The sequence below is a fragment of the Anneissia japonica genome, unplaced genomic scaffold (assembly GCF_011630105.1).
Source record: "Anneissia japonica isolate Jap-2015-1 unplaced genomic scaffold, ASM1163010v1 scaffold287871_len1641731_cov197, whole genome shotgun sequence".
Taxonomy (NCBI): domain Eukaryota; kingdom Metazoa; phylum Echinodermata; class Crinoidea; order Comatulida; family Comatulidae; genus Anneissia; species Anneissia japonica.
Genome location: NW_022712275.1, coordinates 1449168 through 1521256, shown reverse-complemented (window position 1 = coordinate 1521256; position 72089 = coordinate 1449168). Strand labels below are relative to the sequence as shown.

Sequence of the window (72089 nt, the reverse complement as noted above, 5' to 3'; positions counted from 1 at the left end):
ATGGAAAAAACATGCTGGAATGTCAAAATTTTTGAAATCTACCTTAATGCATTAAACTACCATTTATATATCCATACATCAGGCTATGCTATTATTTCCCCCGATTTAGTGATGGTTACTGCCTGAGAAATGCCTGAAATCGTAAACTTTGAAGGCTGATTTCTCGAATATTGTTCTTTAAACACCTGTATGTTTAGCACCCAGTCTAGCTATAATTCCTGCTAAAATCCTGTGGAAAATTGTGGCACTTTGACACGGGACGGGCCCGGGACTTTGACTACCAATTTTCGCCCCGGTTATTTCCCACACTTGTGCACTCAATTACATAATGAAATATGTTGAACACAGTATTCAATATCAGTCAGAACTGGTGTTTCTAGACCTCCGCCAATGTGCATGTTATGCTACATTTACCAAACAACTAAGCACTGCCAATTTTTCCTATCAACCCATAATTTCTCTCCTGATATCATATTTAGTGATAAACATACTTAGGACCAGGTGGTATTGATTGTGATAAATATTTTTTTGGGATCGTTTATGTATTAAATGACCTGCGGCGATAATGTACTCTATGTATTAGACAAGCACAGTAGTGCCTAAGGCAGACGTGCTTCAAAATGGTAAATAACAATATCTTTCACAGTATGTGAGGCTTGGCATGTGTGCTTCTTTCTGTTTTTGTCTCCCATAATACGCTATTGCATATTACAGACTGACGTATGTATCCAATGTTCATGTGGTAAGCACAGGCCTACTGACAGGTGTACTGTTTGAGGTGACATTTGAAAATAAAAATTCTTTAAAAAAATCAAATAAAATTAGTAAATGAAAAGTATCATGCCCTTCTTATTTTGGTCATGTGGTTAGAGCTAACAAAGAAGTATCAAGAAAGGTCACCATCACGACCAAGTCGGACATAGATAAGGGAAGTGTGCCAGAGGACAGAGATAAAATATGTGGCTGCAATGAGAAAGAACTGCACAAGACACTGTAGGAAAAGGAGATCTGTGGCAGCCTGTCTACCACTTAAGCAAGTTTCAATAAGCAAGTTTCAATACTAAAGTAGAAGTAAGCAACTCCCCCAACCCCAACCTCTTTCTGTTAGAAGCCAGCATCAGGACATCTGGGGTGTTAATATCATTAACATTAACATGATATTAACACCCCAGACTCAAAAAAAGCCTTTTTTTTTTAAAAAAATGAGTGCCCGCCACACTCTCCCCCACCCCCTTTAGATATTTTGCTCATAGGCTTTAAACAACAATAAAATGTTGCTAGCAAGAATGCTACCATTCATAACTCAACTACGTCTATCGAAAAACAAGTCATCATCCTTCCTTTTCAAAACTTTCTAAAAAAAATTCTTGTGGGTAAAACAGCTGGTAGTTGAACGCTGACATATCACGCTGCTGTAACATTTTTCTGTAAACAAACCTATTTTTCAATAGGCCAAATGCTATAGGAAAATATGAGAGAGAAAAAACTTTGTTCATGGTGATGAAGAACAGGTCTGTGTACCTGACATATACATCCTACTGTGCCATTTATAGGATCATAACTTCTCCTTTGGGAATACGAGTTCCTTTGGGAGTACATATTAAATATAACATGTACTAATATTAAAAATGCTATACCTTATATCAAATTTCTACAAAATGTATAAAATGTCGTAATTAATGAACTTGGTACTACATAATTAATGAGTAGATTGTAGATTGTCCTATTATTTTAAGGAGGTTCTTGTATACAAAGCACTAGCAATAAAATGGCTCTAGCAATAAAAGTAAATTATTTAAAAACAAATTAAGGTGTGATGCGATATTTTGTATAAAACAGATAAAATTATTAATATTAATTATCATATCATGAATAATATATGAGAATTCCACATATAAAATACTTTATTCAATAGTTTTTATTCAAGTACATAAGTAACTACCGATAGTAAAATAAATACATGTAATGTACGAGGTTTTTATTTTATTTATTGTTTCAATCCTTTGCTGTGCATTTTGCCTGTGTCAGCAAGGCCTCCAGTCGCTCCAGAAGTTTGCCGTTTTGCCGACAAGGGGCCTGATATTGCCCGACGGAGGAGTCCAAACCAAGGGGCAGACTAGAGCTGCAGTCGATTGTCCGGAATAAAACATCCTTGCTAGGGTTTACAGAGAGAGTTTTTAATGGCTTAATAGTATGGTCCAAATTGTGCTTTTAGACCAAACTATTCAGGATTGGCAATCAAAATAACATTACGTGGATAGGCAAATTATTTTTTTTATTTTTGATTCGACGACGAGTTGTGGCATCAGACATCGGACAACAGGGGGTCGGTCTAGGCCTGTCTGACGGGAGGGAAAACTGGCTCAGTGGCGGTACCAGTGGGGTACCGCCACTGAGCCAGGCACTTTACAGTGAACAAGGCACTCTACATTGCGTCAGTCTACCTAGCTGTATCAAACTGCTGGGAGTAACCCTGGGTGGACTACGTCCCACCCTGGGGGAGCATCACACTCCCATCTGCCTTGCAGTACAGAAACTAGGGAGAAGTTTCAACCTCTACAGGCTCGAGCGGCAAGGATTTACTTTTTTTTAACTGTATAGTTTAAGTGTAGGTATTTGTTTAGCTACAACCTTTTGACTAAAAGATTGGTAAATCTCAATCCAGCAAAAATGAAACTGAAATTTTCACTGACATTCCAAATTGACAGGTCTTTCACAGATTCATAATAATCAAAATTTAAAATTCTGTGGAGTAGACTATATTCAGTGGACCCAAAAGCTTTGTCTACACTATAAAATTTCTTCAAAAAAAGTATCAAATAAAATTTGACGGAACATAGAGTTGAACATGTTCAACTTTTTTTTATACAATTTGGTGATATGTGATATGACGTCATCGTTCCCATATATATTGGCACATCACAATTTTTGTCACATAAAATTTGATAGTGAGACAAAGCTTGAGGAATAGGGTACAGCAATAATTCTTTTTAATATAATTTAACATAAAAAATTAATATAATTTTATTGTATATAAATTCAACTTCAGTTTTTTTATTTAGCGAATGTTGGTGTTTATCATATATACTTTTTTACTACATTGGTTGACCTAGATATTCAACTTATGTCACATTTTCAATGGTGAAAGTAGTTTTATTAGATCTTCACCTGTTTATACATTAACCTTTTGGTTCTTCGATTTTTTTTTTCTTGTTCTACTTTCTGTTTCTTGTAATTTAATATTTCAAGTTGATTCAATGTATTTTTTCAATGAACAAAATGAAAAATATTATAGTATTAACAAAAATGTTGGGTCCAAAAAAATGGTTCTGGTAGGGGTCAGGAGGAAAATCTATATGGAGTTCAAGCATTATATGCTTTGATATATTATTGGTGTTCACTTCAAAAGAGAGGTTTGGCCAAACCACAGAAATCCCACTGGTTTAGCTTGGTGAATTTTAAGGTATTTATAAACCTCCCATATTTGACTACTGAAAATTCTTTTGGACTTGAACTACCATTTACAAAAATCACACTGTGCTCTAAAAGACGAAAGGAAGAAGGCCACTCAATAGCGCCAGAGAGGGGGTAATATTGACTGGTTCTCGATGGCAAAAGTCTGGTCGCGATCTCGTGGCTGTACCAAGGGTAGGCTTAGCAAGGGGATTACCAGCTTAGCACCTAGTTTAGATTGAAATTCTTGCTAACATCGTGCAGAAAAATCGTGTCACTTTGACACAGGATAGGCAGTGACTTTAACTACCAATTTCACCCTAGTTATTTCCCACACTTGTGCTACAAAGTCCTCGCAAGTATATCTCATGAATGCTGCAACTCCTCCCATATTTGCCACACTGGTGCTACTTAGTCCGTAAATGCAGCACCTCCCCATATAGAAATATTTAAGAGTGAGCCCCCCCCCCCTCTCTTATACACATCTAGATGTGTATAAGGAGAAAATAAGAAATCTATACTAGTCTATAAAACAAACCAATACATTTTAAAATATCAATGCTACTAATAATGATAATCATTTATTTTGTGGACTCTTTGAGTAATACATATTAATATATAACATTAAACTAATTAATACATAAATAAAAAGAATTTCAGATTAAAACTAAAATACAGTATTAAGTACAGATTTAAGGCTATAATTATGCAAAAACTTGAAATATGAAAAATTGGCACTTTAATAAGAAAGTTGGCAGCTGTCAATCAACTGATGATTGGAGTATTCTTGAAAAATATCATGAAGTGCCCTTCAACTGTCAGTCATACTTTGAGACAACTTTCTGCTTTCCTGCTGAAAGGTGCTTTACAAGCGAAGAAAAGACTTGGTATAGATAAAGCCTCAGATAAACAAAATATATTGCAAATCAGACGATGATGTCATATCCATATATGTGTATGCCTTAGTGTCACCATCATAAAGAATTTTTGTCTATTTAAAATATGATTTTCATGCCTAGAGTAGTTTACAGGGGTCTCCCACAACCACGGGGGCCCTCCGCAGTCGCGAGACTCTCCTGCAAGCCGCAGGAGTTCCCCGCAAGCAGTGGGAGTTTTCCAGACATTGAGATGGCATTGGGCAATTCCACAAGGACAAAAAAAAAATTCTCCTAAAAAACTAATTCCACAATGTTTGCATATTTTTACTACTACTCAATTATATTGTCTCCCTACAGGCTGCTGGCAATAGGTGTCACCATTCTCATCAAATAAAAGGCCTGTAGCCAGGTTCTTCCAAGGTGGGAGGAGGGGATTCTCTGGGCATGGGATTCTGCGAAACCCAGAAGCCAATGGATTTTTGTATATTATGGGTCTAAATAATGCTATAAAAGCAGTTATTTTTGAAAAAAGGTCTGCAGTAAAACATTCCGAGACTGGGTGGGTCTGCAGTGCATTAGATGGGTTTCAGGAATCATTCGGGGAATTCGAGGAAGGTTCACCAGAAAAGAGGGGGTTTGCTACGAAAGGGGTGTTTGCCCAAACCATAAAAACTCCCTGGCTACAGGGCAGTCCACCAAGAAACATATGGGGGGAAAAAACGATTTACAGATATTCCTACAAAATCCTTAACTGATACCAGCCAATTTAAGGATGTTTGTCCTTTAACTAAATTGTTAACACTTTAAAGTAACTTACTTTGCATTTATTTTCATTAATTTAATATTATTTTGTTCATGGTGCTATTTTTTTAATAATAAAAATGATTTTGTCAAATAAGTGTTTAAATTAAATACTTGAATTAGTTGTTAATTTCCAATTACAATCTTATCTTAGTGAAAATAACATCCTCTACGACTCCAAATTGAGATTTTGAAATAGATAAGCTACAGAAACATGCATTATCCACAGGAAGCAATCAAAACAGAATTAAGTATTAGGGTATCCTAACTAGGATGGTTCTAAAAGACTAAAAAAAAAGGCCTAGATACAGTAAAACATAAGGAAAAATAAAAATTGTTGGTGCAAAAGCACACATAACACCTTGGTTGCTTGTTAAACCTAGTTTTCATAAATTCGCAACATGCTATATATCTTACAACTTTTCTATAGCAGCACTATATGTATGTAAGGTGTTCTATACACCTTGCACATGATCATCTAAAACAATCATTCCTTACCTTAATTGGTAACATTTTGCTTAACTAATTAATATTAATTCAATTCTTTGTATATATACTCTTAGTTAAGAATGGCGAGTTTTTTCGTTTTTGCTTTTCTGTTTGTACTGATGATGGGTTGGAGAGAAAACCTGAAACATGTTTACCATTAAATCCTTAGTTCTTTTCTTAAAATGTGCTGTGTTTTTCATCAATTTGCATCCATTTGGTTCCATCATCAAGGACTTTAGTTTAAAGACCCGCCTATTTGTTTGATTAGGAAGTACAAGAAGTTTCATTAAAGCTGAATTATCATTTCAATACGCAATTGTAAAACGTTCTGCGTTTTCCCAAAATTCATATGCTATATGTCTATCGCTGACAGTTGTCTATGTAAAAGACAACTATGCATTGTAACGACCGCAGTAAAAAACAGAAGCAACATTTACAAAATTTTATTCAAACCAGGCTTTCGACATCAACATTAGTGGCAATTCCACTATGAAAAAATCTATTAAATTCAGGTCCGGAGGAAAAACATTTTTTGATATGTTACAGAACTGATTTTTTTTACTTCATCCCACAACCCATCTACATCCCAAACTAGAAAAGAAAAGAAAAAATTAAAGGTCAGTATGTACTGATCAGTCCGAATTATATATAGCCTGGTTCTCACGAGAGCCCCAGTATCCGGATCGGGAGCTAACCGTTAGCACCTGCGTGAGAACACCCGATCGGTTAGCGCTAACCGTTAGCAGTATCCGGATACCACTAACGGTTAGCAAGCGCTGTTGGTTAGCAAGTTGGGCGTGTTTCTATCATCAACCAATCACACGTACGTGTTTACAATTCCCAGTTTCTTATTGGCCAGTGATTCGATCATCATATTTTTGGTATCCGGATCGGGACTTTCTCGGATGGACGCACGGCAGCTAACAGGTTAGCAGGATCCGGATCCTGCTAAGCGTTAGCTGCCGTGTGAGAGCATAGCCACTATTGAATATCTAAAGCCCTGTCCAGAATATGAAATTTATTTGACAAAAACATGTGACATGCCTAAATATGGTCAATGATGACATCTCATCATGACCATATAGGCACATCATGATATGTGCATACAACAGTTTTTTTAACAAAGAAAAAATGGTAGCGTAGACAAAACTTCAATGATAGGGATAGAGTTCAATTGTTGCAGCTGTATTATTAAACTTCCATTCCCTATTTTATCAAATTAAGTGGCCTTCATAAATAGGAAACCAGGTCAAATCAATTTAATTTCCAAATCCCTTGCCTATATTATGTAGGGCTGTTCTAGTTTTTATTACAATAGAAAACAAGGACCTCTCAGTCAGATAGTATAAAGGAGACAACCTCTATTTGACTTTTTAAGCTCAAACGAGTTTTCATAGGCACAGTGAACATCTTCAGGTGATGATAGTAGAAGTTTATTGTCATGGTTCAAAAAAAAATGTTGGTCTACAAAGCAGTGGCACATCTAAGGAAGAGGAGTTAGTGGCTATTGATGGTGATGAGGGAAAGCGGAGGTTTGAATAGGAAGGAACAATGACTAAGTAAAGTTGCAATAACTGGCTAAATACCTGTGATATGAGATGAATTTTAACTACTTGATCATAATTTTTTTTTTTTTCCAGTAAACGGATACCCAAGCCGTACAGCTTTTTTTTTATGGTCCATGCCTGTGCTCCCTGTATAAATACACTGTGCTATAAAGTGTTGCTAACCTCATCCCTAGTATTTCTCTTTTCTTTTATAAAAGTCTTCCTCTGGAAACAAGTTTCTCCTAGAGTGTAATTTTACTATCCTCAGTTGTGAAGTTCTTCAGGGACAGGTAGTCAAAATAAAGAAGGAAATTAACTTAATAAGAATCATAAGGTCAACTCATGGTGATTCCCCAAGGGTCATTCCTAAATAATTGTGTCTGTAGGGCAAGCAATTATACTTTCAAATCGTTGGGATTTACATATTTATGCAGGTGTTATTGAAGCTGGTTATATTTGCTTGTCTTCCAATACTGAGATTCTGGGTTCAAATCCTGAAAACTTCCATATAATTATTATTGCTCTTATGAAACTACACACTAACCACTGAGTTCTCAAAGCAATATTATTAAATATAAATACATAAAAGTGATTTTATTATATTTTCTATTTATTAAATTCAAATTTGTATATAATCATTTTTGGCCATTTTAATCTTTGTTAGTGCTGAGTTGAATATATTGGTTCAATGCTGTTTGATGTGTTGAAATATGAATTAAATATTAAACAAAATTAAAATAACTCTTATGTCCCTGATGAAAACATAAGTAGGCGGGGCCACCAAGAACATGTTTGTTAGAACAGTAATGTGTTGTGTAAACATCCTGTTATTGAAAAAATGCTGTTTGATGTGTTTAAATAATTAAAAGGAAAAATTCAAATAACTCCCCTATAGCAGTATAATTAGGCAGGGCCAGAATTTCCCAAGAGGGGCCCTGGGATAATGTAGGGATTTTATTGGCTTTTTAAATTTTGGATCTTATAATCTGTGAAAGTTACATACGACTATTTTTTTCCCTCCAACAAATTATGTTTATGAGCTTCAATGGAAGGCTGTCCATATCTACCCATTGGGACAATGACAGTCTCTGCTGCCACCAATGAACACAAGTAATCCAGGATAACTCCAAGCTCGCAGCTATGGAATATTTATTAACTTAACATGGAAGGTTTGAAGAAAATTGATCCTGTATATTGTGTTCTTAATTGCAAATAATAAAAATGGAAGATGATAGTCAGACAGAAAATTCAGTACATCCTGAAGGTTTGCAGCAATACAAATATAATGTTGTAATCTGGAGTGTTGTAAATTGGAGGTTCAACTGTACTCAACTGAAGCGCTCCTCTCCCTGAAGAATGCCCCATTTCAGTTCAGAGGGTGATAACATTGATAGGGGTCATCATATGAATCATGTGTTTGGAATTAAGATCTTGTAATGAAGAAATTTGTACTGATTGCAAAATAGTAATTAGGTAAATTAAAAACAGGATTTTCATGAGTAAAGTCATCAGAGTATCGAGTAAAGGTAAAGGGACTAAAAGTCAAAAGCACTAAGCACAGGTTCAAACGGGGGTAGAGTAAGGCACATTTAGGGCCATCCTCCGGGAATATTGCTCTAGAAACCTATATAAAGAAAGCTTGAAAATGGCGAGTGTTACATAATGATACTTTCTGAAGCACTGTCAAACATCAATACTAATTAATCAATTCTTTTCTGTATGATCTGTGAGGATATTGTAAATGTCATTATGTTACGGAACTACTGAGGTCAATACAAATTACTTCCTGTCAAGGAGAAACGCCTGGTATCATAAAATATCATGAGAGCAGAGCATTCCCTTAAGGGATATCTATTTGTTTTCATCAAATTTAATTATCAACTTTTCGATGAGGTAAACAACAAGAAAAGTGTCACCTTTATTAATAACAATAATAACAACAATAATAATAATGATAACAATAATAATAATAAACTATACTTACATTCCTTTTTAATTACATTAATGCTTATTATATCTCTAAAAAGTATATTTACATGTCAATGCAATTTTTCACCAGATGGGAAGATCAGCCATCTTCAGTAATTCATATACAGTGCATATTATTGACAAATTAAAGACCAAAGGTGGCTAGAAGTACGAAAAATTATGAACATATCCTAATTTAACCATGTTTATTATATAAGAGTAAATGACTAGACTTCATACAGTACTCAAATCCGTAGTAAATAGCAAGGGTCAACAACATCAATTTAAAAGATATATAGTAAACAGTTCATCGACTTTGATCTGATATGATTGACTTGATAAAACAAATTTTGATACCTCTTTGAAATAATTATCAGCTAAATGTTTTTTGCTAATCCTGCAAAAGAAATCTTTACTGCTCTTTCTTTTTTTTGTCATGTTATGCAAACTTAATGTTAATAAGATTAAGTTTTTTTTAATCTGTCAGGCTGGTGCATGATGTGTTAAAGGGCTTCAAAGTGTTGGTAAACAACGTGGTGATGTTGCTTTCTTCTGCTTATTTTTTTACTGGTTTTAGTTTAGGACATTTCATGGGTTAAATTATTTCCATGCTTTCCAGTTTTTTGTTTTTTTTTTCATTGGATTGGATTGGATTTATTCGGTATAAACATCAAAGATAGCCCACGAAAGTCTAGAAGAAGACTAATTCCCAGTGGGGTCCTTCTGGTGGTGATTGGGCAGTACACTGGGAGACAATCCCCTAATCTTTTCCGAAGAGTGTACTGCGATCTTTAACGTGCACATGGGCCATCAATGCACACAGGACCAACGGCTCAAACGTCTCATCCGAAAGACGGTGCGCTATTATAACTTGTATTTCAGCCCTCCAGCTGAAATACAAGGAGAGGCAGCGATGGGAATTGAACTGGGGACCTAGAGATCTCCACGGTTCAGCGCACACAGTGTGCCACCAGATTAGCCGACTGAGCTAAGCTGCTCTCATCTTCATGTTTCTATCTCAAGCTCCATGAACACATTCAACACGGATATGTGTGCTATATAAATTGTATCTACTATTAATAATATTGAGTGTAAAAAGTTTTTTAAAAAATGATGCTAACGAAGTTAACGATAAAATGTTTTTATCATAAACTAGTGACAGTCTTTACAACAAAGCTTATGGCATTCCCATAATAACATTTCCAAAGATTTGAAATACTAAACAATTATTAAATGTTATTAGTGAAAGTTTAAATTAAATATGGAGGGAAATAGAATTAGTTAATATATTCATTAATGACATACACTTAGGAACAGCTAATGTTAAAGTCCTGGGAATTTTGACCACGATTAGCTTTTGATACTGAACAGAAACAGTAAACAGACAGTTTGAGTGAGATAATTATGAGAAGGCTGGAGGGGTGCTGTTTTGTTTCCCATGGGTATATGAATAATAATTAGGCCATTTTCTTGCATCTTATAACTTGTTGTGATGCCAAAGTCCACGTCGTCCAAATAATAAATTCTTATTCATGTGCTCGCTGTGAAATACATTCATGTTATTTTTTTGTATTAAAAAAGTATATCCACTATTAACCAAACATAAATCATCTGAAACAAGCATTTTCATGTCTATTTGTATGGATCCAGTATCTGGCAAACTTGGATTAATAGCTCAGTCAGTAACATTCTTCGTCCCCAAAAGTCAATTCCGCTACTCGGTGAATCCGGTGCTAATACCTTTTGTCAGTCCACCACAAAGGTGGATTGGATTGGATTGGATTTATTTGGTGTAAACACCAAGGATAGCCCACGAAAGTCTAGAAGAAGACTTATTTCCATTGGGATCCTTCTGGTGGTGATTGGGCAGTACACCGGGAGACAATCCCCTACTCTTTTCCGAGGAGTTTACCGCGTTCTTTAACGTGCACATGGGCCATAATGCTCACGGGACCAACGGCTTAAACGTCTCATCCAAAAGAGGGTGCGCTATTGTAACTTGTATTTCAGCCCTCTAGCTGAAACACGAGGAGAGGCAGCGATGGGAATTGAACCGGGGACCTAGAGATCTCCACGGTTCAGCGCACACACAGCGGCTACCACCAGATTAGCCGACTGAACTAGCTGGTATAAACCAGTACACAGGGGTATACTTCACTCTTCTCAAATGATGTACTGTACTAATTTCTTTAGTATGTCATTATCCACGAGACTTGTTCCACCACTAAAATGGGTACACGCTCCAGTACGAATATTATGGCTGTAGATTGCAGCTTGGCCTATTTTCATTCACTGAGAAGTCTAGAGTTCCTCCCTAGAGTTGAGGCAATCTACCATGTAGATTTATGGTATTTAATGCAGTGAGAGGGATACTTTGGTTGGTCCATATCATTTATCAACTTCCAATTATTGATCTCGGTCTAAGTCCTAATGTCAATAGTCCACCCTCACATCAATTTCCTAAGTTTTTAGTTACTGGTTATCATTCCCTCTTCTTTATATAGTTTTTTTTTAATATGCCAAAAACAAAATTTCTTAAAATAGAAGTCATTCAAAATATTAATGTAATAACCTACTTCTTGTTTTTTTCATCACATTTCTGCTCTTGTTGAAGACTAAAATTCCGTATTGGGTCCCTCAAGAGGGTCTGTTTCTTGGCTTAGCACCTCAATTTTGGTGATAAATTTATTTCAGTTTAGGAAGCTTTCAAGACATTTTTCTAACACTTCACGCTTGGCTGACAATACTATTACCAATGTCATGTAAAATTATATGTGTATGACAGTATACAGACCATTTTTTCTTTACTTATATTATTCAATCTGAAAAAACCATGTTTTTGTCAGGGAATTATCACAATTTGAAACAAAAAACATTTCCTTCTTTAAAAAAAAAACCTAGATGAGATATATTACAGTCACACTTGGCGTAAGCGAGCAAGCCGGTAGCCAGGAAGTTCAAAAGAATCCCCATTATCCAGAAATTTCCCCTTCATTATGAAAAAGTACCACTTGCATGAAGTTCTTAAAACTCCAAATATTTGAAATTTGGCATTTTTATTGCCATTTCTGGACATCTATGTTATCTTTAAAATTTAACTCAACCATGGTGGGGCTGAGGAGGGTCTGGATCAATGTATCCTTTTGTGAAAAATTAGAATCCCCTGTTAGAAATCCTGCATACAGGCTTGGTGAGATTTATTTTCTACATTGCTTCACAAACCCACCATATCCCAACATAGAATAAAAACAATTTTTGATATATTTTTATTATTCCACCGCCACCTCCCAATCAGAAATCTATATTTTTTTCTACATAATTTTTATTCATCATTAAAATATTTTTTTCATTTTATCCTCCATTTTGTTTTTATAAACTTTATTTATATTTTTCTGTCCTCTGCCAATCTTTCAAATTTAATTTTGACTAAATGTGTAAAAATGATTCGGCTAATGTATTCAGCTGCTAATATAGGATTGGTAAATTATAAACCACTCTAAGTTAAGTTTATAAGGTGCTATCAAGCACGTATATTAATGCAGACGCAACATTTCAAATTTATTAAATTTCTATGTGGTTTCCGCAAAATGGTAAACCCAATTTAGACTAAAACACTTACGGGTTAATTTGCTAACCAAGTGAATATTCTTAATAATTGTTTGAAATTGTGAATGGTTCATTAGAAGTATAAATTTCCCACACTCTCCAACAAATCTGTCAAAGCAATTTCATACAAGTTTCTCGTCTGACAATTATTTGCCATCTTTAAAAGTTGCGCTAATTCCTCCAACACTGTGGCTGTTAACCACTTTGGTTGCTGTCAACCACTTTGGTTGCTGTCATTTCAGTTTATGAATAAGAACTGCTGCATTTTTTGAGAATATTGAATTTTAAGCTATACCAAATATCTAGTGCACTTTAAAAGCATGTAAAATATGTTACACAACATATTATTGTCCTTTATTCTAACACAGTATTTACCTTTCTTTGATGATTTATATATAATTTAACAGTGTTATCAGCTATCTTGATTTATATTATATGCAATTATTTGTTTCTAGCCATACCTACTGTGTAATTGAGCGTATCTGGCAGTATTCAAATCTGTTCAACCATGAAGTCTCTGTGGACTTATGGTTATGATGCTCACCTTGACAGCGAGAGGTTGCAGGTTCGAATCCCATTAGAGGAATTTTATTTCCTTCTTAATTTATTAATAGGTCTACATTCATTGAGAGCTATGCTACACGATGTACTATTATGTCCTTTATTCTATATTCTAACACTGTATTTACCTTTCTTTGATGATTCATATATAATTTAATAGTGTTAACGGCTATCGTGGTTTATATATAATATATATATATATTTATATTATATATATATATAATACAGTAGAACCTCGTTTTTACGTACCCCAGTTATACGAACCCTCTGTTTTACGTACGCCTCGTATGGACGATGACGTCATCAAAAACCCCGAAAATATTCAAAACAAACGGCCGTTTTGAGAGCAACCATAAGTAAAAAGAATATAACAATAAACTATAACAATAAACAAACCATAATGCAACGTATTTTCATTAAACAGCAACGTTGATTGAGTCTAATACCGGGTTGTTATAATCTAAAACCACATGAACTGAGTGAGATGAACAACTACAGATGGTGCTCAAAATTATTGCTTTTCTCCTTAGCTTCGTGTGGCAAACCATGGAAGAACTCGTCTGGTCGAATTTTCTACACGAAGCTGGGTAGACATAGTTTCGTACACAAACGCTAATTGGTTGGCTCGCCCAGTGCATAGCACATCGTTGCTGTTTCACGTACACGAACGCTAATTGGTTGGCTCGCCCAGTGCAGTGCACATGGGTTTAGTTTGTCTCAACAGGCCCAGACAACACCACAACTCTGTTGTTTAGAATAGTCATGAAGGGGAATTCCCGAGTTATACCTTTGTCGTTAGGTAATCTTACAATATTTTAATGTTCTTTATTGTAGTTAAATAAAAGATATAAAGTGATGAATTAATACACTAGACACATGGTTTTATTTGAACACTTTATTATGACATCGTAAAATGATGAATAAAAACACGAAACACATGGTTTTATTCGTAGGCCTAGAGGCTAGGTCTAGCGTAGGTATCATCGTTCGGTCGTACATACGTTTATTGAGCGTTACGTACGTATTAGGTCAAAGGTTACCACAAATTTAACCCAACCTCTATTTTACGAATCCCCCGATTTAGAGTTTTTTTAATCTGGGACCTCACCAGAGGGATAAATAGTTTTGGATTCCACATCAGACTTCTGTTGGAAACCTCTATTGGACCTCTGTTGGAAAATTTATGAAGGAACCACTGATCCTACACGATACTCATGCTGGAGAGTGACAAACATACGTTGCTCAGGGAACTAAAGCTCATTGAACACAAATGGTTCGATAGCATGGGATTTGAACCTTGATGTTAAAGCCAAAACCACAACTACTACTGTACATTAAATGTTGTAACATTTTTCTCCTCGCAAAATGTGTAGAAAATCTGAACAATTGAGAAACACAAGTAAAGACTTTCCCAATATCCCTAAGGGACAATAGATCACTAATCTTTAATGGAAATGATTAATATAACCATAATGAACTATAGGTTAATCTAATTAATGAACTTTAATAGTAACTTAGAACATCAGCAAATTTACTGGTACACCAAATACAAATGATTCATCAAATTAATTTAAGTCATTAAAAATATGTTCACCAATTAAAGCTGGAATGTACTTTCTCTTAGGCTAGAATTATAGTAATTAGTAAATAATAACTAACAAAGTAAGTAACAAATTCAATTAAGATATAAAGACATTTTAGTCCCTGAAGTATACTTGGGGAGTTTGGTACCAAATACCAATTGTAAATTAATATCAGTTTATATAAAAGACAAACAGTTGTTGGGTAAATTATTTTTGTTTTGCTAATTGAATTTATTTATTTACAAGCAGAATAAATTCTATCAGTAGTGAAAGTTTTCCTTCTTTGAATAAGGTTATTACTATTGTTACAACAGCTTTTATATCCCCAGATCAGCTACATGCAAGACAGCACAGGCAATGCGGACGATCATACATTTATATTAAAAGGAAGCAAAGATATCCAGCTACAAAATAAGTTGCTTGAAACATGGACATAAAGATAACCCTGAGCAGAAAATTAAACCAACATAACCCAGCATGGGTTTGGCACTTGCACAAAATATTCCTAGAAATATAAATATATATTTTATAAACTTTTACTTGTACATTAAAATTGGTTATTTTGTATCAATTTTTTTTCCCTAAACAACATTTTAAAACTACTGTAGTCTATTTGAATCTTCATAACCTTTACTATAGATGTACTGTATGCTGTATCCTTCTCACCACAGCCCACAGCATCCTTCCCCACAAAAAATACTCAAACCATAACTTGTATGAATACTTTCAATTTATAATTCAATTTTCTTCCTTCATTACGCATAATCCACACTAACCAATTTTATGCGACAAATACATGTGATTTGCCCATATATGGGTATGGATATGGACATCATTATGATGATATGACATCATTATGCCCATATATGGATATATGACATCATTATGCCCATATATTGATATGATATTATATTATTATGCCCATATATGAATATGATATGACATCATTATGCCCATATATGGATATATTACATCACTATTCCCATATATTGGATTGGACTGGATTTATTCAAGGATAGCCCATGAAAGTCTAGAAGACGACTTATTTCCAGTGGGGTCCTTCTGGTGGTGATTGGGCAGTACACCAGGAGACAATCCCCTACCGTTTTCCGAAGAGTGTACTGCGTTCCTTAACATGCACATGGGCGATAAATGCACACGGGACCAACGGCTTATTTCAGCCCTCCCGCTGAAACACAAGGAGAAGCAGCGATGAGAATTGAACCGGGGACCTAGAGATCTCCACGGTTCAGCACGCACACAGGGGCTACCACCAGGTTAGCCGATTGAGCTAAGATATGATATGACATCATATGCCAATATATGGATATTATATTACATCATTATGCCCATATATGGATATAATATGACATCATTATGCCCATGACTTATACCTTTGTTACTACAAATTACTATTGCCAATTTAAAGATCTATTCGAAAATGTTATGCATCTGTCAATTGAAGAAGTAAATATTTCCTAAATCTAATTCTCGATTGAAAAATAAATTATAGAATATAGGCAATTAAAATATTTAATAATAAAGCTGTTTAACTCAATAGCAGCATTATAAGTACAATATATCTTTCCATCAAAATTACAATTATTAAATTAATTTGATTTATGTATGAGTATTTTATCGCAAAATAAGTGATATATTTAGCGGAAATTTAAGTGAGTAGGTCTCGTGATGATGTAATACATCCATCAGTTGATCACTTGCCAAATTTGTGGTTTAATTATTTGACACTTTTTTCATGACCTTACGAGTACTAATCATTCTTCCTTAAAACCCTCAAATAACAGAAGAGTTTTCAGTTATATTAATTTATTTAACAGAGTTAAAGTACAAACTTGCAAAGAAACAAGTTTAATCCCAAAAAGAAAACTGCTAATACTCTGAGGTACAATAAGTTAAGTATGAAAACAAATAGTATAAAAGGAATTAACATACTACATTTTATGAATGAAAATTTAAATGTCATATTCATATTAAAATTATTGATATGTGTAAATAGTCAAAAAGTTCATATGTGTGTCATTTAGGTGTAAAATATTTATAAAGTCTATAATGCTGATGAAAGAGTACATGAGTATAATATTTATATGTATTTTTAATATATAAGTAAGGATTTACGTAAAGTTAATAATAATATATTTAAAATTCATATTGTTTATTGTATTAAGTTTCATGTGATAAAATGATGGTAATTAAGATAGAGATAATGATGACGATGATGACGGTTTTAAAGATGATGATGATTTAATGAATAATAATGAGGATAATGATGGTAGCGATGAAGATGTTGATGATGATGATGATGATTATGATTGTGATATTATAAAGGTGATGATGATTATAATGATGGTTATATTGATGATTAAGATGATGATGATAAGATGTTTGTGTGACATTTTATTCAGTCATGATATTGAATAAATTTAACTAAAAAGTTTCATGTGTCATCACAAAGTCAAAAGAAAAGCTAAATCAATTCCTACCTTTCTGTTTCTCACTCAATATATTGAGTATTTTTGTCACCAATGAGAACCAACATTTGAGCCAACTTTAGTGCAGATTTCACCACAAAGTTTTTCACAACTCAGAACTTAATTATTTTTCACATTGAAGTCATTGAAAACAGTCTGATTAGGAGTGTAATGTGTACTATCCTGACATTACTGTGAATAACATGTGTACTCATCCTGTTGTCAACCGTTAGAGTGCCGAGAGCAAAGGCAACAACAAGAGGGTCAGTTTAAAAGTTTAAAAAACAGGGTAATTTTAATTGAGTATCAATTATAGATAATTACTACAAGTGGATACATCGAGAGAAGCAGTGAAGCCTACACCATTATTTAAATGCACATTTTAAAAACATTTTGCTCAAAACTATAAAATTTTAGTTGTTTTTACACCCAATATACGGAACATACTCTGCAGAAATTATGCCTTTTTCTTTCTGATTTCGATTAATTTGCAACAAACAGCCACTTCTCTACCCCCACATTTTTTTTTATGGCTTGTCAGGCATCCCTCTCTAGTTGGGAGGGGGAGGCCATTGTCCCAATTGCCACCTCTGAGCACCTGTTCATTTGTGGCAGGGCAAACATATTTCTCGTTCGGGAACACAACAGAGTGGTAATGGAGTGATGATCCCTGGGAGTTTTGGCATTTTGTATATTGCCTGTTTCTTTCCCAATAGTTTAATTTGTTATAAAATATATATTTAAAAAATAGTTAAAAAGTTAAATAAAATGCAGAAAAGACTGCCCTATGCAAGTGGAAATACTGCCACGAAACAGCTCTCCAAAATGGATGTGTGTGCCTATAACAAACTGCATTTTACATCTTTCTTCTAAATTTATGATTCACAAGATAAATAGCGGGGCCTAAATTATTCCTAATTCTAAAATTTGAAGCTGATTAAGAATGAAGTGGCTCCCAAGATTTATAAATGTGTTTTTAGTAACTTAAATTTCATGGCATCTGATGCTGATTTATTTTAAATTGTTGTTTCTAAGAATTTTCAATAGATGACAATATTTATGCATATTATTGCCTGATGTACAACATTACTGTACACAGATGTCAAAACGAGTTCTTCTACGCATAAACCCTTACATTGGCTGATAATTTAAGGAATTTTGTTGTAAAATGTCTGTGAATCAGACAATTTTTTCATATGATGTGTTTATCTTAAATTGATTTTTTTTGTAGTTGTTATAATTCAATATAAGATAGAAGACCAGTATTTAACATATGAAAATAATACACTTGAAATTAATGTTTATATTTTGAAGCTCTGTCTTTAATAAATGATGATTCAGATACTAAATAAGTCCTTAATAATATATCATCATTACAATACACAGGAAATGAAGTTAGTATATTAAAACCATAACAGTATGCAACCGAAAGGTCCACTGATTAATCTCAGATAAGATGGTATATACCATGCATTTCGATACTTGGAGTATGTATTATACTATCATAACAGTATATGAAAAATACTCAATATCAAATAACCATCAAATCACAACAAATTAGCCTGATAATGAACACACACAGAATTGGAATTTGTTAATTGTAAACACAAAACAAATCTATGACTCTACATGTTTAGCCATGCAAATATCAGACAAGTCATATTAATGCGAAACAACTAATTCAGACGATGCTAACAAGCCCCTTCTTGTTATATACCGTTCATCATATTAGAGAGAGCACGGAGATATGTAAAGTGATTTTATTGAAGCGTATTTCTGTATGGGTCAAGGGATGCCAAGAAGGAGGCAGACGCACGAGAATTCGGTCACAATCTTGTGGTCATGATCTTTGAATACTCAAGAATCGATACAAAGAGCAAGATATCAGTAATCATTTGTATGTATGTTATTCCCTGTCATCATTCTTTCAGTCATTGCATTGATTTTATTGTAGCATTGCTAAGCTTGAAAACCTGATATACTTGGTTGCACATGCACCAAGTGGGTGGGACTGGAGGGTGCCAGTGGTCCCAGATAAAAAAAGTTGCATTCTTCTCAAGATCTAATCTCTATAATTATGTCTATAATTGTTAAATAAGCATCTAAATACAGAAAGACCATTGTTTTTGCACCCCCACCAACCACAACCGCTTGTGAACCCCACCCTTCCTCAAAACCCTGTCATTGTGGCCCTAGCAGCAATGCTGCATTGGGGTGCAAGTTCATTTTTGCACTCACCACAGAATTTATTCTACCAATGCCAACAACTCTCACATTCCATGCGTTAACATTTTCTACCTTAATTTTAGGATATGGTAAATGTTTTTCCAAAATTGCCCTTATGTGCTTATATAAACATTTATGTATTCTCCTCCCTACGCAGAAGTCATCAAGATACTGTACAACAAGCATCTGCAGAGTCTCCCAGTGCTAAATGAAGAAGTATAAAAAGATGGGTTTTGAGGGATGACTTATACCCTCCAAGCTAATTATTTTTGAAACCCAATTCTATCTTGCCTGGAAAACTGATTATTAACTGTCTCTTATACACATCTAGATGTGTATAAGAGACAGCTTTCAGTCATTGCATTGATTTTATTGTAGCATTGCTAAGCTTGAAAACCTGATATACGTGGTTGCACATGCACCAAGTGGGTGGGACTGGAGGGCGCCAGTGGCCCCAGATAAAAAAAGTTGCATTCTTCTCAAGATCGAATCTCTATAATTATGTCTATAATTGTTAAATAAGCATCTAAATACAGAAAGACCATTGTTTTTGCACCCCCACCAACCACAACTGCTTGTGAACCCCACCCTTCCTCAAAACCCTGTCATTGTGGCCCTAGCAGCAATGCTGCATTGGGGTGACTAGTGTATATTTACAATTTTACGTAAACCAAATATCGCTGCTGTGATTAAAAATTATTTAATACTTCAACTGTATCAAATCAATTCAATTTCATTTTATTTCAGATTCCTCCATAAAAAAAAAAAAAAAACACATTACAAGAAGGAATAAAAAACACTAAAACACATCAAAAATCCAGGTAAATAACACATCAAAATCATGTTTTGTATAGAAAACACAAAGATTCAACAAATTTAGGCCAAACAAAAAATTGTAAGGAAATTATACTATTTGGTTTGAAATAACTATTGATAATTAATTTTTTTACCAAAAAAATTATGTTTAGTGAGTTTTTAGTAAATTTTCATAATATTAACATTAAGTATTATTTGTTTTAAAAAAAATAGCTTACAAATCAAAATCGTTGTCAAACATTTTATTTATATAATTTAACAAAAATGAAGAATTTTTACAGAATCCCAGCATTTTCCTTAGCTGTCAAATGATGGATCACTCACTGTCACATGACCATTGTGTGATGGTATAATCATGTGACAAGAGGCTATTATAGATCAGTAGTAGATCACATCTGTTACTGTAAAAAACTTCATCAACTGTGAAAAAGGTATATCTTTTTCTAGATGGAGTTTCAATAAAAATGTATAAATATAAGTAATTATTATTAAATATTTATAAATAACAAGAACACAAGATCAAAGCTGGAAAATTTCATTTCACTATAATCACCTCATGATATTGAAAAAAAAATTGACACAATTTTTTAAAACTTACTTTCAATTTTTTCTCCTATGTTTTTATTCCTAGTTATCTCTTTCATTCCGTAGAACGCTTCAATTGGGCTTGAAATTCAGGCATCAAAACTGTCTCCTCAAAAACAACTATCGCAATGTACAACATACGGTACGCCTACCAGAAGGCCCTAAAGTGAAGACTTATTTACCAAGGAGGATCTGTAGTTTTGCAAAGCTCTTCGATACACCCGGGTTCCTCAATCATTAGGACTTCTGCACTAAATCCAGAGCACGGCAATGGATAATAATTACAATTTACTTTCGCTTTTGAAAACTTCTCAAATCTGCAAACACGTGCTGTTAACAGGGGCTTGATTAGCAAGAAGGAAGTATAGCCTTCCGTGGGAAGAGGGCATTTAGCGTTAAGATTTCTGAAGAGTACTGCTTCTTTTCAATCTCTAACCCCTCCACTCAACTCAAGAATGAAAGTGTAGCTTGAAGCAAAAGTTGTGTTCCAAACTTTAATCAGTTTAACTTACAGTTCAGCATTTAGCTAAAAACATTTAGTTAGAAATGTTTGCAAATTCCCTCATCTGTTCTTTATAAACACAACTGTGTACATTTTAATTCCATCATCGTACTTTGTAGTTTACTGGAGCTCTCAGTACGGTCGCCATCTAAGATTCATCATTACTTTACTTATTCTGACGTGTATGAAGCCAGTGAGGGCCTCAAATACTACGTTAGAAGTTACAAGTTAGTTTTTGCACTCACCACAGGATTTATTCTACCAATGCAAACAACTCTCACATTCCATGCATTAACATTTTCTACCTTAATTTTAGGATATGGTAAATGTTTTTCCAAAATTGCCCTTATGTGTTTATATAAACATTTATGTATTCTCCTCCCTACGCAGATGTAATCAAGATACTGTACAACAAGCATCTGCAGAGTCTCCCAGTGCTAAATGAAGAAGTATAAAAAGATGGGTTTTGAGGGATGACTTATACCCTCCAAGCTAATTATTTTTGAAACCCAATTCTATCTTGCCTGGAAAACTGATTATTAATGGCATAACTATGCCAGTCTAATAAGTTGTTATTAAAACCTTCAATCACTATGACCCTGATTATTCACTTAATGGTATTTTTAAAAAGTAAACAAGACTTTAAGGTGTGTCACATTCTATCTTACATGATCATGCAGTATCATTGAATTGATTGGCAATCATATGCTTAAGGCTTGTTTATACTTCAACGATAACGATAAAAAAACCAAAAAGCGATTGTTCATATAGAAAACAGAAGAAATAAAAGAAGAACTAGAATGATTCGATAACGATTTATCGTGTATATGATAATATTTTAACAAATCAAATGACGTCATAATCATGTAAAAATGATAAAATTGTTGCTACTACTACGATTTCAATGTTTTTCCATGATTATGACGTCATCTGATTTGATTTGTCAAAATATGTTGTTATCGCATAATTGATAAATATCGAATCGTTCTAGTGTAGAAACTCCTCTTATTTCTTTTATTTTCTATATGAACAATTGCTTTTTATCTTTTTTATTGTTATCACTGAAGTATAAACAGGCCTTTAGCCAGCGAGCCGTCCGGATTTAGGACGGCCACTTTTGGCTTGGACGGCTTGGCCTAATCAGCTCAGCCTAGCCTAATTGGGCCTACCTTTAGCAAATTCTAAAACAAAATGTACGTTGTTTTCATACCAATATTCGGTGGGGATTCCCATGGGCATGGCCCAAAGTGGGCGTGGCCCACCCATCAGCTCAGTGTCACACCCACTGGCTTCTATTTTGGACGGTCTATATCATTTTTCTGGCTAAACCCCCTATTGGCAATCAACTTCTTTTTTTTTTTTAAATCCATGATCTCGTACTGTAGGCCATAAAACTCACCCTCAATTTTTTTTTTTTCAACTGAACTTTTGCCAAAATTTGAAGGTCACTTAAGCTAAGAAATCTGTTTAGCTTATTATGATATTGACACATGACAAATACCACAGGAAATGTCTTACAATTTTGGCACATATTGAGTACCATCTGATGATAGACAAAAACTGTAGCTTACTAGTACAAAAATAACTACAAAATACACCAAATAATAATACCAAATATCCCTATTAATTTGGCACAATTCGGTTAAAAAAGACAGAATGTTTACGGCCTATTAACATGCATGTCCTATGATTAAATGTCGTTTTCTGATTTAGTTATGGTTCATACAATCCCATCATGCTTTGTGCACTTAACTGATCAGATGTGAAGTATCCATAAATTGAATTATAGATCATGATATCCTCAGTGGAATAGAAGGTACACTGCAATTTACTAAGTTTATTTTCAACATCTGGTATTAGTATCGTTGGCTAGCATCACATTTTGCTTCCTGAAAATGTTGGTGTATTGCAACAATAATGAAATATTGAATTGCATTAGAATCGTATTAGATTTACTCTATGGGAAAAAGTTTTACATTAAACATTTTATAATGCATGCTTTTCAGAATTAAAGAATATCCCTCGTGCAAAGTTTGAAATGAAGAATAGGAACAGTCCACCAGTATCCAGATGACAACACAAAACTAGCACATAGTTCAATCTCGCATCAAAACATTAGTTGAATTGATAAATGTTATTATACAGTTTGGGATTATAAATTTCATTTCATGTTTCTGACCATAAGCATACCTTTTGCTTTTAACCCATTAATATAACAAATGTTCCTAAATAAACAATTCTGGCAAAGACAAGCCAAACCAGTTACTCTTCGCAAAAATTGATTTTTAGTTATTAATACAGGATTAAATAGTAAAATGAGCTATAAAATGGTAAAAAGAATCATTTAAATCCGACATCTAGTTTTGAAGTACAGTACTTGGCGTTTAAACACACAAAAAATTGGGAAAATAACAGCATAGCATCATATATAGATATATAAAGGTTAGTTTAGTGCAATAAAACAGATTTTTAAAATGGTTGACATTTCAGCATTTTTTGGGCCTTTTTCTCAGAAACAGGATTTGCAACGAGTGACTAGTTTGGTTTGCCTTGTCTTTGCCACAATTGTGCATGTCAAAATATATAGGCCTACCGTAATACTTGCTTACAGATTACATTATTTTATGTCAAGTGTCATATGTTAAGTTATAAAGCTCTTTTAATAATCTATGTACTTTTTAATAGTTTTTACTACTATAAATTGGTATTTTATTGTACTGTATATTGCATAAAAATCATATGATTTTAGTAGTTTACAAAAAAAAAATGGTGCCCACACAAAGTTACTGCATTCTTAAAGTTTATGGTCTGCTAATTAATGTTTTTTTATTAACTATACATTACTAATATAATTATTTAGACATAGGCCCATATAGCAAGAGTGAAAGATTTGCTTAAATTGCTGCTATTATAATTATAGTTATCATTTATATTAAAAGACCAAATAGAAGGACAAAGAAACACATGGATAAAATTATAAAATCACAATTTTATGGCATTATACAAATTGACGGGAGGGAAATAAGTTCCACTAAACTTTTCCCAAAAGCTTTGATGAAACAGACCCCGCAACATAACAGAGGAAAATGGAACTAACGTCATAGAACATGTTATGTCGCTAGACGTCGGACGTTACAGATGATTTTAGATGAAAGTGAAGTTTGTGGGAAATACTACAAACTCATCCTGTTTAAATAGATGATCAAAATATTAACTAGCCAATCATTTACACAAGAAGAGGCTTTAAAGGAGGAAAACTAATTATAACTGCATGGGGGATGTGAATTTTATAAATAAACTGTCTTGGAAAAGGCCAATATTCTAAGCCCCTGCCCTCCACCCCCTCTGTGTATGTCTCATGACATTCAGCAGCAAAATTGCATTTGCTGAATGTAAATACTGTATCTCTTGATAGTTGTTAAAGCAAATTGCAAAAGATATGGATGAATGTTAGGGGACTTTTTTTTTTCTTTATTCCGTTTCATCACTGAACAACAGAAATCTTTAAAATAATTTGGCAAGTAAAGATTTGGCATGGACTCAATGTTCATAAAAACAACTAATACTAAATACAAGTAAATAAGTATAAATATAATAGTATAAAAATAAAACTATTAAATAAATGTAATGCAATTACAAATCCTCTGCAAAGGCAGAGGTTGCTGTAGACAACAAAAGGACATCCCTACAAACTGCCTACTACAAAGGGGTGGTGCCAGAATAAGTCTGACAAGGGTACGGTTTCCCTGACGTGGAGGAAAAGAGGAGGTCCCTGGTGAGAGTGTAAGTGGACGTGACCAGGGACAGGTCAGAATAATTAGAAGGTGGCCAGGTACATAGCTCTGAAAGCTGTAACAACTAAAAAATTCAAGGCATAGTCCCCCAAAATGGTAGAAATTAGGCCTACATATGAATTTTTTTCTCCCTGACGATTTGTGGTTTTTCTCCCCGACCTCTACCAAGTGTAGCTGATATATGATGACACAACAGAATGAAATAATAAGGAATCAATAGCTATGCTAATATTGTTTTAGTGGCAGACTATCGCTGAAGATTATAACACTCCTGAAATATTTAGAAGAGCTTATATGCCGTGGCATTGCATGTACCTTTATTACTGTCCTATCAATTGACTGAATTTTAACGAAGTTTGAATTAACTGGTGTAAAAATGACAGCGAATTTTGGTATACTGCAGGAAGTCAGGGTTGCACTAGCAATCATTATCAATTGCACTTTTTGACAATGGTTTTGCAGACCTGTCAATGGTCTCACACGGGATTGCTTGAGATTTCTTCTGGATTTGCTTGAGAATTGGGCAATTTTTGAAAATCATGCGTGAAGTCACAAACCTTAGCAAAAATACAGTCAAGCATCGACATAATATACACCTTTACAGTGAATACACCAATACAAAGTGTCACTTATATCCCATTTAGTTTTCTTCAGTTTTTGATGAGGCGGCGTCAAACACTGTGACGATTGCTACGTCGTGTTTGTACATGTTTGTTTTGAGAAAATAGCACGTTAAAAAAATGTAATTGGAAGAAATTCTGGAATGTGTGAGAAGATATATGTCTCGCGTGAGGGCATGAGGTCGAAGTTAAATGCGTGGGAATCCCGCGAGATGTGCGAGACTTGACAGGTCTGATTTTATAGATGCTTTTGTAATACCTTATGGTAAATATAATACTTAATTTGAATATGATAATTAATTTTCTCATTGGCATTGAAAAGCCACTGGACCGTGATTTAGATCACTTTTTGTCAATCCTGTCTAGCCAACTGAGTGTTTTTTCCTCTCTCTGTTATTATGTTTTTATGTTTTATTGTCTTTGGGTCACATAAATAAAATGAAAAGAAAAATGAAACAACTTTTGTAAAATGTTTGTTTTGTATGAATCGAGTATGAATAAATGAAGAAATCGTAATTGTACTGCATACCTACAGAAATAAGCTAATGTACAGGCCTATCATTCTAGCTATACGTCTTTGGACCTTAATGATGTTACTAATGAGACTTGACATGTGCCATGTCATGACTAAATTATACATCAAATGTAATCAATGCAGGACATAGTTATACTTTCTAATGACATTACAAATGTGATTGATGTTACTTCCTTACAGTAATTATCAAATTTTATTTTAAATTAAGGGTTGTGAAATTAAGGGGTTGAAGTGTACAGTATACAAATACTAAATTAGTCTCCTAAATTAGGGAGTTCCAATTGATGGGTTTGCATCTATGGAATCTGGGGCCTGAGATTTTTTAAATCAAAATTAGTTAAGTTTTCATTCACTACCAATTAGAGCGTTTCTGTTGATTCCACTTCAATCATCTTTTTTATCATAATAATTTCAATTTAAATTCTATTTCTGAAAAAATATACATTAATGTAATTACATAGAGGATGCTATCTTTAAACGATTGCCAAAAATATGGGTGTTATCAAGTGGATTTCTGGACAACATCCAGTAATATGAATAAGAAAATAGAATGAAATAATAATGAAATGAATAGTAAAAAAATAGTATTATAATAATATTTCCTATACTCACACTGAAAAAGTTCATTTTTAAGAACAAAATCAGACAAACAAAGTAACAAACAAGCCAACTAAACAGTACATCAACAGCACAGGTAAAAGCCTACCCCCTCTCCCCAAACATGAAATTTGGCAGATTTTGGGAGTGAGGTTACATACCCAGGTAATTCCTTTTCAATCAAAAGGCAATTTCTCAGCATTGCAAGCTTAATTAGAGGCCAGTTATTATTTGATATTTTTTAGTGTATTTGTAAAAGTCAGCTATGCTACTTATTCAAATCATACCCAGGACATTTGCCCAAGGCATGGGCGATAAAAAAATTGGGCATAAACCAATGGGTATGCTGAAGTGGGCTTAGCCGAAGATCTACGGTAATTGTAAGTAAACTAATGGAGTACCACAGTCGTGTCGTCAAGACGCCAGGTGGCGCTCTCTGTTGTCAACGGACGTTAGTTACCATTCATTATGCCTTAATGACTTCATAGGCTTTCTGGAATAAGCATTTAAAAAATGTAATATTTTACCATCGAAATGTACTAAAAACACAAAAGCTCGCATTATATTAGTTATCAAACACACATTTAATCATCAATTAAAATTTACAAAGAAAAAGTAAGATACAACATCTTAATAATTACGTTAGAAATTGGGATCAATGGTTTGTCAGTGAAGAAAATGGCGTCCGCTGAACGCTTTTTGCAACGATAGCAACAGAGTAGTATCACGTGATATCGTGACGTAACACTGTAGTACTCTATACATGGTTGTTTTATTTCCATTTCTTAGTATTTACTAATATTATGGTTGGCAGTAATTCTTAATGAAAAACATTTCTAACACATCATTCTATATTCATTTGCATATTCTTTTTTCTATTTTTGTTTTTTATATATTTCATTTTTGTCCAACAGAGAGAACTCCTCGCCGCTGACAGGATGTTTCTTTTAACCAAGTCTCATTATGAGGCTTCAGGGACTGTTGTTGTTTTTAATTGAGGGGGAAAAAACTGATTTTTTTCCTTGTGTCCAACAAGTGCTGTTGCCAATTATACAATAGAATGCTGCTTTATAAACTAAAGTTTAATTATGAGGCATTAGGAGTGGAATTTTTTTTAGTTGTTAGGTAAAAAAACTGGAAATTTTCCAATTACAGTAACTTTACAATCTAAGATTTACTGAAAGGCTTAAAGTGGAGTGGGTACTGACTTTTTTTTTCTCTTTTTCACATTAAACTATACTAGTCACATGAGTGAAAACAGGAAAGAGGAGGATTGGGTTGGGAGAGGGGGTGCTACATGCCAATCAAAGACTTACTGTATGGTTTAAGGGAGATGCTTCCTTTCTATTAAAATAAACTATACAAAAAGCATCTCACACATACAGGTATTTTATGATTCATAACTGTAATTCCTAATAAGTTTGCTTATGATTAACTAGGCAATTCCCAGCTAGGTCTAATGTAAGGATACTGGGACCATTTGGTCTGTAGCCTACAGAAAAAAGAATGCTATGTGGACCAGATATTTTAAGCAAGTATTACACAGCAAAGTTTTAAATATGTCAGGTCACATTATGCAAAATTAGGAAGACTGCTTTTACTCTGTTTTACAAATAGACATAATAAATCTAGTTATATTATTTCTATTTCTATGATAATATTAAATGTTATCATTTAACTACCTGTATTACTATGACCATAAAATTTGACCACTGAATGAAAAGTACGACTGCACATATTGTAGGCATTTATGATTTGTCATAGCTTGAAATGATTTTCTTAAATATTGTATAACTAAAAAGATTGCAATTATATTTTCAGTTTTGGAATGTGATCAAATCATGCTACCACATATTTAGGCCTGGCAAAAAAAATAATTTGCCTCCAAAAAACTATAGTAAAATACCAGCCAAATGTGATTTATTTAAAAAAAAAATTATTATGTTTAGCTCAAATGTCCATGAAAGCATCCATGCATATCATGCTGTTTTATATGTTTTCTTATGATAAAATATGAAGGTACATTGAAAAATTAATGGAATAACTGTATGCATGATTGAAACCAAGATTACAAATCTTGTTCATTTCCTACTCATCAGTTCAAATTTACTTCAAATGTTATCACCTTGGTTACATCGCAAGTGGTCCCATATTTTATAATGAAAATGTTTGCAACAACACTGATCTCAAAGTTTTGGAGATGTACAGAAAAGTTCAGGAATATCAAAACCTATAGGGATACAGAAAGAGATTATTAATAAAAGGTAGGTAGGAGAATAACCTATAAATCACAGCGTCATTGTGCTGAATTGCGTATGGGCCTGGTCCGTGACTACCTAGCGGCTGTAAAGAGGTGCTTATAATAGCTCAAAATTCACATCATTCCACAACAGGGGCTAAAATGAACCATAACATCTGCTTGAGAGGGCAATGACCTCCCATTTAAACATTCAGGATGCACATTCATGATAAAAGCACCTTATTTCTAACTCATTGTTTGCTATCCAAAAATGGATTATAAACAAAATTAACCCACCAAAGAGTTAACATACTGTACAGGTTGCTATCACTTTCCGAGCTCCTCTGTCTCGTAAGGCTAATAATTCTGAGGCAAAAACCACAACTCAATTAATGAAATAATGACGTTTATTATGATTGACAGCGTCACCTGTCACATAGGTTGTATCGTGGAGATGAGCCGAGAGCAAGGTGAGAAGCATTGAATGCAGTTTTGGTATACCTATTGTGATATTAACCTGTGTCATACCTTAGGAATTTGAGCTTGCAGCTATTCAAACAATAATTCAGAATATTAATATCCTTAAAGACCTTTGAAATACATTTTTTTAAATAGGAATTTACAGGTATCTATCACATTAATAATATTGAAGATAAGTGTCTGCTAATCTTAATCTTCTCTCTCAAAAACTGAAAAAATGCTCATACAGATAATCAAGTTATCACCATCCAATAAGGTACATGTTAAACATTCTCATAATTTTATCTTTCTTTTCAAGTAATTTTTTTTTCATCATGTTTCATGCTATGGATATGTAATTCTGAAATAAAAGTTGAAATGAATTCTAAATTGTCCTCAAATGCACCCACTTTTTACCATGAAGATCCTTAAATTAATTACCTGCCAATTGTATAATGTTGCAATCAATATAGGAACAGTATTATTTATGAATTAAGTATTTTGTTGAATTAATCTTTAATTAACAGCTAATACATTAATAAATAATTGGTATTTCATCACTGGATATGCAAATTATTATGAAATATGTATTTACAATAACATGCTGAAAGATAGATGATAAAATCCAAAATGAACAATCACCAGGTAAGAGCAGTAATAGGGAGTGTGGTGCTGACGTTCCTGCTATATGAATGATAATGGCAATAATGATGATAATGTTGATGCTGACTGATGATGATGGTGACTGATGTTGATTATGCTGAGGATGATGATGATGATGACAATGTTGATGATTAAATGATGATGATGACAAAAACAATAAATATTTTGGCAATTTTGGCACAATTGAAGAAACTAAAACCACTACTTAGATGGAACTATAGTGATGGTACCACCCAAGGGACCAGTGATTATCGCCCTTCCCCTCCTCATGTGACGAGTCATCGGAAGCTACTTGAGCAAAACAAAAATAAACAAAATTAATAAATAATAATAATGTAAGTTTTATCACTTTTATGAGTGGTATTATTTATATCCCATGTTTGGCTGAATGTATCTATAAATTTAAAGTTTGTGATGAATGTATTTAAAATTAGCTAGGTCAGTGGTTTCCTCTGGGCTCACCATATCCATAGGACTTACAAAGAACCTTGGAGAAATTCTGAGAATTCAGTCAAAACAAGCTTGTGACATATCATAATGTCCTCTCAGTTTTGATCTGAATACCTTGTGATCTGAATACCTTCATAACACAGGACATCATAAACACAGATCCTATCATAAAGAAGCTCCTTGTTGAAAAGGTTTTGGTAATTCATGAATTTCAACTTTTTTACACAGGTCCACAAATGTCTAATAGTAACACTTCATTTCACACCTCATGGATAAAAAATTTATATTTTTGATTAAATGTTTTTTTTTTTATGAAGCCTTCCAGTTATTTTCACAATACAGTATCCTCTTTAACACCAGTCCACTGAGCATGTGCCATTCTTAAATGAGGGTTTCTTTGAGCTACTGCATGTTCTTTTGGGACACCTGGGTTTGATTGGACTTCTTCAGTGCAAGAAACTATGGATAAACCACAGAAGTCTGAAGACATATTTCCAGTGTAGACAAGTCCTTCTTGAGGTAAATCTGGTAATACACCAGGAGACAATCACCTACTCTTTTCTGAAGAGTGTACTGCACATGGGGCATATCACACACAGGACCAAAAGCTTAAACGTATCACCCGAAAGAAGGTACAATATTGAAACTTGAATTTTAGCCCTACAGCTCTCACAAGAAGAGCAGCGATGGGAATTGAACAGTCAAGAGTCAGAGTCATCAAGTCCGTTGATATGGGTTTGCTGAGCACAAAATATGTATAGGATTTATACTGCCCCCAACTAACAAGACGATGGGGTTAATTTAACCTTACTGCATAATATTTTTCTGAAAAAAGTCAGCCATTTGACATTTATCAATTAACTGCAAATATAACATTTCCTGTTCAATGACCCTTACTTCCTGTCCCAGAGTTCCCTGGATTTGTGCAAGAATTACAAGCGTGATTAAATGAACTGACCTCAAAAAGTATGGTCACTAAAAATGTATCGATATCCATAAAATGGCATTGTCGCGATTTTATTTCTGATACGTGCTTATAAGAGCAATAAACAGTTTATATAAACTCTTCCATCAATCAGTTCATAATCAAGATTGCTTCTATGAAAATGCTGACTGGTTTAAGAGGGATCAGCAGACAACATTTTATGTCATAGAGGTCAACAGATGGGATGTAATGCTAATGAATGGCAGATTTTATAACTAAACATAATGTATTTGTAAAATTTATGGAAGAATGAAAGGAAATCGGTAATTGTTGAACGTTGGCATCATAGATGTAGAAATTCTGTGCGGCGCCATAAATCCTGCTTTATACCCATTGCTCGATCCTTTAGGGATAAAATCTCTAGTGATGGATGTAATGAAAGATGTCCTGATATCTTAGATCGGATCTATGGTAGGGTCAAACGGAACCAATCATATGAGTCCGAGGCTCTCAAGTCAATCATCGCTTAATCTCAGATCTCTGGGAAGTGTAAAGTACTTAGTTGTGTAGTAGTAGAGAGATGGCAACACATTTTGATGTGGTAAGACTGACATATGTCACCAAATAAAACCACAGAATAATAAATCAATTGGACTATCAGTTAGTTTACTCTTCGACATGGAGTCGCCGGATTTTATCATTCAACTAACTGTTAATGTACATATCTTCATAATTAGATCTTAAAAGCAAAATTGTCTTATGTCAGTGAGATAATTTTTTTTAAATTTGATTAGCCATTTGACATTAAAGTGACCAATATAAAGTATTAAAAAGTGGTCTGGTACTTGTGCAAAGTCAATTAAGGTATAGCATGCTCATTTGACCAATTATACAAATATTCTGCTTAAACCAGGCTACAAGATTATACTTACAAGTTCAGTAATAATCTAGAAATATAAATCTGATGGTTCGCATAAAAATCGGAGGAAAACGAATGTTAGTCACCCACAAATCAAGAACTGTACTCAACAGAACGGAAAGCAGTGGACGATGGCTTTACAGCAAAGCCACACCTACTTTCACATTGTGCATGTCTCATAATTATTTCGAGTCTGATGTCCCAACATTTCTAGGATGTCATATGAAATATGATTTCAGCAAAGAAAATAATAGAAAAAAAATTGAATGATTTTGCTAGATTAGAAGGTAAATACTAGCCCAGGCTTAAAATTCAGAGAGTAGCCCAACTGACCAGCTTCTATCTCAGAGGCCTACGGTACACAATGTCTTTTAATGATTTTAGGGCATGTTTTGGACATTCAATTGCATACAAAAGTTTAATATAAAGTTGTCAAGAATTTTACTTAAAAGTAATAATTACCAAAAAAACAATCATTTAATAAAAATTAATATCATTATTATATTAATTATATTGAATATTATTAATTATATGCTTTTGAGAAGTCATTATATGTTTTTACCACCAGAGGTTCATTGGCAATAAACTTTTGACTTACTTGGCAATAAACTTTAAAATTCTTGCCTTTTTAGAAAATTTAGGATGACTATAAAAATAAGACATACGCAGTTTAGTACCAGTAGCCGGCACTTAGCAGGTTGACAAACCGTCGTTAACTACTTTTTATTGAAAGGAAGACCAAAAGATACGATTTTGAAGTAAATGTAATCCATATGAATAATTCAAATCAGAATTTAGATCTTAAACGATTATAATCTAACATACGTAATATATAAATATTGTTTAAAGGTGCCCAAAATGTTCATAAATGTATGAGATACTGTAAGAATTGGTTTCACCACGTTGGGCCCAGCAAAATACCACTATCCAGTCAGTTGACAAATAATTGATATTCAAAAACATTCTGAGTTAGCATACCATACATTTGGGTTTCACCAAAATTTCAATGCATAAAAAGAAAAAAATAGGGGCTTTAGATAAGAAACAATTTTTGTGGCCATGACATACAATATGTAAGATAAAAAAGTCCAGCTTGTTTCCTGCCCTAAGTTATATGGCACCTTTAGTCCCAATATGGATTATGAGATAGCTAGCCATTTCTTCTTTTGGTTGCTGTTTCCTTCACCCCTAGATGTCGTCTAATAGCATCACTATAAAATAGAGTTGGAGACAAGACTGTCTAGCCTCTAGTTCTCATCAATGTAATACTCAAGAAGGAACAATGGGCAAAGCTCATCAAGTGAAGTCTTTGCTATTTTTCTTCATTCACCCATTTGTTTTCTAAATGCGTACAGCATTAGCACTGACTGCTGCTTAACAATTGTACTTTCTATATAGCTATGTGTTTGATCTGCATTATTAGGTTTACGCTGGAAGGAAAAGGGCAACAGAAAACACATGTCACCTGATAAGTGATAACCAATCAGCTATAAGCAATTAATAAAATAATTATTAAAGGGAAAAAAAATCCTGATAATGAGCTTCGTTTACCTTTTCCTTAAGGATTTCCCGTACATAGTAGGCTTGGGATTTGAATTTTTCTAGCTGATTTTCCAAGATTATATAACGCTGTTTCCATTCATCGGCTTGAACATCAGTACACACACCATCACTTTCCATATTGATCGTAGGTCCACGGTGCACTGTGTTGCCCTCTGATAGTCAAGTTTTTATCAGCTCACAATATCTGAGACTAAAAATAAAAAGGGAAACAATTTCTCAATTTAACATTTTTATCTACATTTATTGGCAAATTCTATTAAACATTTCACCTAAAGGCCTTATAGTTATTTGTGGAAGACTTAAGCCATCTATCTGAACAAGTTTTGCAGCTACAGAAAAAAAATGCAGTTGGAGCAAATTATTATTTTTTTTTTTTTTAATAAGAAAGAAATGGAAACATGAGAATGTCTATAAATGGCTTATGAACTGTAGAGCTCATAGAAATAAAGTTTCTTTTAAAAGCATTGGCAAATAGGAGTTGAAACGGAGGAGAGAGCAGGCAGCTTAAGCCTCACAACTCCTCATCCCCATTATTAATACCCTGGTCATTGGAAAAGCAGAATAAAGTGCAACCTTCTTCACTGCTAGTCATACTGCATTGTGCAGAGACTAACAATACATTCAATGCCAAAACATCCTCCCAACTATTATAATACAAGTAGAGAGAGAAATATAGGTAAATGTTAACATAGACACAATGAACCCTTCTGCTAAGCCCCGTCTCCTGAATATTGGTGCTTTGATCCCATAAAATAATAGGGTAAATGTATGTAAAACGTGTGTTTGTGAAACAAGCGCGTCTGTCGGACACACGCACATTCCTAGCATTGTTCTCATTGGTTTGTTAAGTTTGAAGGTCTACAGGTACAGTGAGAGTTTGAACTGAACCGCTGACCGCAAGGTTGAGGAACCGAACTGCAACCGCTGTACATACCACATACACAATTATTAATTTAAAAGGATGTGTAAAAGATCTGCTCACACTCAACTGTACATATTTCTAAAATAACAACCTAGGAAAAAGTTATCCTTGGTTCAATTAACTTTGAGCAACCTTAACAAAGCACTAATTGGATTAACCTGCTAGGGTTCGGTCATTATTGACAATATTTTCACTTTTCACTTTTTCAAGTATATTAATTGTTCCAAATTCAATACCTCCAGTATCAGGGTGGCTATAAATATTTTGATTGTACCGATTTTTAACCAAATCAGGTATAATTCAAGAGATAGTTTTTGGTTAAATTAAAAGTATATAGTACTATTTATACACTACAATGTTTATAATTGCATATTGGCCATAGATTATCCTGCTAATGAATGCATAGCGTACTTGTTGACAACTGCAAAAATAAACAATTTTTCAGAAAATAATATATATATATTAACATCAAAAGTACTAATTAAAATCTACAATAAATTTAATAATATTTAAAATAATTTTGATTGGAAATTATTACTTGCAAACTAATAATTCTTTTATTCTTTTTTAATATATATTAATAACTGATTGCAAATCAAATTTCAATGTTAATTAAACACTTGTTAAATACCATTTAATTTGATTTTTTTGGTAGGGCGAGATCTATTTTATACCTTTATTTAAAGATCGTCAGAGGGTGGAAAATAAATATTAAATTTTGTTTTCTTATTTGGTTTTAAATGTTTTTGGCAAAAGCATCCAAATGAAGGAAAAAATAAAAATTAAATTTTATTAGAAAACATAAACAGTGTGATAATGTGATTGATAAATGTTTCAAATTTATATAATTAAGAAAGAAATATACTATATCTTATTTTTGGAGATTTCATGGCAGCGGCGGGTGAAACAAATATAAAGAAAAACTTTCATTTTTTCTGGAATTTAAACTTTTTCATGGCAGGGGATGCACTAATTGACCAAAATCATCATTATTGGTGGGCAATAGGTTCACTAAACAAGGTATAAAAAGTCTTGCATAGCATCTTAAACAATTTTCAAGAATGTTTAATTTACTTGTAATTACACAAATTTTGTGTAATCTGAATATTTACAATATAAGTAATTATTAATTTGATAGCTTAACATTTGATATAAATGCAGAGATTAAAGCATATAATATTATGAGCAATAGGATACTTTTACCATCATTAAATATAATATCTTAATTATGTACATAATTTAATAATTATATCTTGTGATGTAATATTATTCTTTTATTTAAAATTGTCTCCTTACCTTTCTCTGATTAATTTTAATTATATTAACTTAAATACTTTTTTTTATGAATATGGAAATCATGAAATTATTTTAAAATATCAATTTTAAATATCAGTTATTACATAAATTCAAATCAAAAGCAAACAATTTGCATTCCAATATTATTCAAATCAAATTTAAAATAAACAATGAGATCACAAAATTAAATAAAATGAAAAATCAAAATATTCAAAAGCAAAAAATCAAAATAAAACAAAAACAAATTAAACATCAAATATCAAGAATTAAGAACCAACAACTTAAAAAAAAAATCAAATCAAAAAATTAAATTCAAAATCAAACAAAATTCAACCAAAAAAAATCATAATAAAAATTTAAAAATTGAATAACTATTTATGTACTTTACTTACCGGCATATGGCACTAGATACCAGAGTAAAGGAATATTCAAGAGTATCTCACCAAAGATTAAAAATACATCTGATTACAGGAGTAAAGAGAGAAACATTAAGAGATCTATTTCACAGGATGCTTTCAATTAATTTGGTAGAAAAACCTTAAATGACTCAATCGTAGTCTCTACTCAAAGCAAGGGACACTGCGAGTGGCTCCAGTGAAATGATATCACATCACAAAAAGGAAGAAGCATCTCTAAAATCCGGACACCCGACCTAGCTTAAGTCACTCCCCAGATACTCAGCATGCAAAAACAACTAATTTCAACACTTTCAACTTCTGTAAAAGCAAGTTCATTTTCCCCCTTGTAACTAACACCGGGGACAAAAATGTGGTAGCACTCCTACGTTAATTAAAACGGTTATGATTTGAAAGCTGCCATCTCACTCAAATTTAATAAAAATCACCAATTTTGCAGTTCATTGAACTGATGAATTTACATACTGTACTTCAATCCTAATTAACAAAATTAAGTTAAAATTTTTTGGTTTCTATATCTAAAATATGTTTTTTTTTTAAATCCTAATGCATAACTACATCTTACATACATACCTACAACTTTACAAAATCTCTCTAAATCCCCTCACATAGGGTAGCTTATCAATGAATGCAAGAATTCCTTAAAAACAAATTTTTTAAATTTTATTTTGGACGGTTTATGTCCCAAGAGCACTTTTTGCATGCCAGGAACTCAAAAGTTCAAATGTAAAAAGATCCAAAACCAAAGGATGGATTACAATTTTAACTTTTCATACATTTTATTTAATAAAAAAAATAATAATTCTTTATTTTGTCATCATTCAAATTAAAAATAGGAAATTTGGGCTGGGCCCCTTGGGGACCTGCAGCAGCCCTAGTGCAGCGCCACCCGACTTAACTACAATATTCAAACAGTCCTTAGCCCGTCTAACTCTCAATATGAGGGATATTCGAGGAGCCAAGCAATCAGACCCCAATTAAAACCTGATGCTGGCTGGGTTTGAACCGGGTTCTACAGCACAAGAGGCAGATATCTCTCGGCCAACTGCTTAGCCCACAGCCCACAAACATATCCTTATGAATGAGCAAACTAACGTTAAGAATATTTTTTTTGTTACTTTTATATTTATAATCATAAGACAAAATATACACAGCAAATTTATTCAAGTAGTTGACACAATAAATTAAAGAGGGAAAAATTAAAATATAAAAACATATACATAAAATAAATGAGTGATAAACAATATAAAATTAGTAAAAAACTTATGAATAAAAATTAAGATCCTGTAATTCATGTAGCAGTTTCAGACGAGCTTATGACATCACAAAACCACTGGCGCTTACAACCGGTATGACTTTTTTAACCTACTTAACATCATCTGTTGGTTGAAAAAATGAAATGACATAACATTTCACCAATTAGCATGCAACTCAACATCAAAAGAAGAAAATTCATTATTCATTTATTAGTCATATAAATTTATAGCAAATTAAATGGAGTGCATTAGATGATTGGTTTAATTAATTTGCTTTGACCTACTTTACAGTGGAACCTCAATTTTACAAACTTTGATTTTATGAATTTATATGCACTGTATCTCACCAATGACATCATCCACGAATGCTATTGAGTATTTTCAGTAAATAATATGTCAATAAAAACCTTTAAAATTGATATGCAGAATTAAAAATTTTGGGCACACACTGCATCGGTCAAACTGACCCTCATCTAATAAATCCATTTCTGCTCTCTTTTAGAACTATCAATGCCATCTGCTGATTGCCGGTGGCAGCCTGGGCGGATCGCCATAAAAAACGATCTCTTGCGAATGCCTAGTCACGTTGCGTTCTATGTGGAATCTTGCAGGTGACAACCGTTGGCGTAATATTATGTCTGGCTTTAAGCTCCACTCTGAGTATGTACACATACACATATGTATATGTACATACTCTGAGTATGTACATATACATATGTATATGTACATACTCTGAGTATGTACATATACATACGCAGGCCTCTGCGATATATGTTTCTTGAGACACATGCTAATCTTACACAGATAGGCCTTCATACAAATATAGCAGGGGATAATACCTAGATTTTCCCATACATGCATTCCAATACATTTTATGTAATAATAAAATAGTGTTAGATATAGAATATAATAAGCATATTGTCATCACATCATTGTGTTAATTAACATTCTTGCCCTGGTCAATGTATCAAAAGCCTAGAGCATCTAGTACATAATGGCAGTAATCAGCACTCAGTGTTTGAGCAGGTACCTACTTCGACTACTGGGGAGAGAGAGGCAACAGTAGATACAGTACCTTGCCCAGGGGCATAAGGTTCTTACAAATGAATGTTTAAGCCTCTCACCTCAAGGCAGGGTGCTGCAAGCCCCTCTCATTATTTACTCATTCCCCCAGTTTCCCCCTCCTCAAAAAAAATCACAGTCAAGTAGTTAAAAAATAACCTTATTTTTCAAGTTAGCACCCCTCAACCGATCGTCGAGCCCCCATTTCACCTTCGTTCCCCATCAGCAAACCCCCCAACTTTAAGACTTCTAGATGTCACTGTCTCAAGGTAGAGAGCACAAATCTCAACTGATGCCTACAACTCCTATCATCACTTGATTTCAACCCCCTTTATAGCTTAATTTAGACTCACACATGGAATAAAATTCCTGCTTGTCAAGTAGACCATAGCCCTACTTTTAAAAAAGGGAAGGATGCAATTATGGGATGTAGAGTAGTGTCTGCAGGATCTTTTATCTTATGCTCTTTTTAAAGTTCAATAAACATAAGAGCGTCATACAGGAGTGGTAACTATAATTCAATTTTCCATCCTGAAAATTAGCTAAATAAGGTATAATATAGACAAGCCACACTGTTCGTAAATTTTAGCTTGTCTGATCCACTTAAAGTTTTCAATTAACATTAATTTAAATAAAATCAATTAATTAACTTTGAAGGATCCTTGCTTGGGATAGCGTGATGTAAATGCAATACTAATCACGATTTTTTTTTTATTTATGCAAATTAGTTCCTAGATTATAAGACTTATAGGCACTGTAGGTTGTAATTTTTCAAAGTGGTTACTTAATATTTTAATTTTTAAAATGAAAACTTAACTTATATAGGAACAATGACATCTTATGTGAATTAAAAATTAGATATCATCATACAGCCTTTGGTTCCAACAAATAATTTAACAGTAAGCTGTCAAGTTTAAAAACATGGTGATGGACAATGCGCTATCCATGCATACGCTGCCCCGATGGTCAGCAGCCAATACGATTCCATATGGAATGCAACACAATATGCGCGTGCAATAAAATATTTTCAATGACGATCCACTCTGTCTACAACCAACAATTAGCAGAAGGCATCTCGTCATTGGATTGATGGATTTATCGGCCGCTGGTTGTAAGACCAAAGTACGATATGGTGCCTGACTTTATATTTGATAGTACACATATTACTGGTTCAAATAAAACCATTAACTTTAATATCAGTTGGTTTTTTAAACAATACTTTGCATGTGTGCTCACCATAACATTTTGCTTCAATGTTTTATTCAACATTTCAACAAAAAAAAAAAAGATTCAACACGTCAAATGCAATATATATCGTACGTTCTCGGGTTTGACATCTTAATAGAGGGCAATACGTATTCCTCAACAAAAAATCTAGTTATCTATATATAAATGTCCTTCCCTTCCCATGTGTACTAATATGCAGCTGTACAGCATGTCAGTATATACATGTCTCAACGAAAAATAATCTCACCCCTTCCCATCACCCCTATCCCTGAGAATATTGCAAATTCATGGTATTCTCTTGTTGAACATGTTCAACTCAACCTTGTTCATCGTTCAAATACTGATAAGGCAAACTACGCCAAAGCAACTTTAAATAGAGGGGAAAAAAGGCCCTCAAAAGATTTGTCAATCCATCCCCTCCAGCTCCCCAGACATTTGCTATGTAAAAGGCAACGACATAAATGTTGTTCTGTTTAAGACTCATTACTGTGAGCTATTTATCATTTTAAATGATTAGTTTTTCAACATCACTTTAAAGCTATATGTACAGTAGCCCTTACAGTTAAATTGAATATTTTTAATTTATAAATTTGTGACTGTACATATTTACTTCCAAACAAAAAGAATTATATTACTATAAAGTATAAGTCCAGCTATTCTATACTGTCATAAAAAAATATAAATATATAACAAGAAATAAAGCAATACCAGATATTAGTATAATTGGTGTATCTACAGTATGCGTTTATTTGACATTTTTATTATTTAAATATTTACTTTCTACATTTCTTTAGAAACATTTATTTCTGACCTATGATTAAGAAAGCTGAACTCAAAGCAAATATGAACATGTGGGTATATATAATAGGGTATATCCCTATAGTTTATACAAGGTATATATATTGTAAAAAGATAGGTAAAGGAACAGCACTAAAGAATGATGACATTTTTACACTGCTATGTCTTTCTCAGGTAGTATATAAACAGAAAACAATTATCTACAAAGATAATGTATTCAAATACTATAATTAACTAAAAGATTTTTGCTACTTAAGTAGCCTATTCATTCATCTGAAGTACTAACTGTACTGATTTAAAAAGTACTTCAGAAAATACAATTAAAAAGTAAAATATAATTTAAGAAAAAGAGGATGAAATAAACAAATCTTTTAAAAATTTCAATTAATAAATAAAAAAATTAAATAATTAATAAAAAAACAAATAGATAACATTTTTAATTATACTTTAAAATGATGCTTGCCATTTTGAGATTATCATTTTTTCTTTTTTTATACATGAATGTACAATACATAATTGTTGACTGCTTGCCCTAGCATACAGTAGGCAAATCTTTCAAAAATTTTAATTAATAAGAAATAAAACTTAAATACCAGTATATACTGAAAAACTAAATAATACAATAGTAATAACATTTTTAATTACATAATAAAATGATGCTTGCCATTTTGAGATCATTTTTTTCTATCTTATACATTATGACTGTACAATACATAGTATGTACAATACATAATATGTACAATACAAATATTTACAATACATTGTTAACTACCTCACCGCAGAATACAGTATTGTACTGAAAATCAGGACAAAATGGATGGCCAGAGTAACCTACTGTAAACAGTTACAAAAGAAGATGGGATTATGAATAAAACATGAGAGTAAAAAATGAAAGAGTGGTATTATAAAAACGGATAATGTTTTTCATTGTTGGGTCACGTGTCAACATCCTGTCAGCTTTCGTTTCAATCCATCATTCATAATCTTCTGCGGTAAATTATTAATGACAGGAAAATCCAGTAATTACGCAAATTAGGTCATTTCTAAATCAAAAATTTAGAAAAAAAGACCAGAATTAATATTAACCAGGTTTCCTACTAAGAGCATGTTTTCATCTTAAAATTGATCATCTTCATTTGCTCATTAATTATTCAAAATAGCACTAATTGGCCAGCTAAAATTAGCATATATTTTACTAGTCAATCAGATTCGAGATTAGAATATGAAGGGTAAAATTATGAAAACAAACTGAGTCATTCTGTTATGTGATTGGATGTATGTTTTCATGACCAGCAACCAAGCATATATCCAACGATTTTATAAATGGATATTAATTATTCTAACTGAATTATGTGGAATTGGACATAATTTCTCACACAAAAAAAATGTTTCCGTAATTGACTAAACTGAAAAACAAGTTCTCAGATGAAAACAAAGATATCAAAATGATTTTAAAGACATCCAACAGTTGTGCAGTACAGTAGCCTGTATAGTTGTGCCAAATTATCCATCAAATCAAATTGTAGCAGATGCATGGAACTACTTGCCCCATGGTCAAAATTTTGGAAGCATACCAATTCATTGAATGACATTGCATTGCATTTGTATGTTTTATCAATCAACTGATTTGAAATGCTAATGCATTAATTATTGTAAACTGAATTATGTGAAATCAAACAGAATTACTCACACACACACACAAAAAAAAAATGTTACTGATAATTGACTAAATTGATATGTCACAAAGAAATGTACTTAACAAATTTATCGAAATTAATTAGTAAAGTGCTCATAGATTCACATGTTTTAGTCTACGTACCATCTTTACCAATGAACATGATTTGCTAACGGTAGTAGATGAAGGGAAAATCATGTGACAAGTTGCTTCATGGTCAACTTGCCTCGGAAGCACACCATTTCATCGAATGACATTAAATTCTAAGTGTCAATTTTGTCTCATATATATACAGTATCATTGGCATCTTTATTAATAAAAACTTATATATTAAATATTTTACATTAAGTCTTTTAAGATTAAAACATATTTTCCAAGGGATGTGGTACTGTCTTCACTATGGTAAAATATGGCCTATTATATGTGGGCTTTTAAACCTACAATTCCCACCAGATCTAAATATGTCCATCCATCTCTCAGTGCATACGTACACAATCTTTGATAAATAACATTTTATGGTTACATATGTAATTCATTAAAAGTACTAATACCATACAGAATTAAGTATTTTGATGGACTTTTTAAAACGTTTTGGCAAAAGAGAGGGATGTGTCACAACTGTCTCCAGACTTTCAAATGACAAAAGTACCACAGGAAATAACAAAGACAGAATGCTGTGAAAGAATTTGAGGATGGACAACATTTAAAAAACTCAACTTATTCAGAAACAACATGATGACAGACAAACTGGAAGACCACTTGTAAAAAGCAAAGACGCACTGAATTGCCAAAGTTATTTATTAAAAACGACTAAAATGAAATGATCACAACTGACCCAAACTGTTAGTTGTACACTATTTTTAAATTAGGTTAATTTCATTTCTTCAGTTAACCAGAGTCATTAACATGATGATTAACTGTGGTAAAATAAACTTTAACAAAGACCCCTTGCTGGACTTGTTGGACCACCTGTCGGCAAATTTCGGAACATATACCACTGGGTGAGAATACCATAATTCCAACTGCTACTCCAACATTAGGTATTGTACGTACAGCAATGCAATATGAATCAATGAGGAATTAATTAAATGATGCCTCCTAGGAATGGAAGGTTGTATGAAGTATCAAATGATATTCTTCCAATTATCGAGGTTCGTCTCTATAATACCATTTATATAGGCTATGCAATGTAGTAACTTCTGCTACAGGGTTTGGTTAGTGTATCTGTCATAAATTTCCGTGCATTTCACTGTGAATTCTACAGTATTGCATTAGCAATAGTATTATTGCATTAGCATTAGTATTACACTACAGATAGGTAGTTTTCGCCGCATGACGTTAACCTTAACTTTAATGTTAGTACCCAACATGCAGCGTGATAGATCCGCCCCTTTTTGTAAACAAATCGAAATACGCATGTGCAAACCCATAACTAACGTACGTCGAGCACGTAAAATCCTGAAATTAACGTACTCCGCAATGCAAGATGAATAAATTATGACGTCATCCGTTAACGTTAAGGTTAACGTTGTGCGGCGAAAACTGCCTAATATCCAATTGAACCCTTGGTGGACAGAGACAGCCTAACTAAAGTGAAATGCACAGAGGGAAGTTCAAACCCTGCACCCACAAAGTTGAATCTGAATCACAACCCGCCATGATCATTCACAATGTGCAATCTCCTTCCTGGTGAGTATCCCAAGTCATGCATGAATAACCAGCACAGGCCAAATACATTCAACATAGAACATTTGCTTCCTACCAGCTGATCAAGATAAATTGTGCATGGAGAGTGATGACAGATATACCAAGCAAACTGGCTGTTCGTACTTTTGTCACATCTACTTCCAGAATTGATTACTGTACACAGTTGACAATCAGTTTACATCAGGCATCAATACCACTCTTCTTAAATGAAATCAGGATATCCAACACATTACTACATCAGTATCAAGATACTCAGAAAGCGAAAGTATGAACCCATGATTTAAAATATTCTTATGCCTTGTCCAGACTACCAAATTTTATTTGATAAATACGTGTGACATGCCTAAACATGGTCATACTGGCATCGCATCATGCGAGTCAAATGGCCGAGCAGTTAAGGCAGGCGCGCCGCAACCAACAGCCATAAATCGGCGCTGGTTCAAACGGCACGCCCGCCTATGGTTCTGGTAGTAGAACAAGTCTTCTGTGATAAGGACTATAAACTGTAGGCCCAGTGTACACAATGACTTGTATTCACTATAAAGAACCCAGTACATCATTTGAGATGAGCAGGGGGACACCCCAGTGTACTGGTACAGTAGCCCCTGTGGTGGATGGCGTTGAGTTGCTGGTACCAGGTAACCAGGTAGCACAGACTCGAAGGGACCCTTAGGGATGAAGAAACAAATTCGTCGAGTTCCTAGTCCACATATAGCGCCATGAGCCGTAGTACTTGGTGGAAGGTGGAGCAGTTGCTTAAATATGGTAGTTCCAAATGCTTGCCTTCTTATCTCAGGGTTTTGGTTCAAATACTGTCAGGCCAGAAATTGTTCTTGAAACCAAAGACAACACCACTCAGACCATAAGCCTCAAGGGCACAACAATTGATGTCAGGGTTCAAAACCATCGGTGTGCAAGTTGTTGTGTCCTTAGGCAAGACACTACGCTTGTCTCTTTCTACCCAGGAGGACAACCAGCATATGCTAGGAGGTAAAAAAGGCTTGGCTCATCCTAAGTGTGGGAGGAGTGGTGAACCCCCCAAGCCTTGCACAGTCTGGTCCAAATGCCAAGGAAAGACATATGGGCACTCCGGCCTGACAGCCAGTGGTGTAAACTATGAGCTCTCACTGGCTAAAGCAAGTGCCCACGGAGCCTCAAGGGTCTGCCAGCAAATTCAAATATTTTTTTTTTTTTACAAATGGATAACCAAGGCCCTTTTCCAAGCCAAAGTCTTCCGAGTGATTGGGGCATTTTGATTTTTATTGACTTGTTTTGTTAATTATTTATTGCAATATGTTTATTAGTAATAACTTAGTTAAAATTAAGTATGCTTTTTTGGGGTCAAATCACAATACATATAATTATAGTTCAAATGTGTAAAAAAGGCATTAAAATGCGTCATAGAACCATGCGTCATAGAACCACTGAAAATGCAAGAGTGACCTTTCGTGGACCACGGCACCAGCGTCTGGGGCCCCTAAAGGGCCCCTGCCCTAGGGCCTCTGGCCACTTCATTACGCCACTAATTTGAACCCAGTACTTTAGGTTTTGACTTTATTTTTTTATTTACATACGCAAATCATTGTAATATTAAAAATAATAAATAGTACTTTTTCACCTTTCCAACTTTAATTGTTTAATGATGATATTTTAAGCTTATAAAGTGATCAAACGTTTTTGATAAACTTAAATCATTCTAGATGTTTTTCATATATTATTCATAAAATGAAAGTTAAAGGCTTATTTTGAATAAACTTACCATGCATCATGAGGTAGGGATGTTTGATTAGATATTTTATTTTTATTTTCCATCTTTTTGATGGTCAAACCTATAACAATGGATGATTGATTTATTTTTTATGAATTATCTCACCACACTTTATATTTCAATAATAAAATTCAGTATTATGAAGCATTAAAAAAGTGAAAATAATAACCACTAGACTTCATATTAAACTACAAAATCTTGCAAAAAGTCTTGTCTTGTCAATATTCTTATATATTAAATTACAAAATCATTTTAATTTAATCAGATATTAATTATTCTGATGTTCCACATTTCCTCTAAGTCTTTATACTCCATTGGGCGGTGAATTTTTAAATGTAATTAAAAAGCTGCCAAGTCACTCAAAAAAATGAGACAAAATATTGTGAACAGGGCAATTTCATTTAGATGTTTAGATAGTATAAAATCCATCTGTCAACACATCAGGTCTAACCTTCAATGGCATCAGCCTCAAACGTCCATTTTTATGAGTAATAGATATTAATATTTCCTTTAAATAATTTCTTAGCTTTATGGAAACAGTATTTAATGTATGGTAAACATAGGAGGTTCCTTGAAAATTCAATTAAAATTAAAAATAATAAATTAATAGACAAAGTTAAGAATCTTATTCAAAGAATATAAGAGCCTTAATTTGAAGATCCTTTAAAAATTAAATTTAACATTGAATAAAATTCAAATTAATTGATTACCAGATAAGTGTCTATGCAAAAAATATACAGTTAGAGCTATTTTATTAATTTTTTTTATGAGTCTGTTAATTGGTGAGGAATTTATTTATTAGCTCAATTATCAACTATCTTTATAAGAGATTTGGTGTTACAGAGTTCCTAGGTTTTATATTAGGGAGCTTTTGACTGAGAAAAGAACGTAGAATTAATTCACTCATATGTCACATGTGTCCTATTTTTAATTAATTTTGATTTTTAGGGCATATACGCAGAGATGTCATAAATGCATGACTGACTGACCGATTTTTAAAAATAAAGTACAGCCCTCATTCTGGCCTGAATATAGATTCAGCTATTACAACCATTCCAGATTTCCAACGCACAACGTTCTTATGACAATTACCTATGTTTTTCCCATATATGGGCATAATAATATCACACCTAAATATGGGCAGATTTCATGTATCTCTCACATAAAACCTGAAAGTGGTGATATAATCTTAAAATTACAAAGCTGCTTTTCAAAATCGCTAAGCCTAAGCTCTTAACTAATTTCTTAGAATAATATTTTTCAATCGGTGTAATTCACATTTTTATCTTTGTAACAACAATCTACTAGAACAAACATTTACAAGATCAAAATATTTTGGAGAATTTGAAGATAGCAAAGGAATCGATTTGAAAAACAAAATTTGCAAGAACCACAGAATGTTAGATTAATCTTGACAGTTAATTTAATTCAATTAGTGGCTAACGTGACCAGAACAGTTTCTTTGGCTGTCCAATCAGAAGCATATGAAAAAGAAAATTTAAACAATTCACAAAAAATAATCAACCAATTAGTGGACCTGTCCTGTAGGTTAGTAATTCAAAACTTTAAATTCCAGGGTCTTAGTTTGAAGACGTGGAAAATGCTATGATTTCAAAATTGGCGTTAAATAACTTCACTTGATCTTCTTTAGGATTTTCAGAAATTGAAAAAAAAATAAATAAAACCGAAGTCATGGTCATTGGGACATCTCAAAAGCTTAAAAAGTGTGGCGCTATCAACATTTCTGTGTCAGGGCAAATTATTTAACAAGAACAATATCATAAGCACTTCAGAGTCATCACTGATCTTTCTTTTACCTCACATATCACCAAACTCTGCAATAGATTAAATTCTACTATATCCCTTTTAGCCAGAACTCTTAAATTTCTCAACCAATCAACAGCTCTTCTATATCACTCCTTAGTTTTACCCCATATTAATAATAATAAGAAGATTAAATAAAGTGCACAAATCCACTGCAGTAGTGCTCAAGGTGCTACAGGAGGAAGAAACCAAAAATTACCATGAACCTTAAAGCTACAAGAAAAGAAACACCACATCATCACCGCACCGTTTACAGGAAATTTAAGGCACAGGGGCCGGCCTATTCATTACTCACAGTTGCTCAAGTAATGGGAGTATCTAACTAAAACAATTAAGCAAACAAGCAAGACAAACAAGAGGACTAGGAATAAGCAGTATTGACTACTACTGTATAGTGTGGGGTTCCACCATATCATCAAAATTCAAAAGCCTCAAAATAGAGCCATTCAGACAGTCCTTAAAGTTCACCCTCACACTCCCTCGAGTTCTCTTTTTAATACCATAAAAATCATGACATTTGCACAATGCATTCAATACCAACTTGGCTGCCTCGCTTTTAGGGCTTCCATCAATACTGCACCAAAATATATATGTCGCATGATGAGCAGGATCCATTCAAGCAATCGCCCCACAATATGTACAATTTAAAACGGCAATCATTTTATTTCCAGACCACATTGTGAAATATTTAAAGACTGTTTTAGTTATAAGGGTCCTAATTTATATAATTCTATTCCAAATTTTATTGTTTATGTACTACATTTGCTACTTTTAAACTAAAATTTAAACAATATATTTTGTAATTTTCTTTTAATATTTTTAATACTTTTTAAATTACTGTATGTTCAAACTAATAACAAATTATCTTTAATATCTGAATTTTATAAATTTGTCTGTAATTAAGTGATTCTTGTTTTTTACCTCATATATTGTTTGAGGGCCCTAACGATCAGCAATGATGGATGGGTCACCCTCTTGAATATGGTATTAAAAAATATATATATATATATATATATATATATATATATATCATGCTAAAATTTAAACATTATATTTCGGCTTTGATACTAGTTTAATGACCAGAATCTCTTTTTAACCTCCAAAGAATTGGGTCTAAATTGTTTGAAAACCGCTGCAGCAGAAACATACATTTCATTGAAGTAGGCCTACTGTACTATTATAAAAGTTGAAACATTCAAGACCAAAGTGCTGGCTAGCATAGACGATGATGATGGTAGTGACAAACTAAAAATTATAACAATGTCAAGACCTAAAATTGTAATACAATTTACTCTAACATTTCTACACTCATTATTGTATGTTAACCACAGCCATACAGTAATTGGAAACAGGTTATTCTGAAAGACAAAATAGCTATACATTTTCAATATGATTAATATTATTCACTTCATATTAACTAATGGTTTAATAACAAACATTGCAGTGTCACAAAACATTTCAGTCACAATAGAATTCACAATATTTGACAGAGAGAATCATAAACCAATCTCTTCCTAGATCTGCTAAAAATTAACCAATCAGAAAGGTAAACAACCAATGGCACGTTTGGAAAAAATATTGTATTCGCACACAAAATAAAAATTATTTATATACAAACTTACCAATCGTTTTATGAGATGCTAACAAGGGAGCTTATCCAGTAACCAAAGACAATGTCGCTTCTTCTTCACATCAACACTGCCTTGGGTTATCAATTTGACCTGTCATTCTCAGTGAGGGGCAGTCTGCTTGGAAATTTGCATTGAACGTGACAGCTGTGAAGCCGAAGTCGTGTAGTATCAATGGGTGTGATGGCAATATGATGCCTGTGTAGTCTGTACACCTTCAGGCCTATTGTGAATCGAGGTAAACCTTGTCACAAATAAAAATAAAACACTGGTGAATATCGATGTCACATGTACCATTGTTTTTTAGAAACTTTTATTCTTAAAAAAAATATAAAATTAAAGTGAACATCTAAAATTTAAAAATATTATATTCGAGTCGAATGGCCAAGCAGTTAGCAGGCGCGGCGCAAGCTATAGCCATAATATCGGCGCTGGTCCTAATGGCACGCTCGCCTACTGGTTCTGGTGGTAGAACAAGTCTTCTCAGATAAGGCCTATGAACCGTAGGCCCAGTGTATACAATGGCTCATGACAAGTAGTGGGATTACTGGGTACTGCTGGTACTGGGTTACCAGGTAGCACAGACACGAAGGGACATTTAGGGGTGAAGAAAGTCATTGATTGAGTTCTAGTCCACATATCAAGCGCCCTAAGCATCTTACATTAGATGGATATGTGTGCTATATAAAACTACACTATTATTATTTATTATTATTATTATATTCTGTCTGTATTCACATGTCATTTAAAATATTTTAATCTAAATATATTATGCTTCAAGTCTCATTAAATGAGGCTTATGGAGTGGAGTTGTTTTTAGGAATTGGACACCTGACCCTGGGATTTGTAGGCAAGCATTTAACAATCAACTATTCAACTCTACACATTTTTTATGAGCTTATCTTATTGTCAAATTCAAGTTGTGTCTCATACACTAGTAAAAATTATTATAAAAAGTTTAGATTAATGCATGAAAAAAGTGCAGTATGCTTTACAAAATTCAATTTCTCAATTAGCACTTGTCAAGAAACCACAATTAGGCGAGTTTCTACCCTCTCTTTCCACAGGTACTCATCGTAGTGCTAGGTGTAAAAACACTAACTTAGAATTCATCATGGTGCACAATACTTGTTTTGGCCTTTTGCACACAAACTGGAAAAAGGTTAAATCATGCACTAATGAAAGATTTTATATTAATAATAGGGGCCTATATTATTTGATATTTGTTGAATTTAAATATTTCATATTAGCTAATTGTAACCATAGGTCATTCAATTAAAATAAAAATTACAGTCAAAGTGCAACTATACCAGTCAAGGTAATTCAAATGAGATGTTTAAATATCACAATAGTCATCTATACATTCACAGAACTATTTCCTTTTATTAAATGTTTAAATTTCAGACCATCAATGCCAAATAAACATCAATTTTGATCTTGATACAAGTTCCCAAACATCAGGCAATGATATCTTTAATATCATAAACATATTTTTATTAATATGGATCACATTAATTTTTAATATTATTCCTTATTGAGACAGATTTTCACAAAAAACAACATTAACAAAATGTATTCAACATTTGGAATTGTTATTAAAGCAAGTATGACTAAATAATATTACCCTGATTTAATAAGTTTCCTTAATTGTTTTTTGCAAATTTATCATCATTGAGTTATATTCCTTCTTGGACATGACTTCCTCAAATAAAAAAAAAGAGAATGGATTCATTTACTGCAAAAATGAATACGTTTTTGCCAATCTGATATTGATAAATGAAAACAGCTGCTACTATAATAAACAGTCATTTCATAGATAAGATGCACTTTGTTTAGGGCATGATGACGGGCACTTCACAGGTTTTTGTCATATAATTTTATAGTGTGGATAGGTATAGGTGCATTTTTGTGTTCCATACAATTTGTTTATACATATTACAATATGTTACATTTTGCTAGATTTTTTTGTGTGAATCTCTTAATCTCTCAACTGGAAGCCGCTTCCAAAAAACAACACAGTAGTTTTGTTTGGTTACTCACCATCATTCTGAGAAATAAAATTGTAGCACCCTTGTTTTAGTCAGTCAACTCTCAATAAATATCTTTAAAAGCTTTTAAGTTAGACAATTATTTTAGTTCTGGATTTTAAGGAATATTTGTAAATTCTATTATGTCCTATATCCTCTTATTTTAGGTTGTTGAAAAGTTTAAAAGCAGCACTGCCCTGGTTTGGTTTTAGAGTTCAACAACCTATTCCCTACATCAGCAGGATTAATATTGCTAGATAAGCCTCTGAGGTTTATTGGGTTATTCTAGAAAATCACATTTAATACTTTATTCATTTTTCCTACAGTACCGATCACAGGCTCTCCAATTTATCAGGCATGCTGTCCATGAGATTATACCATGAGATTATCATGCAATTTATGCGATCATTACCTCATTTGTTACCACGGTGATGGAGCTGAGATGCACTCTCAAGCATGAAAAATCACTAAATGATTCCACCGCCCCTGTGAGTGAAATAGAACCATGTTCACACAATTCTGAACCTTGGAGAGCCGTGTTAAAACCGTGTGGAACCAATTGAAGACAAGTTGAACCAAGTAGGCCTACTGTAGAACCATGCCAAACCATATGCAACCATGTGCAACCATTTTGGAACGATGGAGAACAATGTTAAACCATGTGGAACCGATTAGAACCATGTGGAACCATGGAACCCAGTACTGTAGAATCATACTAAACCATATAATGCAAACATGTGCAACCATTTTGGAACCATGAAGGACAACGTTAAACAATGTTGAACCAAACCATGTGGAACCTAGAGGAACCATGCCAAATCATGCGGAAACATGGTTTTGGAATGTGATGTATTTTTTTATGAATATTGGCTTCTTTAAGCTTAATACAAGTATCAGTCCCTCTGCAATTACAGCAGTAATTTTCTCCGCCATTTGGCATACTCTATTAATTATATACAACCCTGGATATATAGGCCACTGCCTACATTTAAAAATAACTAGAAGTAAAATTGACAAAATGAGATCATGTATACAAATAGATGTCCTATATATTCAATTGATATTTTGTTGGCAAGTATATTTATGATATATAAAATTAAATTTTCATATTTAATTAACCACCAAATAATTTTGCATTAGAATTGTAAGCCTTTGGAGAATACAAGGAAATATAATTTTTTCTTCAATTTATTTCAACAAAAAAAAAAGCTGGAAGGGTGATTTGCCAAATTAACCATGTCCTTCAAAAAATATGCCATTATATTTTCCAAAAATTAGTTAACCAAAGTGAAATAAACATATCTAGTTTATTTTGGCTCTAAATATAGGAGCATCCACAACTAATACACTCAATAACGGAAATGTTGGAAACATGGAATTGAAACTGTACATTTGTACAGTAATTATGGTGACCTAACGAAAGGAAAGAGCGAATCAAACATATTTTGTTAAGCTGTATTGCCTTCACTGAATTTATCAGGGTTGCAGCTAAAGCTACTTGGCACCAATCGGCCTCCACGGAAACGCTCTGATTGCTATCTACCATAGATGATTATTTCATTATATAATACAGTACAGTACTGCAAAAAGGGTAGGATAGCTGCCTGAAACCCACGAGAGGCTTGGGCCACTAGATGAAGAAATATAATAATAAAAAAATGCCATCTGTTTTGGATAAGATCCCAAACTGTAATCTGGGCCCTGCCTCTTGACCCCAGTGATATATCTAGAAGGGTGTGAGGGTGCACAGGGTGCATTCCCCCAAAAAATTGAAAAGTTCAAAGCAAGAAAATCTCACTCAAGTAGTTAAAAATCAGCATATTTTGCAAGCTAGCTCCCCCTCCCCTATATATCAAGCTCCCACTTCACCTGTCACACCACCATTAACCCCTTCCCATGTAAAGATTTTTAAATACACTAGTGGTTTGCCACTTTCCTCCAGATTTCCTAGATGGGATTGGGGTGGAAAGCTCTAAGCTGACCGACCGGGGGTATATAAATGGCCAAATAATTTTTTTAAAAGCACTAGCATTTTTCGTTTTTTTCTCTGGTGACTTTAGCAACCTTTTTTGTATGACTTAACAGCACAAGTTCAACAACCTAGGTTGCATTTATTCCAAGTTTGGAAGGTTAATATTTCTATATACCAGTAACTGCAGTGTTACGTCACCATACCACATGATAATACTCCGTTGCTATCATTGCAAAATGGATTCAACCGGGCGCAATTTTCTCCACTGACAAACCACTGATCCCAATTTCTAACGTAATTATTAAGATGTTGTATCTTACTTTTTCTTTGTAAATTTTAATTGAAAATTTTAAAATGCCTATTTCAGAAAGCCTATGAAGTTATTCAGGCGTAACGGTAACCAACGTCTGTTGACAACAGAGAGCGCCATCTGGCGTCATGACGACACAACTGTGGTACTCTATAAGGCCTTGATGGAAACTCATGCAAATAAGATACAATGTATTCTATCATTCCTAAATATTTAAAATGATAACTTTTAATTGCACAAATTTAAAAAGAAAATATATTACTTGTACTGTATTAGTAAACTTTATCTCTGATAGGCTGTCAGAGGAGGGTGGAAGAAAGATTAGTTTCTTTTTTTTCCCCCATTTAGCAAAACATTTCGGCCAAAAGCATTTGGACGAGGAAAAAATTTAAATAAACTTTGTGTTAAATGAAATAAAAAAGAGTGTTATTTCAATGTACAGTACACAGTTAAATAATCACGCTGACAAAAGATTTATAGATTTCAGGGTACTGTAATGCAGGGTGTAATAAAAATAAACAACATTTTTACTTTATTCACTAAGGAAGGTGCACTACTACCAGGCAAAAAATAAGTTTAATATTTTTACAGTAATTAAAATCATTGTTAAACTGTAGCGGACAGTACAATATCACATGCCAACAGTCCTCATGTATGCCATTTTGTGGTTTGCACTACAGAATGTATGCTTAAAGAACAACTGGAGTTACGGATTCTTTTCAGAATTCTTTTTGTCATGTTTTTGGAAATAGAAACTGATTCCACTTTAAGCGATAAGTTGCTGAGTGCCACATTCATTATTGATAATAAAAGAATAAATAAAGTTTTATTTTTGCTGCTGCTGTCATGTACTGCCCCACTACTGTACAGTATACTGCATGTATAGAGGATTTTCTACTGTATAAAACTGTCTACAATTAATTATCAGGGGCAGATTTTTAGGGCAGTCAATAATTTATTTTTTTTTTTTCGTTTCTTGAAATTTGAGCCACCAAAGGTCCACCCCGGGCCTGATTATCCATAGTCTTAAAGTGAATATGCAAGGGTAGGCAACTATGCACATAGAACCACTATCGACAGAGGATAAAATTTCAATAGAAAGGATATATAAAAAAAACCTAATAATTTTTAATTATTAGGTTTTTTGGCAAGTACATGTACATCTAGCCCCTAGCTACTACAATGCCTGAAAAAATCCACTGACACTGACAGTGGAATGAACCGTAACAATACTAGGCCTATGCCTAGGCCTACTTCCTTACTTGGATTCTTGGAAAGATGAGGCCTATTATTAATATTGTGCGGCCCGTGATCTGATACTACTTTCCACCAACTTCAATCATAAGATTGAATGATGATAAGACAATGAACATTTCAGTATGAATGTAAACTATAATTATATCTATTTGACAATGGAGCTTGAAGTCGTTATGTGAGATAGGCCTACGCATGACTCTCGTGGAATGAAGTATTGGACTCACGAACAGGTGGTAACAACAATGCGGGAAGACCGGCATCTGCAGACACCAGGATTGGGCCTTCACAAATGATAACTTACTCTTCAAAATCCTTAGAACCAACTGTTACTTGATGATGTTTGGCAGGTGGAAGAATAAGCATACATCCCTGGTAACTGACATATAAAGAAATTAGATTATCAATGCGAATGTTGTCCTCTTCCTCCGTCTTCCCCTATCTATCCACCTATCTATCTCAGTCTATCTCTCGGTCCCTCGACAGGATTCAGCCAAGCGAAGCGAAACAACAATCAAACTTTAAAAGAAAAGTCAGCCAACCATATAGGGGGCGGTATTGTCTTTCTAGAGGACCTAGGATCGTGCACTACCTTGGTTTGTGCCGTTGCTTCAAAAGCATATCCTAATAAATAAACTAGAAATTGCAAATTGCAAGTGAAGTGCTGCGAAGTACAACTGCATATAAATGTTCTTCAAACAAAATAATTTATGCGAGTCAAGTGAAAATAATGAATAATAAAAATATAACAAATAATATGAGACACGACCCAACACTTCTCATTATTGGGTAACAAAGTCGTAATTTTTCATTTTTGTCAAAAAGTGTCTATAGTGGTGAATTATTGTTTAGGTTTTTTTTAATAAAGTTTCAAAAATTTCTATGTATGTGGAAAATGTAGTTGATTTCCAAAGGTTAGAATTTTTATTTTGAAGACTGCATGATCTAGGAAGTGTACATTTTTTTATGGGGCAAGTTCCCAAGGGCGGGTTTTCTAGGGGCGGGTTGACTGCCAAAGAGTGTTGCCCAAGTGCGAGCCAGCGTGTTATTTGATCACAAGTGCGAGACATCACAAGTGTGAGCCAGCGAGCCATGACGTCACGACAATAGATACGAGACGTTAACGAGTTGTGCGAGGTATCGGCTGAGATTAGTGGAGTGCAATTCAAAAAACTATAGGTCTAATAATGAATTATTGTGATGTTAAATATAAATGTTAGCTATTAAATAGCGACGTCGTTTTTCATTGGGACCTTCGTCCCTTCAAGGCTAGGCCTATACCATCCTAGCTAGTCTAGGCCTAGAGTAGGATAAGGCTAGCGCGACATGCGGACGTTGGTACGAGTAAGAGTCTACAAACGTCGCCTAAATTAATTGATTTTACCCGGCAGAACGAAAGAAGGAAACTCCGCTTTTCAGTCGTCTTAGGCCCTTGTTTTTTTGACAAACAATGACCTTTCAGAGATCAAATTGCTGTCAAGAATATGAATTGGCTGCTTCGCGCAGCAATTAATTAATTTAATTTAATTAATAAATATTACAGCGCCCTAACACAATCAAATGTTTTAATGTTACAGTTTCACACCACTGGATGATAGTTATTACAACGGTTATCAAATTGAGTCGCAAAATAAATTTTATATCATGATAAAATTTGATAGAGAGTACATTTTAAGTGTCATTTCAACATTTTACTTAATTTTGTTTACCAGTTTGAGTATAAGTGTTTTAATGTCCCGGAAAGTGGGTCGCGGCAACTTGCCTGAACGCTTGTTTGGGTCGTGGGCCAAACAAGTTTGAAAACCAGAAAAAAGTTTGATGGAAAATGTAAATAAGAATTCAAATGCTCTTTTAAACAGCTTTCTATAGGTAGTACCGGTAGATACAGTATGCAAATTGTCCCCGACCATTGCAATCGTTACCGTGTTCAATTAGTAGGCTAGCGATTACATAGTGTCAACATGATATATCAAATGAGAAACATTAAATTTTTCACTGAATAATTGCAGAGTGATTAAATTCAAAAATACATTCAAGTAGGAAATATCAAAATACTGTAATACTGGACATCACGTAAAAAAATTAAGGAAATGATTTTTACGACGCCAACAGTGATACAATCATTTTATTTATAAGATCACGTTATTGCCTGACTAGAGATTTCCTATATTTACATAGGCCTTCACATCATTAATGTTTTCCATGTCGTTCCATCATCGTCGAAAATAGTCATAAAAATGATGATGAAATGAACTCAACAAAAATCTAATGGGAAAAAAAAGAAAAAGGGAGGTGTCAACTTAGAATGGTCGATTTTATATCTCTCGGGAAATCCAATAAAAGGTTGTTTCACGTATCATACTTGACATCCTCGTATCTTTTACATATCATACTGAATAATTTGATGTTTGTCTAATACAAATACTGTAGTCAAAAAATGTGTTCACGCACAATCGAATACCTTGTCGGCCGTTTTGCCAGTGTAGGTGGATCCAGGATCATTTAAGCCTATGTCCGTGTGGTGCAAGTGGCAATCAAAATGGTCATAAGTTGGGCGGGCCGGGTTTCATGGTTCAAGTGGGCGAGTTTCGGGGTGTTGTTCTACCTATATAAGACTTTCGTATGTTTTCCTTGGTGTGCTTCGCAAAAAAGGTAGGTATTCACCATTCTCTGTATTCACACCTTGTACGCGAAATGTTATTATAACATTCGAACGTTGTGGTTAGGTTATATCAAACAATAACGTTAACATGAAGTTGCAGCAACGTTATTTTCAAAAATTACAAATTACGTTATAAATACGTACATCTATGGTTATAAAAAAAAGAAACGTTTTAAAACAAATTGCAACGTTATTATAATGTTATATATATAGGCCTATATCGTAAAATTGTTAGCTGGTTATACCCTCAGTGGCGAATTTAAGTGGGGAGGTGGGCAGTCGGTCTGGTGATCCCTTAAATTTTGAAGAAAAACAAATCCATGGATTCTGTGGACCTAAGTTGACGTCTTCATTTAACTTGTTTCTACAATGTCATATAGGGAAATATATTTTTCGACTTCATAATGAACGAGCCTCAGTGCTGATGCCTAATTGTCACTACTAAGTTTTATTCGAGAAACCAACCGCTACACTGTGTTGCACTGAGCAATTAGAAATAATTTTGGCAAATAATATATTGAACGCCTCATAAAGCGCTTCACAATAAGCTGTTGCAGCTGTCAGTAGAGAAACGGATGTAATATTAAACATATTTACTTACATAACATTCGGATCGAGTTAATCTATGATCATGATATTAATATTGATAATATAATGCAACTAATTTAGCCTACTACAACTGTCAATTTAAATCGTTGTTAAACAGGCGAAGTCGAAAGTCTACTTAAGATTGTCTGCGAAACAGAACATGTAGACACGAATAACGAAAACAAAGATATGGCGTTCACATTTCGTTTTCTTAAGATTGCTTGTGAATGTTTAAACCGTCACAGGGCCAAAACTGATACAAATTTAACTTTATCAAAGTAGCTAGAGTATTGTTGGAGTATTGACATGGGAGCATGCGTTGAAAGCGTTGGGCCTACTGGTAGAACGAAGTGATTATTAAATGCTTTAGTTTAATGTTTTGCTTAGCCAAGTAAAAGGGGAGGGTCAGAGCTTTTCCTTAGAGAATAGATGTAGATGGAGGAAATAACCTGTGACTTGCAGCTTTAACTAGGCTGAAATGCGCACAGGCGTGGACCAACTCATTCTTCAACTTTCATCTCCCCAAAGGGTCACATCATGTCCGATCAGCTGCCAAGAGGCGCACTTTCGTCTGTCCACAACGGCAGGGCTGACCATGGGCCAGTACACCGGGGTAACCCTCTGCTCTTCTCGAAGGATGTACTGGGTTCATTAAAGTGCACACGAGCCAATTGTGTACACTGGGCCTACGGTTTATAGTCCTTATCAGAGAAGACTTGTTCCACCACTAGAACTATAGGAGCCGTCCGCGAACCTGTGCCGATATTGTTGGCTATGATCACGGTGCCTGTCTTAACCGCTCGGCCATTTGGCTCGCTCGAGAAGATCTACCCGGTATCTCCGCTTTACTTAGGTAACCTCTTCATTGATGAACTTGTCCCAATGGTGGCACCAGAGATTCCAAACGAGGGGATTGAATCTTCCCGAAAGGCGGCACAAGGTCCACGAAGCAAGAACCACGAAAGAAGCATAGGGGCCTATATTAGAAATTACACTTCGCAGAAAATACTTTAAAAAACACTAAAACACAAGAATTAAACGGTACTGTATACTAAAATGTTTTTGTAAGTACATAAGCCTAACTTAATTTTTTGTTTACTGACTGCTATTAAAACTTCTAATCGAATATGGTACAAAGGATGATAACGGATAGTTTTGTAGGCGATGGATTTTAATCGCATGCCAGATGGTAACCATTCCTTTTACCACTATTCTTTCCAAGCAAATTTCGTTAAACTGTTTTTTCTATTTCAAGATTCTTTCTGCCTGATTTGCTATTCTTTGTAGTTTCCTACATTCACTTTTTATAAAAACTATTGAACCAACCACAGCAGTCATAAAAATCATCATATCATATAATTATTGCACTTTCTACAACCGATGAATAAAATGAATTAAGTATATGCTACTACTTTGAAATAACGCAGTTTCCTGAGAAAATGAAGTTCTTAACTAAAGTGGTGCACTGTTCTTACCAGTTAGGCTTAGCTACCAACCTCGGGATAAGCATACAGTGCACCACAGTCTAACTTGTATTAGGCCATTGGTCTTATTATTGAATAGAAAAGCGATAGAAAGCGTGTATACTGTGGCGGATTCTAAACTGGGTTCCAGTCCCTAAACTTTGCCTTAATCAGTAAAAAAGCTGGAAAATTGACTTTGGCACGACTGGCGTTCCATATTACCTATTTGCTTGGCGTTTCATAGTATAGGCCTACTTTTTCTTGGATTGTTTTTCTAATTCGCATCAAAAAAGTTTATCGACATAAACTGACGCTAGTGGCGCTTTCCGAAATGTGCTAATGCTACGAAAGTACGAAAAAATAAATTAGAGACTTGTGGCAAGTCTATGGCAGATTCCATCCCTCCCCCGTACATTTTTCAAAATTAAAAAGAAATCTAGTAAAAAAGAAATTATATTAAAATTTAAAACTGAGAGTGCCATTTCCGACCATGTGCCATAATCATAAATTGTCTTACCAACCACGGTGAGGCTGAGGTGGTATGCCCCTTCCTCCCTTGGCTCCTATTTCGAATTCCCCGATACGGCACTAGTATGGGGTAATTACGAGTCAGTATACCCACTCTATCACAAATTTAGTCTCAAATAAATGGTATCCAATCACAGACGTTAAACAGCACTTCAATCTAAAATCTATGGCAATAATCACAAAACAGGCTTCTTGCGAACCATAAATGTTTATTTATTTATGAACTATATGCACTATTTCCACAGCATATTACAGTTGTGATTACGATACTAAACAAGTAGACGATAAATGTAAGAATGGCCGTTGTGTTAGGCGTTGTTCAATCAGTGACGTTTATGACTGCAGACGAGAGTAATCAACTACTGGCCTTCGATTATGGCATCCATCTGATACAGTCACGACTGCCTATCTTACTAGCTGGCTTGGCGTTATTTCGTGATATTTTCGGTAAATGTTGTTGTGCTTGATATAATTGACAAGAAAGTGAATACATGTAGGCCTATAAAATATTATGTGGAGAGGGTTAAAGCAGGGACCTACTAATACCAAGGTCCGTGGTTGGTTGAATGATTCGTTTTAGAGAGGGTGGGTGGTTAATGTGCTGTAAAGTAAGCCTGTATATGTAAATTGATTTTCGTAATGCTGACATTAATTTCTAGGTAATAATAAAGAATACAAAACTACCAAGGTAATTTTTCTATCCACATATTATTATTATTATTATTATTATTATTATTATTATTATTATTATTATTATTATTATTATTATTATTATTTTAATATCATCTTTATTGTTAATACAGATGTTACTATACTGATATACATTATTATTGTATGATTTAGATTTTGGCATACAATGATTTCATAATATAAGCTTATTATACCCTAATACAATAAACTCATTATTTTCACACACAGGCAACCAAGGAACAACATGTTACCCACCACCTGAATACGTTACTAACACTGAAGTAGTTAAGTACTTGAACTCTTATTGTATTTACGAGACAGACAATAACGCGTTCGGTTCGCATCAATTCATACCTTTCACATTCACCATGCAAGCTGTTTTTATACAAATCCCTATATTCATGTGGATAGCCTGTGGTGGCAAAACGATGTCAACGGTAGCGAAGTGGTTTTCCAAGTGTTGCCGGGTAATGTGTTCAGAAGCGGAAGTGTCGCATCAGACAGAAAACAAAGGAAGTACGAGTAATGAGGATTGGCCAGAAGTTCACTCGATAATACAAAGCTACATAAATGAATGGAGTGCCTCCAACAAGTACGTGGTGATCTATTTCATCCTTAAAGTGACACTCTGGATGTTTATTTTGATATCTTTTGTTTATCACTATTTACTTCTCTTCCATGCGAAAGTAGAGTTTGGTAACGACGAATTCCTGTGTGAGATCAAGTACTTGAATGAGACGATAAACTGTGTAAATTCTAACGAAATATTTAACCAGATTCTGATAATCATTGATCTTTTAATGTGTCTAACGATTCCATTAATATTGCTGATTTGTCAAGATGTGTATTTGTTTATATCGATGTGGTGTGGATGTAACGACAACATCGCCGAGTTTATACCCTACCTGGAAATTCCAAAAGAAACCAAAAAGCTGAATAATATAAATTTACTTACATTGTACTACAAAGAAAACATTGAATTGAAGGATAAATATTTCCAGAAGATATTAATTCCGTGGTTATCAAAATTGGAGACAGATGAGTTCGGAAATCCCAAACGAGTCTATAAAATACCCCCACCCTCCCCCAAACCAAAATGTAAAGCCTAAAGAAGTTTATGGAACAACTTAAATTATGTCACATGTTGAATGTTAATAATGGTACAGCTCCAGCATATAGTTAATCATGGTTCAGAGTAGGACAAGCAACCAACATTGGTACTAGAGTGAGAAACAGCATCAATGGTTATTCCAATGGTGAAAAGTTTTGGTAAAAGTTGAAGTAACATTTATCGGCCAATCGAATACATGAAGGCCAATCATTATTAAACATGTTTAAAAGGGGAGTACATAATTATAGAACCGTTTAGAGGAACAAGACGGAGACATATGTCTATTATTAGAAATGTAGGTATATTACAGTATTATTAATGTCCTTATTTACTCTTGGTTTGTTGTAGCTGTCTTCGTTTGTTTGTTGCTGTTAAGGACCACAAAGGAAAATAAGCACTTTTTTTTATCTTTCTGTGTTATCCCTGTTGATTTGTTTTTCGTGAATTCGTTATGTTTAATCACTGAATAAATTGAAATGAAATAAAAGGAAAATAAATTATATATAAAGCCAAAAGTTACCGTGCCGAGTGCATGAGTAGGCTTCTACATATGTAATTGTGAATTTGATCAAAATGAATGGAAGTGGATACCAGTTTTTTTTTTATCAGACTTCAGAAGTAAGATTGTCTTGATATGACGATTCATTGAATTACAATTTTTCACGTATAGAGCATTATAACAATCAAGCGTGGTTCGCGCACAATAATTAGGATACTAGTTGTGATATATGGTTGGGCATGGTATAATTACCCTTAACATAACATATTTAGGACAATTTCTTATTTCTAAAACGCGATTCTAAGTACTGCATTGATTACACTAGGAAGGAATGAGTTTTTAAGTAAGTTTGTCTTTTTTTAAATTATTTAATTATGCAGATGATGAGCGTTATTGTTTGCTGTAGTTTTATATGCATTGCTTTCTCAACGATCTTCTTTATTGACTTTACATTTCTCCCAATGCAGGTTTATCTTGTTCCGTAGCTTTTGTTACTTTGGATAATAAAACTTAAGTGTTTAGTGAGTTCAGAAAACCAAGTTATACTGCTGGTATAAGATTATTAGGTTTGCATTCATTTGTTATAACAACATTACTTTATTGCCAACTTAAACTTTTTCGACGAGGTTGCGCGGGGATTTCTGGTTGGGTCCTCCTCGCTGTGTTTGCAATGTATTCAAAAGAAATGTGTGATTTTCTATTGGTTTAGAAAAAACGTGAGCTTAAATTATTTTGGTATATAATCGTTTAAAACGATATAGGCCTAAACGACATTTAAAAAAATGCCTCAGTTTGGTCTTTATAAGAAAATATGTCTTGTTTTGTTATATTTAAAAAAAAGGCTTATCAAATTTTAAAAATATAAAACTTTTATTTGTAAAGGTAGTGTTGTGTTAACGAGGAATTCATTTTTCGTATAATTTGTTCTTTCTCGTTTCAATAAGAAAATGTGTTTTAAATCATTTATAAATAGGCCTACCTATTAAAAGACAAAACATTAATTTACTTGTAAGGTTTTGTAATGAGGATATTTGTTATGTTTAAATTTTCCCCTTTCATAATATTATATTTTGTCAAATCAACATACCCAATCTATTACTTGATCCCTTAAAAATGATTGTCGACCCGCACCCATTCGCACATCAGTCAAATAAATCTGTCGATGACGCCTTCCTCGTCCTTGTGCAGTTTACCCTGATAAGGCAGGAAACTATGTTTTTATGACTTTAGCTCAGCATATGCTTTAAAGTTAATCCAAACATCACCATATGGACACAAGACTTTTTAAGTAATCCAACACAACTTGTTCAAATTGGAAATGTTGTATCGAACATTATTGTAACAATGATCGGATCACCTCAAGGATGTGTGTTATCACCACATTCATACTGTATACATGTCTTTCGATCAAATAGTGCGACACTAAGATTGTCAACAAATACGCTGAAGACATTGTTATTAATGTATTTGGTCAATTATGAAAAATAACCCGTCAAAAAATTTGAACACTACATCATATTTTGCTCAATGGTGTAAATACAACTTAAAACTATATGAAAAGAGAAAACAATAACATTATTAGACCTTTGGTTATTGAAAACACAGAGATTGAAATTGTAAGCAGCCACAAGTATTTAGGTATCACGATTAATGACTTAAATCGGAAGACCAATGCACAACTTTAATTAAGAAAGGAATGTCAAGACTTCACTTTCTCAGAAAAAAAGCGTCCTTTTAATGTAGATTTTGATTTGATTTATTAGGTACTCAAAATTACAAAACATGAAGCAAAGACAATAGTGCACCAGGATTACCCATTAAGCCGACGATAGTCATGCTCATTTTCAATGGGGCCAAATAAAATCAATACAATTTTTGACACACAGAGATAGGCCCAGATATTAAAAAATACAAATATAAACATGCAAACAAGAATTATAAAGTAAAAATATATATAAAAATAAAGTATAAAATTTATAACAAAAGACTAAGCAAAAATGAATTAGTTCTTTAAAAAGTTATAGAAGATAAAATCTGCACAGACAAGAATCAATCATTCAAAAGTGAAAAATATGTTTAAAATACATGTTTAAAATTCAAATTTGTAAAAATTTAGGTTTCCGTAAAGTGTTTTTTGTTGTTGTTTTTTTTTGGCTTAGTTTTAAAATTACTCTAACGACTTTTATCGTGTCTGGAAGTGAATTCCAATCGCGAATCCAGTGTCATCTATAAGTTAGGGTTGATCAAACATCCTGATGCTGATGGTGATGATGATGAGAATGATGATGATGATGATAATGATGATGATGATGATGATGATGATGATGATGATGATGATGATGATGATGATGATGATGATGATGATGATGGTGATGATGCTGCTGCGGATAAGGATGGTAATGATGATGATAATTACGATGGTGATTATGATTATGATGATGACGACGATAATGATGAAAAATTTATTGGATACCTTTTCTTTTTAATAAAAATTAAATAATAATGAATAGTGTTTTGATGCTGCTTATTCACTAGCGCTGCACCATTATAAGTCCTTTGGTCTAATAAACTCCACCCTTGCTTAATAGGATTTTTTCTCTCTTTTGCCGGGTAACCCTGCACATTTATTCATTATTGTTTTAAACATTACATTATGCACATCAAAATGCTTTTTCGTTATCACGCAAGTGCCTGTCTCTTATACACATCTAGATGTGTATAAGAGACAGCAGTTATTCCCTGAAATATGATAGTTCTTTTCCTTAGTTGAATATCTACCTCTATAATAATTATAAATAAAAATATTTATTTTGACGTTTCACTTTTACATCAGTAGCATCACACAAGAAAGTGGCAAAGTCCGTCTTAAACTAATAAAAGAAATGAAAACAAAAACTTAAGCTAAAGAAATTAAAAATATAAGAACTTTACTAAAAGGAATATAAATATCGAGTTGACAGTTAAATTATACACACCCCACACCAACATATACATATATAATCCTATGTTTTTACTATTGTTTTTTTTTTCTCCATTGACAATATTCAACCTAACATTCTTCTAATAATAAGGCTACCCAGGTAACCCCACCCCCAAAGATATGTCCAACCACCCTTTTTCTCACTATACGCAGATGATTTTACAACTTATGCTGAAATCTATTGTGTTATCAGTTGTCTGTGGATTAATTCTAACTGAATTGAACTTAGACAACGCGTAAACAATTTGGAATCGTAGTATAAACAAAACTATGCATAAGGAAAGGTGATAATTCAGGGCTACTTAAATAGGCCTAGATTGCAAAGTAAATGAGATCACATATTACGTGGAAATCTACAACTTTAATAGCACTATCTTTAAACTCAACTGGACTCATGAATGCACAGTATTGATAAAATTAACAGCTGTTAACGGTTGCTTGACTGTTATTTAATATTCAAATTAACACTAGGCCTATAATAAACAAAAAAAGAACTCAAGAAACTTGCACGCAAGTACCGGTAGTTTTAATGAATTGTACAGCCATTATTTAGGCCCCTGGTTCGCGGTTCAAAGGGGACCCAGCCGGCCCCACCCCCATACATTTTTTCACAAATTGTAAAAAATTGGGGGGAAAAGAAGAAATTAGTGTCAAATTTAAAGTCAGAGAGTGCCATTTCCGGCCATCTAGAGATACCATAATTGTAACTGAATTGAACTGAGACAACGCGTAAACAATTTGGAATCGTAGTGTAAACAAAACTATGCATAAGGAAAGGTGATAATTCAGGGCTACTTAAATAGGCCTAGATTGCAAAGTAAATGAGATCACAGATTACGTGGAAATCTACAACTTTAATAGCACTATCTTCAAACTCAACTGGACTCATGCATGCACAATATTGATAAAATTACCGGCTGTTAACGGTTGCTTGACTGATGTTTAATATTCAAATTAACACTAGGCCTATAATAAACAAAAAAAGAACTCAGGAAACTTGCACGCAAGTACCGGTAGTTTTAATGAATTGTACAGCCATTATTTAGGCCCCTGGTTCGCGGTTCAAAGGGGACCCAGCCGGCCCCACCCCCCATACATTTTTCACAAATTGTAAAAAATTTGGGGGGGGGGGGGGGGGAAAAGAAATTAGTGTCAAATTTAAAGTCAGAGAGTGCCATCTAGAGGTACCATAATTGTAACTTTTCGTCATGGTTGGGGCTGAGTTGGTATCCTCCATATGTTAAAGTGACGTCCCTCCCTGGGACCCTCTATTGGGAATTCCTGGATCCGCCACTGGAACAGACTGCGAGTTTTCAAATTTGGATTGCGACTATTCACGCGAATCCAAAGCGTCGGCTTATGCACATGCGCATTCACATTCCTATCGGAGTTTTTGAGAAGCGAAAAAATGCGCAACCAATCAGAGCTCAGGAAGCGAGCCGACTCTTTGATTTGCGCAAATAAATTCGCTTAGTGAAAAACCAGCTTAACACGCGAACTTACTACTGCAATGAAGAAACTAAATGTTGTATCAATGAAAGCAATTTTAAATATGGGAAAATACGATTTTGGTGGTGAAGATTTAAAAACTCATAAAATGGTATTATTTGGAAGATTACCCTTGCATTTGGCTCCATTTATCCAGCTAGACGCAGTATACAGGACCACAAAAAATTAGGAATTCTGACCATGAAACAGGGAGTCGTCTTATACGCCAGACATACAGAAAGAAGAAAGAAAGCTCCCTAATGACTCAAGCTACTGTATACCGTTTTTATATTTTTAATAAAACCAATTTCTTCTAATTTCAAATACGTTTTCCCCTGATTTTGTGATAATTCGTTATCACGCAAGTGCTAAATGCGTGACACACTTATGACCTCGCATGTGTTTCTGCAAAATGCGTTTCATCCAATATCACTTTGAAGTGATGCGTGACGGTTGGTGACTATGGCATAGATAACTGCCGGGCCCTAGGTAAAATTGGTAAAAATGCACCTGATCGGACATAGAGACAGAGCCTCTAGTGGGGTCTACTCAAGCGGAACTCTGAATGCTTATACGTTCTGAGGTTTTTTAAAACAGATACGGTACGGCATTAACGCTCAGAAATATCTAAAAAATATTTTGTTTAAAAAATTAAAGAATATTGAGAACAAACTATGGTCAAGTCATGTTATCCTTTAGGGCCTATTAAGCATTTCATGAATCTATGATATATTATAATATTGACAACATCATCAATAGAACATATAGGTGGAATTGTGTCCAACCCGTCGTGAAAATGTACTGAATACTCAGTACGGTACATGTGAAAAACACTTGCAAAAATAGTACTCGCTGCTTATTTGGCTCGAATTCAACCCTGGCCATCAGGTGCAAGCTCGGTGGTCTAAAGGCATGATGCCAGGCTAGTGATCTGGAGAATGTGGGTTCGAGTCCCACTGGAGAACAACTTTCAAATATATTTTTCAAGTGTTTTCACACGCACTGAGTATTCAGTACATTTTCACGACAGGTTGGGCAAAATTACACATATAGGGCCCACTAATTGATTCTCCTGGCGCAAATCCAGGTATTGTATATTCCATCACGATAATAACAATTACCATTCAATAATAGAACAGTCATCGACCTACTTGCAGTGAAGTGAATCTAAAATGTATTCATGAAGTTATGATGATCTGAAGTGTTTAAAAACGTACACAATAATAGTTGAACCAATTATAAAATACCACAAATACAAATGTGCGTGACGATATTTTATTGCTTTAGAAATGTGATTTCAAAAAGTGTATTAGAGAAAATCACGCACTGAGTATTCAATACATTTTCACGACAGGTTGGGCAAAATACATATAGGCCCCTAATTGATTCTCCTGACGCAAATCCAGGTATTGTCTATTCCATCACGATGATAGCAATTACCATTCAATAATAGAACAGTCATCGACCTACTTGCAGTGAACTGAATCTAAAATATATTCATGAAGTTATGATGATCTGAAGTGTTTGAAAACGTACACAATAATAGTTGAACCAACTTTAAAATACTGTACCACAAACACAAAATGTGCGTGACGATATTGTATNTGATATTTTATTGCTTTAGAAATGTGATTTCAAAAAGTATATTAGTCCATCGTATACGTAAGGGCTTGTATTGTTGTTTTTTTTTTTACTTGCAGCGTTTGGGAAATAGGTAGGCCTAATAGGTAAATTGTAATTAATATAATCAATAACTATAGCCTCTAAAACCTAATATTATTGAAGGGTCCTTTTAAAGTTTGAGTAGGATTTTTTTAAAGTTACATTTTTAGATCATTATACCTATTGAATGAGCCCCCAATAGCCCCGGGCCCCAGTGCTGTGCACTGACTGCACTGCCCATACCTACGCCACTGGACCTGAGTATTATTAGTGGTTACATAACGTTTGCTATGCACTGTAGCATGTGCTATAGAAGTGGAAGACCATAATGTATTGGGAATGTACCGGTGTACGGTAAGAATGGCCCCGGAAAAAATGGCCCCGGAAAAAATGGCCCAGGAAAAAATGGCCCCGGAAAAAAAGGCCCCTGAAAAAATTGCCCCGGTAAAAATGGCCCCATATGACAGGTAGGTAAAAATGGCCCCAATAATCAAATTCTGTATTAAAACTGATTTTCTTGATTCAATATGCATTTTTTTATCTTAAATAATTTAGTTTTTAAAAGGAATCTAACATCAAACAAATTGCCATTTACATTTTACTTTTTGCAAGAATTAACATTCAATGATAAAATATTCAAAGATAAATAAAAGTCATGAATTACACTTTTTTTTCCATTTAAATGTTAAAAAATAGCAACAACATAATCAATAAATCAACATAAATCATGCATTTATTAATACTAAAATAATTTACTTGTGGCCGATTTCACGGAAGCGAAATCACAATTTTCCAAAAATTCAATCTGTGTATTGGTAAACCCCACAAACAGTGGGTTAGTATGAACATCAAATTATTATTTTTTTTTAAAGAAAAAGAGAGTTCTACAATCATAATTATATGGTTTAGATGGGGTTTGCAGTGAGTTTAGAAGTTTGTGGTGTATTTGCAAGTATTTTTTCATACAAAATCTAAATTTTAACCAAAAAATAGTTATGAATGTATTTAATTTTCTTATTGATATACCAAGTCAGTCAATCACAATTGAATTGTTAGATTTTCTACAGTGTGTTTTGGGAGGTTTGTGGGATTTAGCAATACCACCTAATCCTACCATAATCACCCTACCCTCACAATCACACGCCAATTTATTTCTTAGCATAATTGCCATACATAACTATATATAATTCTAAGCCAGTAGTAGGCACTTGGATTTAGTTAGTAATGAGTAAAAACGAAGTATGCAACTAAATTTGTTGCTTAAATAAATGTATTCCTAATGATTCAGTTTACTAAAAGCAATACTTCTTTGAATAAACTCTAAGCAGACAATTTATTTCTAAGTTTGCGAGAAAGTAAGACTCTCCCTTTTCCCATATATGAACTTGTGATTCAAACACACAATTGATCAACATGCTTTAACTACTGTTTATTTGCATTGTTTATAACATGTAAAGTTAATTCATTTGATATTTAACAAAAGTGAAGTTTGTGGTTATCTATGAGTTGCATATTTTGGTAGTTGAAGTACTGTATACTGTATGTCATTCCTCTACTTTGTTAGTGAAATAACGTTTTTAAAACTTTTATTTCTACTATCAAAAAATGTTATTCAATGGCCATTGTTTTTCGATTATCTCTCAAAACATTATTTGCATTTGCTGTAATTGTTAAAAAAACAAATGCTTTTAAAGAAATTTTAAAAAATCACATATTGATCTCAGTTCAAAGGAAAAAATGAAACTTATTTATAAATTCACAATTTTTGACCTATAAACCTGTTAATTTCACAAAAGAGTGGGTTCTTTTCCAAACAAATACATCCTGCCTAATATTGGGTGTTTAGATTAGATCTTTTGCTTTAACTTTGGAAATTGAGATCATTTTAGATACTATTTCTGTATAAACTATTTTTTTTTCATATTACTGTAAACCTAATGGGTTTTGATAAATTTACTCTGCACTATGGAATTTCCAATAAAAAGAAAGAAAATCAATTTAAAAAGACCATAGATTAAAAATAAGTAAGGCGTAACATATTTTTAATCTATGTTAAAGCATAACTATTTTTACATAATGAAACTTAGTAAATCAAATTATTATTTGTGGCTTTTATTTATTAAATCAATTAAGAACATAATCTCAAAACAAAATTTAATGACAAGAAAGATTGACGTTTCGGGTCCATCGAGGAACCATTCTCAAGATCAAGTAAATTGAAAAAACTAAAAACAAAAATACCAAGCAGTGACAGGAAGAAAGTAATTAATTTACATATCAATAGGGCCTACTGTGTGGAGCCACAGTGGAGCTAAGCAATAATTAGCCCTTCTTTAGCAGATTAACTAGATAAACAGTTTGGCTATGACTGAATCAGTTTTTTTGTTAAGTGTAGGTTTCAGTTCTTTGATCCAAAGCATTTCTTTAATTAAGCAATCAAACCTTGATTTGCACTTAGATAAAACCTTGAAATAATTAACAGTTTCAGTAGCACTAATATAATGATCTTTTAAATGTTGTCCTATGTTACCTTAACTATGCATAATCATTTCTTATTTAAAATAGTATTATTTATTCAATCAGTAACTCTTGTTTTTTTTAATGGAATTAATTATTTTCTTTAAAAAGATGCTACCCAAGACGAGACTTTTTTTATACCTTGTTTGACGAACTCGCTGACTATTGTACATTTTACTCTACTGTATATATGTATTCCTACTAAAAAGTTTCTAATACTAATTTAACAGCATCTTTTTTAACGCATGCAATGTTACTATTTTTTAAAAGTTGCTTTGTAAGTTACAGTATTGTAACCATTTATTGCCAATATTATTATCCTTATTATTATTATTGTCATTTCATAAAACAAATGAAATAACAAATAAACAAATTAAGGTTCCCGTAAAATAAGATGTAACTGTAGTTTCTGATTACATAACTAAATAAACAAACCAAAACTTTAATATAATGAAGGAACTATGTATTTATTCCATAAAATAGATGATTAT

The 72089-nt window shown here is 33.6% G+C and overlaps 1 protein-coding gene and 1 long non-coding RNA gene across 3 annotated transcripts; one reads left to right on the top strand and one right to left on the bottom strand.

The window, feature by feature from the left end:
- Window positions 1-34262: 34262 nt before the first annotated feature.
- On the bottom strand, window positions 34263-55888 carry LOC117107776. Of its 2 annotated transcripts, none has more exons than XR_004445284.1 (3): window positions 55715-55888; window positions 49842-50091; window positions 34263-34458 (listed from the first exon to the last, which is right to left on the bottom strand). It is a non-coding gene; the product is annotated as an uncharacterized LOC117107776 (long non-coding RNA). The 2 variants fall into 2 exon arrangements; XR_004445285.1 differs by lacking the exon at window positions 34263-34458 and adding an exon at window positions 41239-42288.
- Window positions 55889-59643: 3755 nt separating this feature from the next.
- Window positions 59644-63929, top strand: LOC117107757. The gene is made up of 3 exons (XM_033249514.1): window positions 59644-59701; window positions 60897-61098; window positions 61570-63929. The coding sequence occupies exons 2-3, from the start codon at window positions 60948-60950 to the stop codon at window positions 62448-62450; spliced, it is 1032 nt and encodes a 343-aa protein (XP_033105405.1). The 5' UTR covers window positions 59644-59701; window positions 60897-60947; the 3' UTR covers window positions 62451-63929.
- Window positions 63930-72089: the final 8160 nt, after the last annotated feature.

Bases quoted from the DNA above. Each gene is read 5' to 3' on its own strand.
- LOC117107757 (XM_033249514.1), top strand. From the start codon at position 60,948: ATGGCCGTTGTGTTAGGCGTTGTTCAATCAGTGACGTTTATGACTGCA. The intron at 61,099-61,569 runs GTAAATGTTGTT...TTTCACACACAG, and splicing joins GTTATTTCGTGATATTTTCG to GCAACCAAGGAACAACATGT.